Genomic DNA, 71,234 nt, shown 5'->3' on the forward strand with positions numbered 1-71,234 from the left:
AGATTGAATCCAAAATCAAAAGAGACTCTAAGAGAAATTAAATTCCACCAGTCACAATATGCGCAACTGATCAACCAAGAAGTGGAATGGAGAATTAAACAAATGAAACAAAGATCATTTGAGTCGGCAAATAAATGTGGGAAACTGCTAGCTTGGCAGTTGAAAAAGAGACAAAAATTAAATTATGTTACCAATCTAGAAGTTGAAGGAAAGAACATCCAGAAACCCGGAGAAATTAGAAAGTGCTTCCAGAAATATTTTAAAAAACTATACACACAAGGATCCGAGGATGTAGCCGAGATAGAACAATTTTTGAAAGAAAATGGCCTTCCAGAATTATCTCAAGAGAAGAGATCAATCTTGAATTGCAAAATAACACAACAGGAAATTGAGGATGCCATTCAGAACATGCAGTTAGGCAAATCTCCAGGACCGGATGGACTCACCTCCAAGTATTATAGGACGTTAAAAGACTATTTGATACAACCACTAGAGGAGGTTTGCAACCAGATTATGGGGGGAGGGAAGGCACCAGATACGTGGAAAGAAGCATTCATCACACTGATACCTAAAGTGGAAACTGAAAAGACTCAACTTAAGAACTACCGCCCCATCTCACTCCTAAACGTGGATTACAAAATATTTGCGGATGTTTTGGCTAACAGATTTAAAAAAGTATTAAATGAAGTAATCCATAAGGACCAAGCAGGCTTTCTCCCAGGTAGACATTTGTTTGATAACACCAGGAATATTATCGATATTCTGGAACTTTTACAAACAAATATTAACACCAAAGCAGTGTTAATTTTTATTGATGCGGAGAAGGCCTTTGACAATATTTCTTGGAAATTTATGAAGAAAAACTTGGAAGGGATGGGAGTGGGAAGGGGGTTTGAGAATGGAATAGAGGCAATCTATTCTGAACAAAAAGCTAAGTTGATAGTGAACAATGTGGTGACAGAAGAACTTCATATTGAAAAAGGAACACGCCAGGGGTGCCCCCTATCCCCTTTACTGTTTATTTCAGTCCTGGAGGTTTTGCTGAACATGATAAGGGAGGATCGGCAGGTACAAGGAATACGGGTCGGAGCGAAACAATATAAACTGAAAGCATTTGCAGATGATCTGGTTTTAACACTACAGGAGCCAGAACCCAGTACAAAAAGAGTTTTGGATCTGATCCAGAAATTTGGTCGGGTGGCGGGTTTTAAGCTGAACAAGCAAAAAACTAAGGTGTTAGGGAAAAATCTGACGGCTATGGAAACAGAAGGGTTTCAGAAAGAGACAGAACTAAACATTGTTAAAAAAGTGAAATACCTGGGGGTGAATCTGTCTTCTAAGAATTTGAATTTATTTAAAGACAATTATGAGAAATGTTGGCTAGAAGTTAAAAAAGATTTAGAAATTTGGTCAAGACTGAAATTATCCTTGTTAGGCCGAATTGCAGCTATAAAGATGAACGTTTTGCCAAAGATGTTGTTTTTGTTTCAGGCCCTGCAGATTGTGGACAGAGTGGAATGCTTTGGAAAGTGGCAGAAGGATATTTCTAGGTTTGTCTGGCAGGGCAAAAAGCCCCGAATAAAGTTCAAAATATTAACTGATGCAAAAGAGAGAGGGGGGTTTGCCCTGCCGGACTTAAGGTTATATTATGAAGCGGCGGCCTTCTGCTGGATGAAAGATTGGATTTTACTAGAAAACACTGATGTCCTAGATCTGGAAGGCTTTAACAATTCGTTAGGTTGGCATGCGTATTTGTGGTATGACAAGGGTAAATCATATGGAATGTTTAAAAACCATATTGTCAGAAAAGCAATATATATGGTCTGGAAAAAATATAAAGACTTATTGGAGAGTAAAACTCCGAGGTGGATTTCACCAATAGAGGCCAAAGCTCGGAAAACAACCAATATGGAGGCATACTGGCCGAAATATTGGGAAATAATAGAAAACATTGGAGGTAATTGGAGACTGCAGAGCTTTGAAAAACTAAAGGATAAGGTGCAAAATTGGCTGCATTATGCCCAAATTAATGAGGTTTTTAAGTTAGACAAAAAAACAGGTTTCCAGGTGGAAAAATCGAAACTTGAGACAGAATTGCTTGAACCAAAGACCAAGTTATTATCGAGAATGTATAACTTGCTGCTTAAATGGAACACTCAGGATGAGACAGTTAAATCAGCAATGATAAAATGGGCCCAGGACATTGGTTATAATATTATGTCTGAAGACTGGGAAAGGTTATGGACCACCGGTATGAAATTTACTGCATGTAATGCTTTGAAAGAAAACATTATGAAGATGGTATACAGGTGGTACATGACCCCGGTTAAGCTAGCTAAGATTTACCATTTGTCCGATAACAAATGTTGGAAATGCAAGGAAGCTGAGGGGACATTCTTTCACCTCTGGTGGACTTGCCCAAGACTGAAGGCCTTCTGGGAAACGATCTACAATGAGTTAAAAAAGGTGTTTAAGTACACCTTTCCCAAGAAACCAGAGGCCTTCCTTCTGGGCATTGTCGGCCAGAAGGTGTTTAAAAAGGATAGAACCTTTTTTATGTACGCTACAACAGCAGCAAGAATTCTTATCGCCAAGCATTGGAAGACCCAAGATTTGCCCACACTGGAGGACTGGCATTCGCAATTGATGAACTACATGGAACTAGCCGAGATGACTGCAAGGATCCGGGACTTGGGAGAAGAAGCAATGGAGGAGGACTGGAAAAAATTTAAAGACTATTTGCAAAAGTATTATAAGTTATATGAAACATAAGATGTCGTATGATTGGGAACTTAGCTCCAGTAACGAAACTTGAATATTTATGAAATTTGATAAGATTTATGAAAGAACCAAGATTTAAATGGGTAAAAACGATATTATGGTATATTTTTAGAGTATATGGTGATCAAGAGATTTAAATCTAAATTGCAATCGAAAATATAAAGAAATACACGAAATAAGGGTATAATTTGCTGATAAATTTATTGTTAAGAATGCATTGTGCGGGGGACGGGGGAAGTCCAATGGAAATTTGAAATAAGTCATTGAAGTGGTCGTGTTTCTTTTCTTTTTTATTTCCTTTCTTCTTATCTTTTCTTTTTATTCTTTGACTGTTCTGTTATTTCTGTAAAAAATGTAATAAAAATTATTATTAAAAAAAAACAAAAAAAACCGAGATCTTTCATCTGTCCAGTTGGGACAGAAGAGCATTACATGTTCCATAGTCTCCAGGGCCGTGTCATTACAAGAGCATGTTCTATTTGCAATGGGAACTCTGGAATAACGACCCGACAGAACTGCTGTAGGAAAACAGTTGAGACGGGCACAGGTAAAGGCCCTGCACTTAGCCTCCGAAGAAATTGTGAAGCAGTATAGAGGGATCCCTTCAGGAGGTGGAATAGCTAGGGCTAGGCCTGAACACGGTCCTCTTGCATAGGAAGCTGTGTTAGAAAAGTCAAGTTGCTGTAGTTTCTTTTTAATTAGAGGTAAGGCCGCCGGGCTGATACACTCTGAGCTAAGGACAGTTTTACAGTTCAAATTGAGAAGAGAGCGGAATTTGAGGTTAATTGTAGTTTTCCAAGGGGAATTATGAATATCTCTTAGGATCAGATTGGAAAAACCGCCTCTAATTCGAGCACCCGATGTTAGTAGGTGGAAGCTGTAGGAAATGGCTCGGCTCCATGCTCGTTTAACAATTGAGGACTGGGCGAACTCGAGTCGTAGGGCTGCACCTGAGATACATCTCGGGACGCCGGAAAGAGATCTCAGAAACATATGAAGTGGGCGATCCAAGTTACCTTATATTGCGGTAGTCCATACTTCGCATCCATATAATAATTTAGGGACAACTTTGGCATTAAATATTTGAATTGCAGCTGGAAGGTGTTTGCCGCCCTTCTGGTGGTAAAATCGGACAATGGCGTTAGAGGTCGTGGTTGCAGCAAGAAAGGCAGATTGTAGATGGGTGGTCCAGGAGAGATTATAAGTGAATATTACGCCTAGATATTTAAAGGCTTTTACCTTTTCTAAGTAGCCACCTGTGATCTTAAGCGGCTCCAATTTGAGTTTGCGGGAACGAGTGAAGTGGAGGACTTTCGATTTTTTATAATTAATATTAAGAGCTTCCGCCTTACAATAGGCGGTAAATGCGTTAACTGCGTTTGCTAGGTCCGCAGCTGTTCTGGATAAGATGACGGCATCATCAGCATAGAAAAGGGAAGCAATGGGGTGGCCTGCTAAGTGAGGAGGATACTTAGATGCTAGCTTCAAAGTGGAAATTGCATCGTGAAGATAGAGATTAAACAATAAAGGGGCCAAGAGACAACCTTGTCGGACGCCCTTGGCCGTTGGAAATGGAGTAGTGAGGGAGCCGTTTGGACCACTTCGGATGCGAGCTGTGGTGTTTGAATAAAGGGAAATAATTAGGGAGAGGAGGTGCGAATCAATTCCCAGATGGGCAAGTTTGGACCATAATCTCTGCCTAGGAATGGAATCAAAAGCGGCCTCCAGGTCCATGAAAGCGGCAAATAGGTGGCCTTGCCTTGGAGCAGTGTCTATAACATATCCAGTTGTTTTTAGGGGCCTAAAAATGTTGGTAGACCCTGGTTAAGGAACAAAGACTGTAAAAGTGGGATTTAATAGAGATGCATAAAATCATGGAGAAAGCGAAAAACGAGAGGCTTTTCCTGAAAAATTATTACTCAAAGAGGCATTCACAGAAGAATCCACTTGGAGAATCTAGATAGAAAATAGGAAGCATTTTTTTGGATACTGTAGCCCAATGGAGAAATTCACTGACACAGAAAAGAGTGAAGAAGTGTGCATGCACACAAAAGCTCATACCAATAACAAACTTAGTTGGTCTCTAAGGTGCTACTGGAAGGAATATTTTTATTTTGTTTCAGCTGCTAACTTAGACACTTTTAAAAGACACATGACTTCCAGAATCAGAGGCTGCATATCTCAGAATGTCAGTTGCTGGGATCAACTCTACTGCCATCAGCTTGGATGGATCCCCAGAAATGTCTGATTGGCCACTGGGTGCAACAGGATACTGGACTGGATTAAGCTTTGAACTGAACCAGCAGCAGGACTCTTCTAATGCTCTTGTCAGCAGCAAAGTTCATGCTAAACTCTCACTCACCACGTGACCCATGTCAAACTTTGGAGCAGCAACCTTGTTTCTTCCCAAACATGTTTATCTCCAACTCTGCTCCTGCCCCTCAAACCACACAGAGACTTCAGGTTGTTGCAGAGATGAACTTCCTTCCCCTTATAATTATCAACATCATAGTGATTTATTCTGCCTTGTTCCTGAGGGAAAAGTTGGTGCACAGAAGATCACCTGTGTCAGAGACAGACTGAATGACAATGGAGAGTAAGAGGGGTGGGATAGATCTGTGTGAGGTTTAATGGCTCTGAAGGTATAGCTGAGCACTACCCATATTGGATAAATAAGAGTTTTTTGGCTTCTTCTGATGTAGCTGGCTATGGGGGAGAGAGGAACACTCACAAGAGAGGTGTAGCCGCCAGTCAGAATGAGATCCCAGATGCTGATGCTGCTCATTTTGCTTGAATCCTGTGGAAACCTGAAGGCAAAATGCCCCCTGAATCCAATCCGGGAAGGAATCAAAGCACAGAATTATTTCCAGACTGGCGACTTTCTCATTGGTGGGATAATAACTCCAAATATATTTTCTATTCAACTTCCATACATCTTTTCGCAGCCCCCATTAACCAGGTTTAAGAATGAGTAAGTAATTATATGCAGAAGGACGTCACGTTTTTCTACTGCACCCCAACGGCTCCTGTTTACTAGGGAAATAGTCTCCATTTTAGGGGTGAGGACTCTGTTGAAGGACTGCAGCTCCCATCACCCCTGATCACTGGCCATGCTGGCAGGGGCTGAAGGGAACCTGAATTTCCCAGCAGCTAGTGGGTTGCATGTTCCCAGACGAGCTCTATTTTTAACTGCTGTGCTGCTGTGTTGCTTGTTGAAGAACACAGGTGTATAAATGAGCCTGATCAGGGTTCAAAAGGATTCACTGAATGATCACAGCTGCATTCATGAGATGAGTGGGACACTGGAGAAAATCCTGCTTTGTGTTCCTGGTATGCAGGTGTATGGGAAATAGCACTTTCTGAACACTTGACCCAATGCAGCAGAGTTTTTAAAGGACCGGAAAATAAAGCCAAATTTTTAAGCATGTGCTTGTTCTTTACAGATCACATTAAGAAGCCAGCACAATTATTGCAACTCCCTATAACACATGTATCTCTATGGAGAGGGCTAATTAAGCAGTGAGCCTATTATGTATGTAGCTTAAGGTTACTTCCAATAATATATATTCTGAGTGTTGTGTTTGCTGTTCATGTTAAGTTTATAGTGTTACTGTTGAAAACCAAAAGAAAACATATTTAAACAGACAAAACAGAGGTCTTTTATGCTGATATTTGGGAGGGCATTTGATTCCATCCGTTCGCCTGTCTGAAATAACTTCCCAGGAGATATCAGCAGAATTAGTGTCTGTGACTCCATTGCAATGAGATTGAACAGTTCCCACAGGGAGAAATATGAATGACAAGGAAACTATCCTTCTGGATGAAATGCTAGTTTAAGTGGACATTATCTCAACCTGGAACTACACAAGAAGCCCCCCTATGATGCAGAATAAGACACACAATTGCAAGCTTAGCCAAGTTCAGTGCTTCTGGGAATTAATTTGGCTCCAGGGATTTTTTCTCTGCTTCACTCCCCCCTCCCCAGCAGCAACCCACATTCCTAAGATTTCCCCCTCTCTGCTGTGCCAAACACCTGAATTCACTTGCACATGGGAGACGGAAGGAAATCCATCCTTCTGATGGTTTGTTTCACAGAAAGACTGGTTGAAACTGACCTTTATTAAATAAGAGCCCAATCCGAATCATGCCTATTGAAAATAAGCCATACTAATCAAATAGAGCTTCTAAACAGACTTAGCTCTCCATTGCAGTTGGCTCTTTATGCAACTCCTTTGAAGCAGCCAATACGAGCCTTAGCAGCCATGTCCCCATATTTCTCACACATATGGAACAAAGAATGTTTTCTTCATTTTCCTTCTTTGAAGATGTGTGCTTCTCCTCTTGAGAAATTCTTATATTTTAATTCTTAGGTGGCAAATGGATTTTCATCTTGTGAGAAGGATATGTCTCTTCTCACCCTTCAAACAAACATACAGACTAGAGTCCCCCTATTGCAACAATGAAAATCCAGACACAAAAGTTATTTTGAGTTATTTAAGAGGAAATTCCAGTGATTACCACCTGGACACTGTTTCCAACTGCCGTCTTCCTTCTATGTCCGTATGGCAGCCCTAAAGCAGACCATTAATTGGGAATCAAATACAATTTATTTTCATTAAGTGGTGAATGGTTTTAATTGATTGATTTCTTACAGTATGTCGGATAGGTTCTACTGGCATATCTCATCCTTCTTGTTCACCATCCAAGAGATCAACCGGGATCCCAGGCTCTTACCCAACATCACCCTGGGCTACAGCCTCTATGAGAACTATTACAATGCAAGGATCACTTCTGACGCCATGCTAGACCTGCTTGCAGGGGGGGGAAGCAATATTCCAAACTATCGCTGTGGAAAATGGAATAAAATCTTTGCTGTTTTTGAAGGAGCCAATTCCATCATCTCCAAAGTGATTTCAGCCACGTCAGGCATGTACAAAATCCCACAGGTATGAAGGGTGGGGCATGGAGGGAAACAAAAGAGGTTCAGCAGCAAAATCAATTCACTTCATCGTCAGCAAAAAGAGGCATCAAAGAGGGAGAAAATCCTGAACTATGTTAAGGTAGATAGCTCAGTTGGTTAGAGTGTGGTGCTGCCAACGTCAAGGTTGCAGGTTTGATCCCCGTATGGGACAGCTGCATTGCAGGGGAGAAGACAACATGAACCTCAGGGTCGCTTCCAACTCTATGATTTCATGTTTCTTACCTGTTTAGGGAAGCTTTTAATGTTTAGTAGGTTATGGTATTTTAGTGTTCTGTTGGAAGCCGCCCAGAGTGGCTGGGCAATCCTCGCCAGATGAGCGGGGTTTAAATAATAAATTATTATTACTATTATTATTCTTATTATTAACACGGAGACTTTGCTAGGGTTGCAGCCTCCCAAAGTTTCAAAATAAAACTATCAGCCCCAGTCAGCACAACATTTGTTAGGTATTAAGTATTTCAGGCTAAATCTGTTCTTTGAAAATGAAACATTGTATTTTTCCTCCCCACTCCAGTTCAGTTATGGCTTTGTATCTGGGGTTGTTGATGAGAACACCAAAGTCCCTTTTGTCTACCGTACGGTCCCCAATGAAGAAGTTCAGTACATGGCGATTGTAAAGTTCCTCCAGCATTTTGGATGGACGTGGATCGGCCTCTTTACTCCAGAGAATGAGAATGGAGAAAGGTTCTTGAGTGCCTTGACATCTCTGATGGCCAAAAATGAAATTTGTGTTGCCTTTTCAGTAACAATACCAGACAGGAATGAACCTGGGAGGTTAACACTAAGTGAATTAATTGCCCTACGGAGACAGACCACTGTATTCCTTTGCTATGTAAACAGTTATTTATCACTGCGTACCCTCATGACACTAGAAGAAGTACTTTGGAAACAAGAACTTGGGTCAAAAGTATGGCTCACAACAGCTTTTCAAGACATTGACATGTATTTGCTTTATGGTCCCAAGTCCTTGAAGTATATCCATGGTTCATTCTCCTTTGTAATGAAGACCAAAATAAGGAGCAAACGTGACTGCTGTAAATCAGAGTCCCATCTTTTTAATCTGTTTCGGCAAAAAGCATTTAGTTGTTCATACTCAAAGCACGTCCTCGATGTAAGAGGTTGGACAAGATGCAGAGATGTGGAGAATCCGGAGGTGCCGTCTGAAGAGGAGCTGCAGACTGTTCTATCTCAAGACAGCCACAGAACATACTTCAGTGTCCAAATCATGGCACATGCTTTAAATGTTGCCTGTTCATCCAGATCAAAGCAGATGTTGATGGCGGGTGGAGGAGACCAGTTGGCATGTCAAAGGCTACAGCCATGGCAGGTATTTCCTTTCCTTTTCTAGAAATCAAAGTTCTTTCTACCAACTCTGCAATAATCAATCTCACTGATTTAGACCCGAATGCAACAGTGAGGAAAAGGTTTTTGTTTTATTTATTTAGATTTAGATTCTTTTTTTTTGGTTCCTGCTGGAAAATATATATATATAAAATGTGTATTTCATAAAATATCAAGGTGGTCTACTGCAATAAAAAACATAAGACCATATAATAAAACCATAAGTAGCCAAAACAAGTTAAAAGCAGACGTCCCTCCACCTGGAGGGACTTGCCAGTAGGAGAAGTTGTGGCACAACAGGAGTTTTGAGTTCCAAGGAAGCAGGGATGAGGCATCTAAAATGCTTTCTAAGTTTGGGTGTTTAGTCCTCTGTAAATTCTAACGAGGCCAGGTATGCCAGGACTTTGGAGCTGAAAGGGAGCAGGGATGAGATGTCCAAAATGCTTTGAAATGCTTTGAAATGCTGGTGTTTTCCCTGTCATTCCAGCTTCACACTTTCTTAAGAGAAACCCGGTGGTTGAACACTTCCATGGGCGGACTGTATTTGGATGAGAATGGGAAGCTGCCAATCATGTTTGATATTGAGAATTGGGTGGTGCTTCCCAATGAGTCTTGTGTTAGAGTGAAAATTGGGAGTATAGAGAGAGAGGCATCCACTGACTTCAAGCTCACCATTAACCCAGAAGCTATTGTGTGGCCCAAGTGGTTCAACCAGGTAAGAGCCCCTTTATTCCACATGATACACATGAAGATCTAGTAATCTGTTGAATATTTCTAAGAGGAATTCAGGTATAATCTTTTGGAAGTTTGGCTGATGCTTTCATTATAATTAATTAAGTAAATTATTAAATGTGTATAATGCTCTTCATGTGCAGATACACACACACACACACGTATGTATGTATGTATGTATGTATGTATGCATGTACGTAATTTTTTCATTAATTGTGGGAGCCTTTTTGTGGAACTTGATTGAGCTGCACAATATGGTCCATGGTAAATCCAGCAACAGAAAAATTCCTGTGGCCCCTCCTTCCCTGGATGCCCTAAGCACGTACTTATTTTGCTTAATGGCTAATCCAGCCCGGCCCTGCAAGATCTCATGAGAAAATCGCAGAGCCCACGCAAGAGCATCCTGGAGCCCAGTGAGCAAAAGAGAGAGCTTGGGAGTAAGGCCTGCTTGGCATGCCGGCTCCGGAAGGTCAGGGTGGTTGTGCAGGAGCCGTTCCAAGGGGCTCATTCGAGTACAGTGGAATTTTGGTTCTTGAACTTAATCTATTCCAGAAGTCCGCTCAGCTCCCCAAACTGTTCTAAAACCAAGGAACGGCTTTCAATTGGCTGCAGGAGCTTCCTGCACTCAACTGAAAGCCACGTCAGACGTTTGGCTTCTGATAAATGCTCACAAAGTGGAAGACTTGCTTCCGGGTTTGCAGCGTTCAGGAGCTGATTTATTTGGGAGCCAAGCCATTCAGGAACCAAGGTACGACTGTATATACATTTTTGCATATACTACTCCTTCCCCGGAATGTAACCCCTGCATAAGCTGTGATCATACTCTATGTTTACATACTGCTCTTCATCAGAGTGTTTTATTGCTGCTGTTCTGGGATGGGATTTTTCTTTTCATTTCTTTTGTTTCTGCATCTTTTGCTGTGTGCCTAGAGAACTTGTTGGGTTGTTTCCAAACTCTATGAAACAACTCCATAGACACAAATACTCCTGGCATACAAATGCTTCACCTGTATGTACCTTCTTTATTATTATTATTAGACTGTGCCTTGTTCAAAGACCTATGTATTAATACTCTTTTCAGTACATTTCCGAGCACAATTCAAAGTGTTGGTGCTGACCTGAAAAGCTCTAAATTGCCTCAGCCAAATATATCTGAAGGAGCGTCTCCACCCCCATCGTTCAGCCCAGAAACTGGGGTCCAGCTCTGAGGGCCTTCTGGTGGTTCCCTCCCTGCAAGAAGTGAGGTTACAGGGAAGAAGGCAGAGGGCCCTCTCGGTAGTGGTGCCTGCCCTGTGGAATGCCCTCCCATTACATGTCAAGAAAATAAACAGCTACCTAACTTTTATATGAAATCTGAAGGTAGACCTGTTTAGGGAAGTTCTTAAAGATTGATATTTTAAGGTATTCCTAATCTTTTGTTGGAAGCCTCCCAGAGTGGCTGGGGAAAGCCAGCCAGATGGGTGGGGTATAAATAAATTATTATTGTTATTGTTTTAAAAGCAAACACAGCAGGGAGGCTTCCGTTCTACATCAAGCATAGGAGCCAACTCCTAGGAACTGTGGGGGCTTTGGCCCCCGCAATAAAATATTTGAGGGGACTGGGGCCCCATAAAGTTGATGGGCATCGATTATGTGTTGTGTGGCTTAGCGGGGCCCCCACAATATTTTATTCAAGTTGGCACCCCTGACATCAAGGGTCCTTTCTTGTGGGACTGGAGACCCTGCTGGATTCTTTACAGACTTTCTGAGTGAATTCCATATACACAAATATTGCTGACACTTCCCCTTTAATGTGCATTTTTTCTTTATGGCTAGACTGTGCCTCACGCCAGGTGTACCAAAAGGTGTCGCCCAGGATATGCCAAGGTGGTTCAAGAAGGGAAGCCGGTTTGCTGCTATGCTTGTGTTCTGTGTGCGCAAGGGACCATATCTACACAAGAAGGTGGGTGACGCCACAGGAGATGGAATTTGTTGGAGAATATGAATAGGGCAACATATTATTCGGACACTTTCTGTGAAGATTCTAAAGACATATTTGGATGCAGATCCTTTCTTGATTTCTTCATTTTTAATTTGAAAGAAATGACTTGCAGAAAGCAAATTGGGTTCAGCCTGCCCTGCCCATATGACACAGCTTTGGCTATTTTGTACCATGCCTTGTAGGATCACAGAACCAGAACCAGCCTCACAAAAGTGAATTAAAAATGTCTTCAAAATAAACGAGAAATAGTGAAAATAGCAAATAATTATTTAAAAGAGAGAAAGCATGATGCACAATAATCAATTCAATTCAAAATCCTTTATTAGGCATAACACACCACACATTAACAAACAAACATCATATACAGACTGTATAAAATACGGGCTCAACGAACACAATTTATCCTAGTTCTATTCTTAACTCCAAGAAATGAATCGATGTACAAAGATAATATAATACAACACAGCAACATCACCTACCATTAAAAACCACTAAGTCTCTTTATCGTGGCCCATTCTTTCTTCATGGACAGCACTTAAAAATTCAGCCGCTATTAATGTAATTTGATCATCGCTGTCCCCCAGCAGGTCCTGAACAGTTGGTTGTGTAAAAATCTGTCTATTAAATTTTAGGGCCTTAAATAATTGTTTTCTGGCATAACTGCCGAAATCACAGGAAAAGAATATATGCTCTAGAGTATCGGGTTCCTGTTTTCTGCATTTTCAGAGACGCTCTAATTCTGGGATAGCTACGTATCTTCCTCTCACTACCATCGAGGGAAACATGTTGAATCTGGCCAACATAAACAGCCTACACGATTCATGTTTCTTCAAATTTGTTATGTATCCCTTTTGGAAATCTCTACACAAAGGGAGATTTAAGTGGATAGGAGAGCAAGTGCTGTGCTTTGCAACCTCAAGCATGGCGAGAACACTTTTTTCCTGTGAGAGTCTTTCTGATAATTTCCCATGTATCTTTGGGATCAGAGATTTCAAAGTCAGTTAGAGTGAGCCCAATCGAATCCAGTTTTCTCTTACAAATCAATGATAGATTGTAGATTGCACTATCACTCAAAAGATCGTAAAGTAGAGAATTAGGGGATAGGGCTCTATAATGGAGGAAAATCCGGTATTTCAAGGTCCTCAACCATGCTCTTACTGATAAAGGCAATATTCCCAGCTCACAACATATTGTTTCATATTTTACAGAGTTTGCAAGTCCTAGTAATGACCTCAGAAGGGATGCGTGAAATTTATCCAACCTCTTGAGGTCACCTGAAATCCACACTGGTGTGTCGTATAGAAGTTGGGCACAAAGTTTCATGTCAATCACTTGCAATACAGCTGGAATAAATCTGTTTCCCACTGGAGAAAAAAAGTAGGATTTAATATGGTGGGCTGTCACTTTGGCCTTAACTATTGCAGCACATATATGTATATTCCAATTCATATTGTTTTTAAATGTGATTCCCAGATAATTGAAGTGCTTAACTTCCTGTATTAAATGTCCATTAATTATACAGCCTTTTGGGTTCCCTCTCTTTCTAAATTGCATAATCTTTGTCTTATCATAATTAATTTTGAGATTATTGAGAGAGCAGTAGTTTGAGAAACTCTTAAATAATTTTTTTAAACCCAAAACAGAGAGTGAGATAATTACAGCATCATCTGCGTAAAGTAATAAAGAAAGTGGGCTATTGTTTAAATAAGGAGTATGAGTGGTTGCATTTTGAAGAAATAATGGTAGGTCAGATAAAAATAGATTAAATAGGGTAGGGGCCAGGATACAGCCTTGCCTAACTCCTCGATTATTCAGAATAGGTCCTGCAAGTCTACAATCTTTGGATACTTTAACATATATTTGGTTATTAGAATGTAAACTTTGAATCAGTGTAAGTAGATATGGGTCGATACCAAGGTGTTCTAGTTTAGTCCATAATTTGTTACGGTTGACCGAATCAAAGGCACTTTTTAAATCCACAAATACCACAAAGAGTTTTCGTTTATTTCTCATGACATATTTATCCACAAGATGACTTAACACTAGACACTGGTCAAGAGTTGACGAGCCTGCCTTAAAACAGGCCTGCTCTTTACCAGGTAGACCTTTTGTCAGCATCCATTCTTCTAATTTAATAAGCAGAGATTTGGCGTAGATTTTACTTATGCACGGTAACAAACTTATAGGCCTGTAATTCTCTTGACAATTCCTTTCACCTTTTTTAAAGATCGGTACCACTATTGAGTTGTTCCACGATTTAGGTACAAGGGCTGAGTGATAGATAGAATTAAAAAGTGGCACAAGTTTAATGGCCCACCATTCTACATCTAATCTCAGCAGGTCTATTGGGATGTCATCCATACCAGGTGATTTCCCTTGTTTAAACGAAAGAATTATCCTTTTCATCTCCTCAACAGTAATTTGAAATTGTGTGGTTTTTGCCAGAGGAACATTAAGATTTTCCTTTTTACAAACTTGGTGATCATAAAAAACAACAGTAAAATGTGAAATCCAAGCCTCATCGCTTATATTAGGGAAATCAGTGATATCTTTTATTGAGAGAAGTGACCAAAAAGTTTTGGTATCTTTAACTTCTAATGCAGTGACAATTTTAGACCATTTGGCTAGTGCAAACTCCGATTTTTTTTCCAGGAGCATGTTCTTAAAAGCATTTTTCATTTCAAAATAAGTCATCCAGAGACCTTGAGAGTTGGTACTATAGGCTTCTCTTAGACAAGTTCTCAGTTTTTTCTTATAGGTAATACAATCTTTATCAAACCAGTTATACTTATTTGAAGGTTTGTTGCTGAACTGAGGGTCTAAAAAAGAAGAGAATAATTCCTGGATAGTCTTATAATAACAATCATTGTCCTCCAAGGGTATCAAATTTTGGTTAGCCACCGGTTCGAGAATAACTGGGTTATTTTCAAATACTGCTAATAGATCCTCCCTATTTCTATCACTTATATAAATTCTTTTGGCATAAATAGTCTTATCAATACTGGTAAGAGGACTAATATCATTATTTCTAGGATTCCTGTGCATCTCTAAAACTATTGGGAAATGGTCACTCTCTGAGCGAGGTACAACTGTAAAAGAGGCAACTTCATTTAACATTTCAACGGAAACTAGAGAATAGTCAATTATGCTCCTACCCCTTTTGGAGCTGAAGGTAAAATTTCCTGGAATATCCGGCCACATTGAGCCATTCATAAATGAAAGGTTAAATTCTAAAACCAATTGTAAAAGTTTTCCTCCCGCTTTATCAATAATGATGTCCTTTGAATTCCTCCCTATTCTCAATGGGAGTGGGACATCTTCAGCTAGATTTGAGACATAGCGTTTGTAGAGAGCTGTATTATCTGATCCAATTCGAGCATTGGTGTCTCCCATTACAATCAGGGGGATATTTGGAGATTTACTACGTATTAAATACAGCTCTTCAGAGACTATATTCCAACCATAATCTGGTCTAATTTCCAATTCTATGGGCGGAAAATATATATTTAAAAGAAGAATTTCCCTGTAAGCAATGGACAATGCACAATAATCAAAAAAATTAGGTAATCATTCCATTCCATTGCATTGTAGAACAATTTAAAATTATGGGATTTCAGCAGGAAGTTATTGGATATCCTAGAGAAGGAATTTGAGAACAGCTGTAGCAGCTTGGAAGAAAGAGGTTCAAGGATATTAAAAATAAATAAAGTTGTGTGTCCTTGTTTCTCAGTTTGACCCTTTTACATGGTTTGCATATTTTGTGGTCTTTTATTCATTGTGACTTGCTGTTTTTTATTGATTATAAATTAGCAATTCTTTATTGTACATGATAAGTGTTAGCTGTTTATTCTTTGCTGATATTAAATTTTACTGTTTACTGTTCCTTAGTATAATTATTGAATAGTATTGAATTTGCTAATACAGTGGTACCTTGGCTTAAGTACTAAATTCATTCCGGAGGTCCGTACTTAACCTGAAACTGTTCTTAACCTGAAGCACCACTTTAGCTAATGGGGCCTCCTGCTGCTGCCGAGCCACCGGAGCACGATTTATGTTCTCACCCTGAAGCAAAGTTCTTAGCCTGAAGCACTATTTCTGGGATAGCGGAGTTTGTAACCTAAAGCATATGTAAACTGAAGCGTATGTAACCCGAGGTACCACTGTACATAATAAGTATAAGCTGTTAATCATTTGCTGATATTAAATTTTACTGTTTACTATTCCTGAATATAATTATTGAATATTATTGAATTTTGCTTTATTTGATATGTTGTTTATTTTAAAGTTATGCTTTTATTATGACTTTTTGTGTGTGTATTACGTCTGTGATCTTTGCTGTCTATTTCGTAGTTTTTTCAGCTTGCAACCCTCCTTCTGCATAGCAATATAGAAAGGCAGTATACAAATTAAACACAAAATGAAATATGGAAATGAAGTAGTGTTACTGCCCGAAAACTAGGAAATGCACTGAAGAAGCTTCCCTTTCTTACAATACATTCTCATTTTCTGATATCTCCCATATGAGTGCATTTCTCGACATGTAATAGATTGTGTCTGTAAGCAAAGCCAAAGCCATTCCTTTTCTCCTCCTCAGATGCAGAGCGTTGCACCAAATGTCCAGAAGAACAATATCCAAACACGGACCGAGATCACTGCATTCCGAGGATTATCACCTTCCTATCATATAAACAATATTTGGGGATTCTCCTGACTTCTTTGGCTCTCTTCCTGTCCTTATCCACAGGCTTTGTTGTAGGGATCTTCATTAAATACAGGGAAACTCCCATAGTCAAAGCCAACAACAGGGACCTCTCCTACATCCTCCTTGTCTCCCTCCTGCTGTCCTTCTTGTCCTCCTTCCTCTTCATTGGCCGTCCCAGGAAAGTCACCTGCCTCCTTCGACAAACGGCCTTCAGCACCATCTTTTCAGTTGCTGTATCTTCTTTGCTGTCCAAAACCATCATGGTGGTGCTGGCCTTCCTGGCCACAAAGCCAGGGAACAGGGTGAGGAGATGGTTAGGGAAAGGTCTGGCCAACTCCATTGTCATTTCCTGCTCCAGTGTCCAAATGGTCATTTGCATCATTTGGCTGTGTATCTCTCCCCCATTCCCAGACTCTGACAAGCATTCCCAGGCTAGAGAGATCACCCTGCAATGCAATGAAGGGTCTGTTGCCATGTTTTATGCTGCCCTGGGTTACATGGGCTTCCTGGCTGCCATCTGCTTCACGGTGGCTTTCCTGGCCAGGAAGCTGCCTGGGGCCTTCAATGAAGCCAAGCTGATCACCTTCAGCATGCTGGTCTTCTGCAGCGTTTGGGTCTCCTTTGTGCCCACCTACCTGAGCACAAAGGGGAAATACATGGTAGCCGTGCAGATCTTCTCTATCTTGGCTTCTAGTGCTGGGCTTCTGGGCTGCATCTTCATTCCCAAATGCTACATTCTTGTGCTGAGGCCTGATCTGAACACAAAGGAACACCTGGCCACAAAAACTAAAGTTGTTGTCTGATTCTTAACATATTTATAACCGTTTCCCACCACAGTAGTAATGAAACACACAGAGTTGCCTTGGGAATAAATGCATCCCTTTAGATAAAGTTTGCTCCTCATTTTTCATTCTCTTGAATGATGAAAGGGAATCATTGTATCACATGCCTGGAGAGTGTCTGGACTTACAACTTTTAGGGATAACCCTACCTGTAGAGTTACACGGAGTGCAGCCTCCCTCTTCATAAATAATTATCTTTCTCTACCATATCCAGTTTGTACTTTGACATGACCCACCTTCCTTTCTTCCTGAGTTCATAACCTAAGCCTAAATAATAACTTAGTGTAACTTGAAATTCTGCTTCTAGTATTAAAAACAGCAAGTGAAAAACAGAATCTCATTTGAGTGTATTAATGCTTGAATGAACCTTCATAAGGCCCTGGGAGCTGGACCTAAGCATCTGGTCTGGACAATGGGTGTGGAGACGCTCCTTTAGATATATAGGGCGAATGTCATTTAGGGTTTTCAAGGTCAGCATCAAACAATGAATGTGACAGCTGTCTGTTTGGTGGGAGTGAGAGGGGCATCATGATAGCTGGAGCCAGATACAATGATAGAAAAGAACCACCACTTGTAAGTAAGAAGGCAGGTGAGTGGTGGTGGCATGAAGGCCGGTTGAGATTGGTGGGGTAGTCCTCGCTCACCCGCATGGACCAGACCTCTCACTTATTTGAACTGAGTTTCTGGAGAAGGGCAGGATCCACCCTTTTTGTCTCCCTCTCTTATATAGCACCAGAACTCATAAACATCCAATGAATCGGAAGGTTGGGAGATTGAGAGCAAACAAAATATTGAATCATGTAGTGCATAGTTAGAATCATAGAATCACAGAGTTGGAAGAGACCACAAGGGCCATCGAGTCCAACCCCCTGCCAAGCAGCAACTTCCCCCATATGCCAGTTGCTGGTGACCAGTGCCTGGCAAGGCCCATTGGTTTCATGCCCTGCTTGTGATCTTCTCAGCAATGTCTGATAGGCCACTGTGTTGCAGCACTAGATGGGAGTTTGGACTAAACCAGCAGGGCTGTTCTTAGCAAAGTTCAAGCCAAACTCATGCCCAGAATTCAAGTGACATGTTGCAGTTTGAAGCCACATCTGTGATTTGGTGTAAACATATTTTCCCCCAGCTCTGTCCCTGCCCCTTGAACCATGTAGAGATCCCAAGAACTTTCTTCCCCTTTTGATTATAAAAATGATAGTGATTTATTCTTCCCAAAGCTCAAGAGACATCCTAGGCAATTGCCCAGACATGAGAAGCCAAGGAAGCCTGAGGTTATACGTATCACACTGTGCTGGAGGGTGTTGACTTCTTCTGATTAACTGGCTATGGGGGAGAAAGAAGAAGTCAAAATAGAGGTGTAGGAGGCCAAGCCAGAATGACCTCCCTGCTGCGGCTTCTGCTGCTACCTCTGCTTCTAATGCACCATCAAGTCTTGATGCGCAGTGTAAATTAATAATGCAGAGTTTTAAAGAATAAAAGCTTTACTAAGTTAAAATAAACTTCTTCATAAACTACATGGTTCCAAACAGTTTGACACTCAGATTACATACTAACTCTGCTCACAACCATAGCAGAGAGACTCTAATTTCTTACAGAGAGCACAAAAGAGAAACTGGCTACTTTGTCACATGTCAGAGTGACCCAACAGTTAGCAGTTAGGACTGAATAACTTTAGGAGGCCCAAATGACTGTGCAGTCCCAGCACTTCCCAGCCTGCTTTGCTGACTCTGCTCTCATGTGTCTTTGTCACATGACAAGTCTGTGAGAAGCTGAAAGCAAAGAAAATGAAGCGCAGATTTACTCGCGTCCTGGAGACTTCCTCATTAGTGGAATCATATCTCCAAGAAGCTTTGCTGAGCAACTTCCATATAACTTTTCCCAGCCCCCAGTAACCAAGCTTATAGTGTAAATAATTAAATACATCATGGATATCATGCTTCTCCACCACCGCTTCAATGGTTCCCTTTCATAGGGAAATAGTTCTTATTTAGGGATAGGGAGACAGTGGCCCTTCAGGCGCTGCTGGACTCCGGCTCATATCATCCTGACCACTGTTTGTGGAGGCCGATTCTTCTTGTAGATCCCGGGCCACAGGGAGGTTAGACTGTCCTCAACCAGAGCCAGGGCTTTTTCGGCTGTGGCCCCGAACTGGTGGAACGCTCTGTCCCAAGAGACTAGGGCCCTGCGGGACTTGACATCTTTCCGCAGGGCCTGCAAGACAGAGCTGTTCCACCAGGCCTTTGGCCAAGGCACAGTCTGACCCCCTCCTTCGGCAATCCTCACAGAACTCTAGCTCAATGGTTGCCATTAATTTGATTTGAATTGATTTTAAAATGAATTGATTTTAGAATGCTGTGCTATCTTTATTGTTGTTAGCCGCTCTGAGCCCGGCTTCGGCTGGGGAGGGCGGGATATAAATAAAAAATTATTATTATTATTATTATTATTATTATTATTATTATTATTATTATCCATGTCTTTTAAAATTATAAGCTTGAGGACATAGACTGTTTTAGGAATGATATTTGTAAGCTACAGTGGGAGTTTGGCCAAAGAGCAAGATCAGGACGCTATAAATAAACTGAGGCCTTTGTCCAGTTGTAGAATTGTAGAGTGGAATGTCCCCACCCCTCTGAATCTTGAGTGGAACCACAGGTTGCTGTTGGAATTAAAAAATAATCTGGATCCCAGATAGTGTTTTCCTGAGGGCTGCAGTAAACTCCAGAAATATTATTATTATCCTTATGTACTCAATTTATATACCACCCTATACTGGGAGGTCTTAGGGCGGTTCACAGAACAAAATCAAAGTATAACTATGAAACCACAAAATTTATAATCAAAAAACAATGCCCCAATAATCCTCCCCCCTTGCACAGACAAGCAGTTTCCTCTCACTGCAATTCCAGCTAACCATGCCTAGGGTGAGAAAAAGGTCCGAAAGCATCCTTGTCAAAGTTCCCTTAGCTCACTTGTGATGCGGAGGAGATAGATAATTGACAGTAGACCTCTTAAAGCTTCTGATTCCCGATTCTTCACTAATAGCAATTGTGGAGTTGCCTATTGTTGCTTAAAATTATTCCTCTTTGATCTTGAGTTAGACTGCATATTAGTCATAGCTGAATTTCCTAAGCTGCTTAAGACATTGTCAACTGTTGGAATGAAATTACTTGGCTTTAGTAAAGATGTTTAAAGAATTATGAAAGAATATTATGGTTATGAGAAGTTGGTAAGGATAAGATCTAAGCTTTAAGTTTCAAGCTTTATTTTTTTATATAGAAAGATAAGATTAAAACAGTTTAAGGTAATGTAATGACAGAATATTATGAAATATGGAAAGGATTTGCTGGGATAATTAATAACTAGGATACAAAGAAAGGGAGGAGGAGGAGGAGGTCAAAGAAAGAAGGTAATGACAGTTGAGGATTTGAGAATAATGAATTTGTTTTTAAATGTTCTTAAATATTTTATGCGTATTTTTGTTTTTTTCTGTTTCTTTTTCTTATTTTTGAATTTGTATTTGTATTGTTGGAAGGGGTTTTTTCTTCTTTTTCTACTTTGTTAACTATTTTTATTTTGTACTTTCTTCTTTTTATTTTGTAAAATTTTGAAAATTTCAATAAATATCTTATAAAAAAAAGACATTGTCAACTGAATTGCTATAGTACAAAATGAACCTAGCTAAATTAGAAGAAAATGGACATTATACTAGGTACATGAAGGACATAGATAAAAGGTCATATGGAAATCTGCAACTTTCATATGGAAATATTTCTGGCACATGAGTTTTGATGAGAATCAAAAGTACAAGACTAGGAGAAAACTTAGTACATGGAAGGACATGACTGAAACTTGATATCAGGTAGTCTGAAACGAGCTAAGCCAGACACCTTAGTTTGATTAATTATTATTATTAATAATAAGTAAATTTCTATAGCGCCCATTGGCCATAGATGTCAGGGTGGTTCACAACATAAAAAGACAATGTAAAAAAGACAAAATACATAATAAAAAAGAACACAAACTAACCAATAATGCCTCCACCAGAAGACATTTAAAAGGGCCTTGGATGTCAATCAGCCTAAGGCCTGTTTAAAAAGGAACATTTCGCTTGGCACCTAAAGGTGTACAATGAAGGTACCAGCCGTACCTCCCTGGAAAGCATTCCACAAATTGTGTCCTTGAGGAATCCCCTGGAATCTTTGTGAATCCTCTAAGCCCCTCACCCTTGTCCACTCGGTTATGAGGTAGTGAGGGTGATCACCTTTAATCCCTTGAAAATAACATGGAACTGAAGAAGGAGGTTGGAAAGAATGATGCTCTTTCCCACTTCCTCTTACAGCTTCAAAATATAAAATACCCAGTTGTTTTTAGGGGCCTAAAAAGGTTGGTAGACCCTGGTTAAGGAATGAAGACTGTAAAAGTGGGACTTAAAAGAGATGCATAAAATCATGGAGAAAGCAAAAATGAATAGGTTTTTCCTGAAAAATTATTACTCAAAGAGGCATCCACGGAAGAATCCACTTGGAGAATTTAGATAGAAAATAGGAAGCATTTTTTTTGGATACTGTAGCCCAGTGGAGAAATTCACTGACAAAGGAAAGAGTGAAGAAGTGTGCATGCACGGGACACAGGTGGCGCTGTGGGTTATACCACAGAGCCTAGGAGTTGCCGATCAGAAGGTTGGCAGTTCGAATCCCCGTGACGGGGTAAGCTCCCATTGCTCGGTCCCTGTTCCTGCCAACCTAGCAGTTCGAAACGACGTCAAAGCGCAAGTAGATAAATAGGTACTGCTCCGGCGGGAGGGTAAACGGCGTTTCCGTGCACTGCTCTGGTTCGCCAGAAGCGGCTTAGTCATGCTGGCCACATGACCCGGAAGCTGTACGCCGGCTCCCTTGGCCAATAAAGCGAGATGAGCAAACATTCATGAACACAAAAGCTCATACCAATAACAAACTTAGTTGGTCTCTAAGGTGCTACTGGAAGGAAATTTTTTATTTTGTTTCAGCTGCTAACTGAGAAACTTTTAAAAGACACATGACTTCCAGGATAAGAGGCTGCATATCTCTGAATGACAGTTGCTGGGATCAACTCTATTGGCATCAGCTTGGGTGGATCCCAGAAATGTCTGATTGGCCACTGGGTGCAACAAGATACTGCATTGGATTAAGCTTTGAACTGAACCAGCAGCAGGACTCTTCTAATGCTCTTGTCAGCAGGAAAGTTCAGGCCAAACTCTCACTCACCACGTGACCCATGTCAAACTTTGGAGCAGCAATTTGTTTCCTCCGAAACATGTTTATCTCCAACTCTGCTCCTGCCCCTCAGGCCACACAGAGACTTCAGGTTGTTGCAGAGATGAACTTCCTTCCCCTTATAATTATCAACATCATAGTGATTTATTTTGCCTTGTTCCTGAGGGAAAAGTTGATGCACAGAAGATCACCTGTGTCAGAGACAGACTGAATGACAGTCTGTCACAGCCCCCATTGACCAGGTTTAAGCTTGTGTAAGTAATTATATGCGGAAGGACGTCACGTTTTTCTACTGCACCTCAATGGCTCCTGGTTACTAGGAAAATAGTCTCCATTTTACGGGTGAGGATTTCATGGTCTTCCAGATGTTGCAGGACTACAGCTCCCATCACCCCTGATCAGTGGCCATGCTGGCAGGGGCTGAAGGGAACTTGAGTTTCACACCAGCTAGTGGGTTACATATTCCCAGACATGCTCTATTTTTACCTGCTGTGCTGCTGTGTTGCTTGTTGAAGAACACAAGTGTATAAATGAGCCTGATCACGATTTATTTTCATTAAATGGTGAATGGTTTGACACTTTTTAATTGATTGATTTCATACAGTTTGTCAAATAGGTTGTACTGGCACATCTTGTCCTTCTTCTTCACCATCCAAGAGATCAACCGGGATCCCAGGCTCTTACCCAACATCACCCTGGGCTACAGCCTCTATGAGAACTATTACAATGCAAGGATCACTTCTGATGCCATGCTAGACCTGCTTGCAGGTGGGGAAAGCAATATTCCAAACTATCGCTGTGGAAAATGGAATAATATCTTGGCTGTTCTTGAAGGAGCCAATTCCATCATCTCCAAAGTGATTTCAGTCACATCAGGCATGTACAAAATCCCACAGGTATGAAGGGTGGGGCATGGAGGGACACAAAAGAAGTTCAGCAGGAAAATAAATTCTCATTATTGTCAGCAAAAAGAGTCATCAAAGAGGGAGAAAATCCTGAGCTATGTTAAGCTAGATAGCTCAGTTCGTTAGAGTGTGGTGCTGCCAACGTCAAGGTTGCAGGACAAGATGAACCTCAGGGTCACTTCCAACTCTACAATTCTATTGTTTTTCAACACAGAGATTTTGCTAGTTTTGCAACTGCCCAAAGTTTCAAAGTAAAACTATCAGCCCCAGGCAGCAAAATAAATTAAACTAGCAAAATATTTGTTAGGTATTAAATATTTCAGGCTAATCCTGTACTTTGCTCTGAAAATGAAACACTATACTTTTTCTTCCCCACTCCAGATCAGATATGGCTTTGTATCTGTGGTTGTTGATGAAAACACTGAAGTCCCTTTTGTCTACCGTACGATCCCCAATGAAGATGTTCAGTACACAGGGATTGTAAAGATTCTCCAGCATTTCGGATGGACGTGGATCAGCCTCTTTGCTCCAGACAGTGAGAATGGAGAAAGGTTCTTGAGTGCCATGACATCTCTGATGGCCAGCAATGGAATTTGTGTTGCTTTTTCAGTAAGAATACCTGAAAACAATAAACCTGAGAGGTTCACTCTAAGTGAATTAATTGCCCTAGGGAGACAGACCAATGTATTCATTTACTATGTAAACATTCATACGGCACTGGGTTTCATCATGAAACTACAACAAGAACTGGAGAAACAAATTCGGCCAAAAGTATGGCTCACAACAGCTTTTCAAGACCTTGACATGAATTTATTTTTACTTCCCAAGTCCTTGAAGTATATCCATGGTTCATTCTCCTTTGTAATGAAGACCAAAATAAGGAGCAAACATGACTGCTGTAAATCAGAGTCCCATCTTCTTAATCTTTTTCATCAAAAAGCATCTAGTTGTTCATACTCAAAGCACGTCCTCGCTGCGAGAGGTTGGACAAGATGCAGAGATGTGGAGAATCCGGAGGTGCCGTCTGAAGAGGAGCTGCAGACTGTTCTATCTCAAGACAGCCACAGAACATACTTCAGTGTCCAAATCATGGCACATGCTTTAAATGTTGCCTGTTCATCCAGATCAAAGCAGATGTTGATGGCGGGTGGAGGAGACCAGTTGGCATGTCAAAGGCTGCAGCCATGGCAGGTATTTCCTTTCATTTTCTAGAAATCAAAGTTCTTTCTACCAACTCTACAATAATCATGCTCATTGATTTAGACACGAATGCAACAGTGAGGAAAAGGTTTTTGTTTTATTTGTTTTATTTATTTAGATTTAGATTCTCTTTTTAGGTTCCTGCTGGATGGATATATATATATTGCAGTAGACCACCTTGATATTTTATGAAGTACACTATATATATATAGTGTACTTCATAAAATATCAAGGTGGTCTACTGCAATAAAAAACAAAGCGAAAACAAGCCAAAACAAGTAAAAACAGACATCCTTCCACCTGGAGGGTGTCTGTTTAGTCTTGCCAGTAGGAGAAGTTGTGGCAGAACAGGAGATTTGAGTTCTAAGGAAGCAGGGATGAGGCATCTAAAACGCTTTCTAAGTTCGGGTGTTTAGTCCTTTGTAGATTCCAACGAGGCCAGGTTTGCCAGGACTTTGGAGATCAAAGGGACAAGGGATGAGATGTCCAAAATGCTTTGAAATGCTTTGAAATGCTGGTGTTTTCCTTGTCATTCCAGCTTCACCCTTTCTTAAGAGAAACCCGGTTGTTAAACACTTCCATGGGCGGACTGTATTTGGCTGAGAATGGGGAGCTGCCAATCATGTTTGATATTGAGAACTGGGTGGTGCTTCCCAATGACTCTTGTGTTAGAGTGAAAATTGGGAGTATAGAGAGAGAGGCATCCACTGACTTCAAGCTCACCATTAACCCAGAAGCTATTGTGTGGCCCAAGTGGTTCAACCAGGTAAGAGCCCCTTTATTTCACATGATACACATGAAGATCTAGTAATCTGTTGAATCTTTCCAAGAGGAATTCAAGTATAATCTTTTGGAAGTTTGGCTGATGCTTTCATTATAATTAATTAAGTAAATTATTAAATGTGTATAATGCTCTTCATGTGTAGATACACACACACACATGTATGTATGTATGTATGTATGTAATTTTTTCATTTACTGTGGGAGCCGTTTTTGTGGAACCTGATTGAGCTGCACAATATGGTCCATGGTAAATCCAGCAACAGAAAAAATTCTGTGGCCCCTCCTTCGCTGGATGCCCTAAGCACGTACTTATTTTGCTTAATGGTTAATCCAGCCCGGCCCTGTGAGATCTCATGAGAACATTGCAGAGCCCACGCAAGAGCATCCTGGAGCCCAGTAAGCAAAAGAGAGAGCTTGGGAGTAAGGCCTGCTTGGCATGCCAGCTCCGGAAGGTCAGGGTGGTTGTGCAGGAGCCGTTCCAGGGGGCTCATTCGAGTGCAGTCGAATTTTGGTTCTGGTACTTAATCCATTCCAGAAGTCCACTCAACTCCCCAAACTGTTCGGAAACTAAGGAATTGCTTCCAATTGGCTGCGACAGCTTCCTGCACTCAACTGAAAGCCACTTGCTTCCGGGTTTGCAGTGTTCGGGAGCTGATATGTTTGGGAGCCAAGCCATTCAGGAACCAAGGTACCACTGCATATACATTTTTGCATATACTACTCCTTCCCCGGAATGTAACTCCTGCATAAGATGTGATCATACTCTGTTTAAATACTGCTCTTCATCAGAGTGTTTTATTGCTGCTGTTCTGGGATGGGAATTTTCTTTTGTTTTCTTTCTGCATCTTTTGCTGTGTGCCGAGAGAACTTATTGGGTTGTTTCCAAACTCTATGAATCAACTCCATAGACACAAAGTCTCGTGGCACACACATACTTCCCCTGAATTTACCTTCTTTTTTATTATTCGACTGTGCCTCAGTCCAGTTGTTCAAGGACCTATGTATTAATACTCTTTTCAGTACATTTCTGAGCACAATTCAAAGTATTGGTGCTGACCTTTAAAGCCCTAAACTGCCTCAGCCCAATATATCTGGAGGAGCGTCTCCACCCCCATCGTTCAGTCCAGACACTGAGGTCCAGCTCCAATGGTCTTCTGGTGGTTCCCTCTCTGCAAGAAGTGAGGTTACAGGGAACCAGGCGCAGGGCCTTCTTGGGGGTGGCGCCCGCCCTGTGGAACGCCCTCCCATCACATGCCAAGGAGGTAAACAACTTTTTGACTTTTATAAGACATCTGAAGGCATCCCTGTTTAGGGAAGTTCTTAATGATTGATGTTTTAATGTATTTCTAATCCACGGGTGTCAAACACAAGGCCCGCGGGCCGAATCCGGCCCGCCAGACCTTGTCATGTGGCCCGTGTAGCCATCGCCGGCCGCCAGCCTTCACCTTTTATTCTCGCGCGGCTGAAGGGGAAATAAGGCAGCGGCTGAGGCGCTAGCGGGGATTGAGGGAGACTCTAGTCGTTGTCGTCCTCCTCCTCCTCCTCAGCTATGGCAGAGAGAGGGGCGCTCGGTGGCCAGCGGGGCTCGCTCACGTCTTCGCTGCACCAGCCGGCATCCAGCGCTTCAGCTTCTTTGGCGTCCCCGGCTGCACAGAGCCTTTCAGGGCAGCCTCCGCTGCCGGCGGTGCTACAGCAGCAGCAGCTGGCGCCTCCTCCTCCTCCTCCTCCTCCGGCAGCGGCAGCGCCTTCGTTATCTCAGCCGGCCGCTCTCGGCCCCGGAGGTGGCTCTCTGGCCCCGGGGGGAGGCGGCTTGGGGGCTCCTGGGTCAGGCGGCGGCAGGGGGGTGCCCAGTCCAGATGAACCTTTACGTCACCTGGGAGGTGGACCGGAGCTCGCCCAGCTGCGAGCCCAGGTGAGGAAGTGGGGGTGGGGACTGGGGAGGAGAGAGAGAGACTCTCTCTCTCCTTCCTTTTACATTCTTTGGTACCGCCACCGTACAGATTTTATGAATTCAGTGGCATAGAAATGTGCATTTAATCAACCAATTCCCTGAGGGGTAAGTAGTAGCCGTGTCGCAGCAGCAGCAGCAACACACACACAAGAGGAGGAAGAGGAGTCGTCTTTGTGGGCAAGCTGGAGGCTTAGCACATTTATCTGCTTTTGTTGAGCTGCAAGGTTTCTTTCCCTCACCTCATATCTTCTTCTCCAGCCCCCCCCCCCCGCGTCTCACCCCGTTATCTCCCTCCGTTTACCTTCGCAGATGTGGAAGTCAAGCCCGACGCCACCCACTCCCTAAGACCTACTTGCTCTATTGCCTGCCAAAAAGGGAAAAGAAAAGAAAAAAAACACACAGAGAGAAAAGGCGCCTCCCTATTTTAAGTATTTACGTCCCTCCTCCTTGGGGAATAAAGGATGAAACCTAACCCTTAGACGTCATTTATCTGTTCCCCATATTTACAAAGTATGTGTGTGGAGGGGAATGATAGCAAATTGCTTCTTTTAATCACACACACTTGAATGTTAAAGAGTGGTTTGCCTTTATGTGGGGCTGTGGGCTGATGTTTAAGTAGGAGTGGGAAATCGAGGGAGGCTGTACATAGTGAAAGGACGCTTGTTCCTCTCAATGGGAGGCAGCTGCACCTAAAAGTTTTCTTACATGAGTGTATGTTGGGGTCCTCGACCCTTGCGGAGAACTAATACCCCCTTCCATCTATGCCTGCATGCCTTCGAAGAGAATGAGTTATATTTTACCTACCATCTTCCTCCTTGTGCATAAAGGGGGTGTCATCCGGCCCTTTGAGGGTGACCAAACTGCTGGTGCGGCCCCCGATGAATTTGAGTTTGACACCCCTGTTCTAATCTATTGTTGGAAGCCTCCCAGAGTGGCTGGGGAAACCCAGCCAGATGGGTGGGGTATAAATAAATTGTTGTTGTTATTGTTATTATTTAAAAAGCAAACACAGCAGGTAGGCTTCGTTTCTACTTTAAGCATAGGAGCCAACTCCTAGGAGCTTTGGGGGATTTGGCCCCCACAATAAAATATTTGAGGGGGCTGGGGCCCCATAAAGTTGATGGGCATCGATTATGTGTTGTGCAGCTTACCTGGCCGCCCACAATATTTTATTCAAGTTGGCACCCCTGACATCAAGGGTGCTTTCTTGTGGGGCTGGAGACCCTGCTGGGTTTTTTTCCAGACTCTAGAGTGAGTTCCACATGCACATATATTGCTCACACTTCCTTTTTAATATGTCATCTTTTCTTTATGGCTAGACTGTGCCTCACGCCAGGTGTACCAAAAGGTGTCGCCCAGGATATGCCAAGGTGGTTCAAGAAGGAAAGCCGGTTTGCTGCTACGCTTGTGTTCCGTGTGCAGAAGGGACCATATCTACACAAGAAGGTGGGTGAAGCGACAGGAGATGGAATTGGTTGGGAGAATATGAATAGGGCAATATATTGGTCAGAAATTTCTGTGAAAATTCTAAAGACATATTTGGATGCAGATCCTTTCTTGATTTCTTCATTTTTAACCCCCTTCCAGGAAGTAATTTGAAAGAAATGACTCGCAGGAAGCAATCTCTGGGATACAAATTGGGTTCAGCCTGCCCTGCCCATATGGCACTGCTTTGGCTATTTTGTACCATGCCTTCTAGGATCACAGAACCAGAACCACCCACATAAAAGGAAAATAAAAATGTCTTCAAAATAAATGAGAAATAGTGAAAATAGCAAATATTTATTTAAAAGAGAGAAAGCATGATGCAAAATAGTAATAAAAATTAGGTGAACATTCCATTCCATTACATTGTAGAACAATTAAAAAATATGCGATTTCAGCTGGAAGTTATTGGATATCCCAGACAAGGAGTTTGAGAACAGCTGTAGCAGCTTAGGAGTTATTATAAATAAGTAAATCATAGGCTGTGTGTCCTTGTTTCTCAGTTTGATCCTTTTACATGGTTTGCATGTTTTGTGGTATTTTATTCATTTTGACTTGCTGTTTTTTTATTTATACATTAGTAATTCTTTATTGTACATGATAAGTGTTAGCTGATATTAAATTTTACTGTTTACTATTCCTTAGTATTATTATTGAATATTATTGAATTTTGCTTATTTTGACATGTTGTTTACTTTAAAGATATGCTTTTATTATGACTTTGTGTGTATGTGCAACGTCAGTGATCTTTGCTGTCTATTTTGTTCTTTCTTCAGCTTGTAACCCTCCTTTTGCATAGCAATATAGAAAGGCAGTATACAAATTAAAAGTGAAATGAAACATGGAAATAAAGCAGTGTTACTGCCCGAAAACTATCGCGTAATGAAATTCACATGCTCATTTTGTGATATCTCCCATGTGAGTGCATTTCTCAACATGTAATAGAATATGTGTGTAAGCAAAGCCAAAGCCATTCCTTTTCTCCTCCTCAGATGCAGAGCGTTGCACCAAATGTCCAGAAGAACAATATCCAAACAAGGACCGAAATCACTGCATTCCGAGGATTATCTCCTTCCTATCATATAAACAATATTTGGGGATTCTCCTGACTTCTTTGGCTCTCTTCCTGTCCTTAACCACAGGCTTTGTTTTAGGGATCTTCATTAAATACAAGGAAACTCCCATAGTCAAAGCCAACAACAGGGACCTCTCCTACATTCTCCTTGTCTCCCTCCTGCTGTCCTTCTTGTCCTCCTTCCTCTTCATTGGCCGTCCCAGGAAAGTCACCTGCCTCCTTCGACAAACGGCCTTCAGCACCATCATCTCAGTTGCTGTATCCTCTTTGCTGTCCAAAACCATCATGGTGGTGCTGGCCTTCCTGGCCACAAAGCCAGGGAACAGGCTGAGGAGATGGTTAGGGAAAACTCTGGCCACCTCCATTGTCCTTTCCTGCTCCTGTGTCCAAATGGTCATTTGCATCATTTGGCTGGGCATCTCTCCCCCATTCCCAGACTCTGACAAGCATTCCCAGGCTGGAGAGATCACCCTGCAATGCAATGAAGGATCTGTTGCCATGTTTTATGCTGCCCTGGGTTACATGAGCTTCCTGGCTGCCATCTGCTTCACGGTGGCTTTCCTGGCCAGGAAGCTGCCTGGGGCCTTCAATGAAGCCAAGCTGATCACCTTCAGCATGCTGGTCTTCTGCAGCGTTTGGGTGTCCTTTGTGCCCACCTACCTGAGCACAAAGGGGAAATACATGGTAGCTGTGCAGATCTTCTCTATCTTGGCTTCTAGTGCTGGGCTTCTGGGCTGCATTTTCATTCCCAAATGCTACATTATTGTGCTGAGGCCTAATCTGAACACAAAGGAACACCTGGCCACAAAAACTAAAGTTGTTGTCTGATTCTTAACACATTTATAACTGTTTTCCACCACAGTAGTAATGAAACACACAGACTTGCCTTGGGAAGGAATGTATCTCCTTAGATAAAGTTTGCTCTTCATTTTTCATTCATCCTGAATGATGAAAGGGAATCATTGAATCACATGCCTGGAGAGTGTCTGGACTTACAACTTTTAGGGATAACCCTACCTGTAGAGTTACACGGAGTGCAGCCTCCCTCTTCATACATAATTATCCTTCTCTACCATATCCAGTTTGTACTTTGACATGACCCACCTTCCTTTCTTCCTGAGTTCATAACCTAAGCCTAAATAATAACTTAGTGTAACTTGAAATTCTTCTTCTAATATTAAAAACAGCAACTGAAAAATGGAATCTCATTTGAGTGTATTAATGCTTGAATGAACCTTCTTAAGGCCCTTGGAGCTGGACCTCAGTATCTGGTCTGGACAATGGGTGTGGAGACGCTCCTTTAGATATACAGGGCCAATGTCATTTAGGGTTTTCAAGGTTGGCATCAACAAACGGATGTGGCAGCTGTCTGTTTGGTGGGAGTGAAAGGGGCACCACGATAGCTGGAGCCAGAAATAATGATGGAGAAGAACCACCACTTGTAAGTAAGAATGCAGGTGAGTGGTGGTGGCATGAAGGCAGGTTGAGATTGGTGGGATAGTCCCCATTCACCACATGGAGCAGACCTCTCACTTATTTGCACTGAGCTTCTGGAGAAAGGCAGGATCCATCCTTTTTGCCTCCCTCTCTTATATAGCACCAGCACTCATAGACAGCCAATGAATCGGAAGGTTGGGAGATTGTGAGCAAACAAAATATTGAATCATGCAGTGAATAGTTACTTCCCCCCAATGCCAGTCGCTAGTGACCAGTGCCTGACAAGGCCCATTGCTTTCATGCCCTGCTTGTGAGCTTCTCAGCAATGTCTGACTGGCCACTGTGTTGCAGGACTAGATGGGAGTTTGGACTAACCCAGCAGGGCTGTTCTTAGCAAAGGTCAAGCCAAACTCATGCCCCAAATGCAAGTGACTCATGTTGCAGTTTGAAGCCACATCTGTGATTTTCCCAGATATGTCCCTGCCCCTTAAACCATATAGAGATCCCAATAACTTTCTTCCCCTTTTAAGTATAAAAATGATAGTGGTGTAGGCTGTCCCCCGAGCTTGTGGGGCTGGCTATGGGGAGAAATGCGCTGGTCCTGGGATTGCAGGCAGCTCTGCGCGGCCACCGGGAGCGGGGCCCCGGTGGCCGCACAGAGCTGCGCAGAGCCGGGGACTGGAGGCAGCTCTGCGCGGCCATCGGGAGCAGGGCGGGACTTCGCGCCCCGCTCACAGTGGCCGCGCAGAGCTGCGCTGATCCCGGGACTGCAGGCAGCTCTGCGCAACCCTTGGAGCCGGTCTCCCGAGGGTTGCGCAGAGCTTCCTGAAGCCTGGAGAGCCAGAGGGGTCGGTGCGCACCGACCCCTCTCGCTCTCCAGGCTTCAGCGAAAGCCTGCATTCACCCCATAGGACGCACACACGTTTCCCCTTCATTTTTGGAGGGGAAAAAGTGTGTCCTATAGGGTGAAAAATACGGTAGGCTGTTTTAGGAATGATATTTGTAGACTACAGTGGGAGATTGGCCAAAGAGCAAAATAAAGATGCTATAAATAAACTGAGGCCTTTGTACAGTTGTAGAATTGTAGAGTTGAATGTCCCCACCCCTCTGAATCTTGAGTGGAACCACAGGTTGTTGTTGGAATTAAAAAATAATCTGGATCCCACATAGTATTTTCCTGAGGGCTGCAGTAAACTCTATGAATATTATTATTATTATACTTATTGTTATAATGAGGCATCAGATCAAGGCCTGCATTTTAAAATGAGCTTAAAAATATATTTGCAAATGTTTGTATGTCTCATGCCAGGCATAAAGCAGCTGGCTGAGTACTTTGGTAGATGTTTATCTCCTTGAACAGCCCCCCCCCCCCGATTTATAACAGGAGACATGTTTCTTAAAGTTGTAAAAGGAATTTACAGGCTGGGAGCAAAAGGTCATATTGACCATACAAATTACAGAATACAATCAAGCTGCAAAAACACTAATTAAGAGTTGGTAAATAGTGAAATTTATTGTTTAACAGAAAATACCATGTGCCTCCCATCAGACTCGAGCCACATCTTCCTAAGGTTAAAAGGCAAGAGCTAATAGAAACAGCAGCTGGCTTGAAAGGTGTGTGTGTGTAAATTTAAGGGGTTGCTTTTGGAAACTGTTTTTACTAAGTTCCTTTTTATTTTGAAAAGGCCTTTTCTTCTAAAAATCTATATAAGTTATGTATGAAATATATTGGCTTAAATGTAATCATGCAAAGGATTTAGAAAGTAAGAAATGTTAGATTCTTATGTTAGATTCTTATTTCACTGATGGTGTGTGAGAAGGTGAACCCAAGATCTCTGTTCAAGACAAAAATTAAAACCATGAGCCATCTGTTTTAGCCATCTGTTTTGGAGTGAAAGGGCAATAGGGCAATAGGGCAATAGGGCAAAGATGATCTGGTAATTAAGGTGCCTGGTCGAGGCAAATGTAAGATATATGGCTACTTGTCTGCCATTTATGGATAGAGGGAAATATAGCTCTTTGTCTCCCATAAAAGGTAATAGGAAATGGGTGTATCTTTTATGATTGGTTCTAGCAAACAGCCAATAGGAATTTCAACCAGGCTGATTGGACAGAGGCAGCCAAAGGAGGAGCAAGGGGGCTGGGCTGAGGATATATAAGTGCTGGCCATCAGGGCTGGAGTGAGCAGAGCTTTGGTAACCATATACCACTGTGTCTCTCATTTATTTGTCTGACAAATAAATTATTATTTTAATTTCTCTATTGCTGCGTTGAATATTTCATTCCAGCTAAGCGTTAACTGCAAGCAGGGTGCTACAATAATTATTAATTGAATTTATATACCTATGCCGGGAGGCCTCAGGGTAGTTCACAGAACAAAATCAAAGTATAACTACGACACCACAAAATATGTAATCAAAAAACAATGCCCCAATAACCCCCCCCCCTGCATAGGCAAGCAGTTTCCTCTCACTGCAATTCCAGCTAATCATGTGTATGGTGAGAAAAAGGTCCAAAAGCATCATTATCAAAGTTCCCTTAGCTCACTTGTGATGCGGAGGAGATTGACAATAATTGACAGTAGACCTCTTAAAGTTTCTGATGCCCGATTCTTCACTAATAGCAATTGTGGATTTGCCCCTTGTTGCTTGAAATCATTCCTGTACCAGGCTCTTCTATCTTGAGTTAGACTGCACATTATTAATAGCTGAATTTCCTAAGCCTCTTAAGACATTGTCCACTGAAATGCTAAAGTGCAAAATGAACTTAGCTAAATTAGTAGAAAAGGGACATTAAACTAGCTGCAGGAAGGACATAGATAAAAGGTCATATGGAAATCTACAAGATTGTTTGTGGAAGAGAAATATTTTCGGCACATGAGTTATGATGAGGATCAAAAGTACAAGACTAGGAGAAAACTTAGTACATGGAAGGACATGACAGAAACTTGATATTAGGTAGTCAGAAATGAGGTAAGCCAGACACCTCAGTTTGATTAATTATTATTATTATAAATAATAAAATTTATATAGCGCCCATTGGCCATAGATGTCAGGGTGGTTCATAACATAAAAAGACAATATAAAAAAGACAAAATACATAATAAAAAAGAACATAAACTAACCAATAATCTCTCCACCCAGAAGATATTTCTAAGTGCATTAGATGTCAATCAGCCAAAAGGCCTGGTTTAAAAGGAACTTTTTCACTTGGCACCTGAAGGTGTACAATGAAGGTACCAGCCGGACCTCCCTGGAGAGCAGGGTCTCCAGTCCCACAAGCAAACACCCTTGATGTCAGGGGTGCCAACTTAAATAAAATATTGTGGGGACCCAGGTAAGCCACGTGACCCATGTCAAACTAACCAACTTTGCACCGACTTTTATTCCTCGCAGCCATGTTTATCTCCATCTCTGCTCCTGCCCCTCAAGCCACACAGAGACTTCAGGTTGTTGCAAAGATGAACTTCCTTCCCCTAATAATTATCAAAATCATCATGGTTTATTCTGCCTTGTTCCTGAGGGAAAAGTTGATGCACAGAAGATCACCTGTGTCAGAGACAGACTGAGTCAAGGCTGAGAGTAAGGGGGGTGGGATACATCTGTGTGAGGTTTAATGGCTCTGAAGGTATAGCTGACCACCACCCATATTGGATAAATAAGAGTTTTTTGCCTTCTTCTGATGTAGCTGGCTATGGGGGAGAGAGGAACACTCGCAAGAGAGGTGTAGCAGTCAGTCAGAATGAGATCCCAGATGCTGATGCTACTAATTTTGCTTGAATCCTGTAGAAACCTGAAGGCAAAATGCCCCCTGAATCCAATCCAGGAAGGAATCAAAGCACAGAATTATTTCCAGACTGGCGACTTCCTCATTGGCGGGATAATATCTCGAAATATGTTTGGTCTGCAGCTTCCATACATCTTTTCGCAGCCCCCATTAACCAAGTTTAAAGATGAGTAAGTAATTATATGCAGAAGGACGTTCCGTTTTTCTACTGCACCCCAATGGCTCCTGTTTACTTGGGAAATCGTCTCCATTTTAGGGGTGAGGACTCTGTGGTCTTCCAGATGCTGCAGGTTTACAGCTCCCATCAACCCTGATCACTGGCCATGCTGGCAGGGGCTGAAGGGAACTTGAATTTCGCAGCAGTTAGTGGGTTGCATGTTCCCAGACGTGCTCTGTTTTTACCTTCTGTGCTGCTGTGTTGCTTGCTGAAGAACACAAGTGTATAAATGAACCTGATCATGATTTATTTTCATTAAATGGTGAATGGTTTGACACTTTTTATTTGATTGATTTCATACAGATTGCCATTTAGGTTCTACTGGCATATTTTGTCCTTCTTGTTCACCATCCAAGAGATCAACCAGAATCCCAGGCTCTTACCCAACATCACCCTGGGCTACAGCCTCTATGAGAACTATTACAATGCAAGGATCACTTCCGACGCCATGCTAGACCTGCTTGCAGGTGGGGAAAGCAATATTCCAAACTATCGCTGTGGAAAATGGAATAATATCTTGGCTGTTCTTGAAGGAGCCGATTCCATCATCTCCAAAGTGATTTCAACCACGTCAGGCATGTACAAAATCCCACAGGTATGAAGGGTGGGGCATGGAGGGACACAAAAGAGGTTCAGCAGCAAAATAAATTCACTTTATTGTCAGCAGAGTCAAAAAGAGTCATCAAAGAGGGAGAAAATCCTGAGCTAGACAGCTCTGTTGGTTAGAGTGTGGTGCTGCCAACGTCAAGGTTGCAGGCTTGATCCCCGTATGGGACAGCTCCATTGCAGGGGGGTGGACAACATGAACCTCAGGGTCGCTTCCAACTCTACAATTCTATGTTCCCTGTTTAGGAAAGCTTTTAATGTTTAATAGGTTATTGTATTTTAGTGTTCTGTTGGAAGCCGTCCAGAGTGGCTGGGGAAACCCCGCCAGATGAGCGGGGTATAAATAAATTATTATTATTATTATTATTATTATTATTATTATTATTATTATTATTATTATTATTGACACAGAGACTTTGCTGGAGTTGCAGCCTCCCAAAGTTTCAAAATAAAACTATAAGCCCCAGTCAGCACAATATTTGTTAGGTATTAAATATTTCAGGCTAATCTTGTACTTTGCTCTGAAAATGAAACATTGTACTTTTCTTCTGCACTCCAGATTAGTTATGGCTTTGTATCTGGGGTTGTTGATGAGAACACCAAAGTCCCTTTTGTCTACCGTACGGTCCCCAATGAAGAAGTTCAGTTCCTGGGGATTGTAAAGTTGCTCCAGCATTTTGGATGGATGTGGATCGGCCTCTTTGCTCCAGAGAATGAGAATGGAGAAAGGTTCTTGAGTGCCATGACATCTCTGATGGCCAGCAATGGAATTTGTGTTGCCTTTTCAGTAACAATACCAGAAAAGATGTTCACACAAAGTGAATCAGTTGCCCTACGGAGAGAGACCGATTTATTCCTTTACTTTGTAAGCAGTTATAGGGGATTGGTTATCATCATGAAACTACAACAAGAAATCAAGAAACAAATTGGGCCAAAAGTATGGCTCACAACAGCTTTTCAAGACATTGACATCAATTTGTTTTTCAGTCCAAAGTACTTGAATCATATCCATGGTTCATTCTCCTTTGTAATGAAGACCAAAATAAGGAGCAAACATGACTGCTGTAAATCAGAGTCCCATCTTCTTAATCTTCTTCGGCAAAAAGCATTTAGTTGTTCATACTCAAAGCACGTCCTCGCTGTGAGAGGTTGGACAAGATGCAGAGATGTGGAGAATCCGGAGGTGCCGTCTGAAGAGGAGCTGCAGACTGTTCTGTCTCAAGACAGCCACAGAACATACTTCAGTGTCCAAATCATGGCACATGCTTTAAATGTTGCCTGTTCATCCAGATCAAAGCAGATGTTGATGGCGGGTGGAGGAGACCAGTTGGCATGTCAAAGGCTCCAGCCATGGCAGGTATTTCCTTTCCCTTTCTAGAAATCAAAGTTCTTTCTACCAACTCTACAATAATCATTCTCATTGATTTAGACGTGAATGCAATATCAAGGTGGTCTACTGCAATAAAAAACATAAGACCATATAATAAAACCATAAGAAGCCAAAACCAGTTAAAAGCAGACGTCCCTCCACCTGGAAGGTGTCTGTTTAGTCTTCCCAGTAGGAGAAGTTGTGGCACAACAGGAGTTTTGAGTTCCAAGGAAGCAGGGATGAGGCATCTAAAATGCTTTCTAAGTTTGGGTGTTTAGTCCTCTGTAGATTCCAACGAGGCCAGGTATGCCAGGACTTGGGAGCTCAAAGGGAGAAGGGATGAGATGTCCAAAATGCTTTGAAATGCTGGTGTTTCCCCTGTCATTCCAGCTTCACCCTTTCATAAGAGAAACCCGGTTGTTGAACACTTCCATGGGCGGACTGTATTTGGGTGAGGATGGGGAGCTGCCAATCATGTTTGATATTGAGAATTGGGTGGTGCTTCCCAATGAGTCTTGTGTTAGAGTGAAAATTGGGAGTATAGAGAGAGAGGCATCCACTGACTTCAAGCTCACCATTAACCCAGAAGCTATTGTGTGGCCCAAGAGGTTCAACCAGGTAAGAGCCCCTTTATTCCACATGATACACATGAAGATCTAGTAATGTGTTGAATATTTCCAAGAGGAATTCAAGTATAATCTTTGGGAGGTTTGGCTGATGCTTTCATTATAATAAATTAAGTAAATTATTAAATGTGTATAATGCTCTTCATGTGCAGATACACGCACACAAATGTATGTATGTATGTATGTATGTATGTATGTATCTATGTATGTATGTAATTTTTTCATATATTGTGGGAGCCTTTTGTGGATCCTGATTGAGCTGCACAATATGGTCCATGGTAAATCCAGCAACAGAAAAATTCCTGTGGTCCCCGCCTTCCCTGGATGCCCTAAGCACGTACTTATTTTGCTTAATGGTTAATCCAGCCCGGCCCTGCGAGATCTCATGAGAACATCGCAGAGCCCACGCAAGAGCATCCTGGAGCCCAGTGAGCAAAAGAGAGAGCTTGGGAGTAAGTCCTGCTTGGCATGCCAGTTCCTGAAGGTCAGGGTGGTTGTGCAGGAGCCGTTCCAGGGGGCTCATTTGAGTATAGTGGAATTTTGGTTCTGGAACTTAATCCATTCCGGAAGTCTGCTCAACTCCCCAAACTGTTCGAAAACCAAGTTACGGCTTCTGATTGTCCGCGGGAGCTTCCTGCACTCAACTGAAAGCTGCATTGGACATCTGGCTTCTGAAAAATGTTCACAAACCGGAAGACTTGCTTCCGGGTTTGCAGCGTTCAGGAGCTGATTTGTTTGGGAGCCAAGCCATTCAGGAACCAAGCTACCACTGTGTATACATTTTTGAATATACTACTCCTTGCCCGGAATGTAACTCCTGCATAAGATGTGATCATACTCTATGTTTAAATACTGCTCTTCATCAGAGTGTTTTATTGCTGCTGTTCTGGGATGGCCTTTTTCTTTTGTTTTCTTTTGTTTCCGCATCTTTTGCCCTGTGCCTAGAGAACTTGTTGGGTTGTTTCCAAACTATATGAATCAACTCCATAGACAAAAATACTCCTGGCACACAAATACTTCCCCTGTATGTACCTTCTTTTTTTATTATTAGACTGTGCCTCAGTCCAGTTGTTCAAAGACCTGTCTATATAGCCCAATATACCTGAAGGAGCGTCTCCACCCCCATCGTTCAGCCCAGACACTGAGGTCCAGCTCCGAGGGCCTTCTGGTGGTTCCCTCCTTGCAAGAAGTGAGGTTATAGGGAACCAAGCAGAGGGCCTTCTCGGTAGTGGTGCCTGCCCCGTGGTACGCCCTCCCATCAGATGTCAAGGAAATAAACAACTACCTGACTTTTATAAGACATCTGAAGGTAGCCATGTTCAGGGAAGTTCTTAATGATTGATGTTGTAATGTATTCCTAATCTTTTGTGGGCAGCCTCCCAGAGTGGCTGTGGAAACCCAGCCACATGGGTGGGGTAGAAATAAATTGCTATTGTTATTGTTATTATTTAAAAAGCAAACACAGCAGGGAGGCTTCCATTCTACACAATAATAATAGTAATAATAATTTATTATTTTTACCCCGCCCATCTGGCTGGGCCTCCCCAGCCACTCTGGGAGGCTTCCACAGAGTCCAAAAATACACCAGGATGTCACACATTAAAAACTTCCCTGAATGTCTTCTGAATGTCATATAGTTGTTTATCACTTTGACATCTGATGGGAGGGCGTTCAACAGGGCGGGCGCCACTCCCGAAAAGGCCTTCTGCCTGGTTCCCTGTAGCTTTGCTTCTCGTAATGAGAGAACCGCCAGAAGGCCCTCGGCGTTGGACCTCAGTGTCCGGGCAGAACGATGGGGGTGGAGATGCTCCTTCAGGTATACTGGGCCGAGGCCATTTACATCAAGCATAGGAGCCAACTCCTAGGAGCTGTGGGGGCTTTGGCCCCCACAATAAAATATTTGAGGTGGATGGGGCCCCATAAAGTTTATGGGCATCAATTATGTGTTGTGTGGCTTACCTGGGCCCCCACAATATTTTACTCAAGTTGGCACCCCTGACATAAAGGTGCTTTCTTATGGGACTGAATACCCTACTGAGTTCTTTCCAGACTCTCTGAGTTCCATATGAACAATTATTGCTGACACTTCCCCTTTAATGTGCATCTTTTCTTTATGGCTAGACTGTTCCTTATGCCAGGTGTACCAAAAGGTGTTGCTCAGGATATGCCAAGGTGGTTCAAGAAGGAAAGCCGGTTTGCTGCTATGCTTGTGTTCCGTGTGCGGAAGGGACCATATCTACACAAGAAGGTGGGTGACGCCACAGGAGATGGAGTTTGTTGGGAGAATATGAATAGGGCAACATATTAGTCAGACACTTTCTGTGAAGATTCTAAAGACATATTTGGATGCAGATCCTTTCTTGATTTTTAATCCCCTCCCGGGAAGTAATTTGAAAGAAATGACTCGCAGGAAGCAATCTCTGGGATGCAAATTGGGTTCAGCCTGCCCTGCCCATAAGGCACTGCTTTGGTTATTTTATAGCAAGCCTTCTCGGATCAGACAACCAGAACAACCCTCACAAAAGTGAATTAAAAATGTCTTTAAAATAAACGAGAAATAGTGAAAATTGCAATTCATTTAAAAGAGAGAAAGCATAATGCGCAATAATAAAAAAATTAGGTGAACAATACATTACATTGCATTGTAGAACAATTAAAAATTATGGGATTTCAGCAGGAAGTTATTGGATATCCCAGACAAGGAGTTTGAAAACAGCTGTAGCAGCTTGGAAGAGAGGAGTTCAAGGATATTAAAAATAAATAAATTAAAAGTTGTGTGTCCTTGTTTCTCAGTTTGATCCTTTTACATGGTTTGCATGTTTTGTGGTATTTGGTTCATTGTGACTTGCTATTTTTTATTGATTATAGATTAATAATTCTTTATTGTACATGATAAGTGTAAGCTGTTAATCATTTGCTGATATGAAATATTACTGTTTACTATTCCTTAGTATTAATATTGAATATTTTTGAATTTTGCTTTATTTGATATGTTGTTTATTTTAAAGTTATGCTTTTATTATGACTTTTTGTGTGTGTAATACGCCTGTGATCTTTGCTGTCTATTTTGTTGTTTCTTCAGCTTGTAAAAGTCTGGCCACCTCCATTGTCCTTTCCTGCTCCAGTGTCCAAATGGTCATTTGCATTGTTTGGCTGGGCATCTCTCCACCCTTCCCAGAGTCTGACATGCATTCCCAGCCCGGAGAGATCACCCTGCAATGCAATGAAGGATCTGTTGCCATGTTTTATGCTGCCCTGGGTTACATGGGCTTCCTGGCTGCCATCTGCTTCACGGTGGCTTTCCTGGCCAGGAAGCTGCCTGGGGCCTTCAATGAAGCCAAGCTGATCACCTTCAGCATGCTGGTCTTCTGCAGCGTTTGGGTCTCCTTTGTGCCCACCTACCTGAGCACAAAGGGGAAATACATGGTAGCTGTGCAGATCTTCTCTATCTTGGCTTCCAGTGCTGGGCTTCTGGGCTGCATCTTCATTCCCAAATGCTACATTATTGTTCTGAGGCCTGATCTGAACACAAAGGAACACCTGGCCACAAAATCTAAAGTTGTTGCCTGATTCTTTACATATTTATAACTGTATTCCACCACAGTAGTAGTGAAACACACAGAGTTGCCTTGAGAATGAGTGCATCTCCTTAGATAAAGTTTGCTCCTCATTTTTCATTCCTCTTGAATGATGAAAGGGAATCATTGTATCACATGCCTGGAGAGTGTCTGGACTTTCAATTTTTAGGGATAACCCTACCTGTAGAGTCTCCTGGAGTGCAGCCTCCCTCTTCATACATAATTATCCTTCTCTACCATATCCAGTTGGTATTTTGACATGACCCACCTTCCTTTCTTCCTGAGTTCATAACCTAAGCCTAAATAATAACTTAGTGTAACTTGAAATTCTGCTTCTAATATTAAAAACAGCAACTGAAAAACGGAATCTCATTTGAGTGTATTAATGCTTGAATGAACCTTCTTAAGGCCCTTGGAGCTGGACCTAAGTATCTGGTCTGGACAATGGGTGTGGAAACGCTCCTTTAGATATACAGGGCCAATGTCATTTAGGGTTCTCAAGGTCGGCATCAGCAAATGAATGTGACAGCTGTCTGTTTGGTGGGAGTGAGAGAGGGCACCATGATAGCTGGAGCCAGAGTCAATGATGGACAAGAACCACCACTTGTAAGTAAGAAGGCGGGTGAGTGGTGGTGGCATGAAGGCCGGTTGAGATTGGTGGGGTAGTACCCACTCACCCTCATGGAGCAGACCTCTCACTTATTTGCACTGAGCTTCTGGAGAAGGGCAGGATGCATCCTTTTTGTCTCCCTCTCTTATATAGCACCAGAACTCATAAACATTCAATGAATCTGAAGGTTGGGAGATTGAGAGCAAACAAACGATTGAATCATGCAGTACATAGTTACTTCCCCCAAATGCCAGTCACTGGTGACAAGTGCCTGGCAAGGCCCATTGCTTTCATGCCCTACTTGTGAGCTTCTCAGCAATGTCTCATTGGCCACTGTGTTGCAGGACTAGATGGGAGTTTGGACTAACCTAGCAGGGCTGTTCTTAGCAAAGGTCAAGCCAAACTCATCCCCGAAATTCAAGTGACTCATGTTGCAGTTTGAAGCCACATCTGTGATTTGGTGTAAACATATTTTTCCAGCTCTGTCCCTGCCCCTTGAACCATGTAGAGATCCCAAGAATTTTCTTCCCCTTATAATTATAAAAATGATAGTGATTTATTCTTCCCAAAGCTCAAGAGAGAGCTCTGGCAATTGCCCAAACATCAGAAGCCAAGGAAGCCTGAGGTTATACATATCACACTGTGCTGGAGGGTGTTGACTTCTTCTGATTACCTGGCTGTGGGGGAGAAAGGAGAGGTCAAAATGGAGGTGTAGGAGGCCAAGCCAGAATGACCTCTCTGCTGCGGCTTCTGCTGCCGCCTCTGCTTCTACTGCACCATCAAGTCTTGACGCACAGCGTAAATTAATAATGCAGAGTTTTAAAGAATAAAAGTTTTACTAAGTTAAAATAAACTTCTTCATAAACAACATGGTTCCAAACAGTTTGACTGAGATTACATACTGACTCTGCTCACAACCGAAGCAGACAGACTCTGATTTCTTACAGAGAGCACAAAAGAGAAACTGGCTACTTTGTCACATGTCAGAGTGACCCAACAGTTAGCAGTTAGGCCTGAATATCTTTAGGAGGCCCAAATGACTGTGCAGTCCCAGCACTTCCCCGCCTGCTTTGCTGCCTCTGCTCTCATGTGCCTTTGTCACATGACAAGTCTGTGGGAAGCTGAAAGCAAAGTGATCCTTAAATTTGATGAGGGAAGAAAATGAAGCGGCAGAGGGAAGAATACTCGCGGCCTGGAGACTTCCTCATTAGCGGAATCATATCTCCAAGAAGCTTTGCTGAGCAACTTCCATATAACTTTTCCCAGCCCCCAGTAACCAAGCTTAAAGTGTAAATAATTAAATGCATCATGGATATCATGCTTCTCCACCACCGCTTCAATGGTTCCCTTTAACCGGGAAATAGTCCTTATTTCAGGGATAGGGAGACAGTGGCCCTTCAGGCGCTGCTGGACTCCGGCTCCTATCATCCTGATCACTGTTTGTGGAGGCCGATTCTTCTTGGAGATCCCAGGCCACAGGGAGGTTGGGCTGGCCTCAACCAGAGCCAGGGCTTCTTCGGCTGTGGCCCCAATCTGGTGGAACGCTCTGTCCCAAGAGACTAGGGCCCTGCGGGACTTGACATCTTTCTGCAGGACCTGCAAGACAGAGCTGTTCCACCAGGCATTTGGCCAAGGCACAGTCAGATCCCCTCCTCTGGTAATCCTCACAGAACTCTAGCCCAATGCTTGCCATTAATTTGATTTGAATAAATTTTAAAATGAATTGATTTTAGAATGCTGTGCTACTTTTATTGTTGTTAGCCGCTCTGAGCCCGGCTTTGGCTGGGGAGGGCAAGATATAGATAAAAAAATATTATTATTATTATTATTATTATTATTATTATTATTATTATTATTATTTTTTTTATCCATGTCTTTTAAAATTATAAGCTTGAGGTCATAAGCAGTCTTAGGAATCACATTTGTAAGCTACAGTGGGAGTTTGGGCAAAGAGCAAGATCAAGACGCTTTAAATAAATGGAGGCCTTTGTACAGTTGTAGAATTGTAGAGTGGAATGTCCCCACTCCTCTGAATCTTGAGTGGAACCACAGGTTGTTGTTGGAATTAAAAAGTAATCTGGATCCCAGATAGTATTTCCTGAGGGATGCAGTAAACTCTGCAAATATTATTATTATTATTATCATTATTTATTGAATTTATATACCACCCTATACCCGGAGGTCTCAGGGTAGTTCATGTTGGGTGTAGTGAAGGGTTACCCTTCTGTGTCACGAGACTGAGGGGATGGGCTTACAAGGGAAGTAAGCCAGGACATGACAAAAGCAGCTTGGAATGCTGTGTACTGAGTGAAAAGCGAAAGCAGGTTGTTGCGTTGCTGCAAGCAAAGGGAGAAGATGCAGCTTGAATCAGATGGAAGTTGGAGTTTGTAAATACACTACTTTTGTGCCAATAAAGGGATATTAGGACAGAAGAAACGTTTGGGACTCATTTACTGCTCTTTCGACACACGCCGCTGTGTAACTGCTAATTGCTTTACGATCTACAGAGGCTCCCAGGGGAAGCGTGGCTGGGCCCCGAACAATAAAGCAGTAAATCTACTGAAGGGTTCACAGAACAAAATTAAAGTATAACTATGAAACCACAAAATACATAATCAAAAAACAATGCCCCAATAACCCCTCCCCCCCACTGCATAACCAAGCAGTTTTCTCTCAATGCAATTCCAGCTACCCATGTTTCTGGTGAGAAAAGGGTCCAACCTCATTGTCTTCAAAGTTCCCTTAGCTCACTTCTGATGCGGAGGAGATAGACAATTGACAGTAGACCTCTTTAAGTTTCTGATTCCCGATTCATCACTAATAGCAATTGTGGAGTTGCCTATTGTTGCTTGAAATCATTCCTGTGCCAGGCTCTTCTATCCTGAGTTAGACCGCATATAGCTGAATTTCCAAGCTGCTTAAGACGTTGTCAACTGAATTGCTAAAGTGCAAAATGAACTAAACTAAATTAGAAGAAAAGGGACATTAAACTAGCTACATGAAGGACATAGATGAAAGGTCATATGGAAATCTGCAGTGGTGTTACACACAGTTTGGGGAAGAGAAATCTTTTCAGCAAGTGAGTTTTGATGAGGATCAAAAGTACAAGACTAGGGGAAAACTTAGTACATGGAAGGACATGACTGAAACTTGATATTAGGTAGTCAGAAACAAGCTAAGCCAAACACCTGAGTTTGATCAATTATTATTATTATTAATAATAATAATAATTAAATTTCTATAGTGCCCATTGGCCATAGATGTCAGGGTGCTTCACAACATAAAAAGACAATGTAAAAAGACAAAATACATAATAAAAAAGAACATAAACAAACCAATAATCCCTCCACCAGAAGACATTTAAAAGGGCATTGGATGTCAATCAGCCAAAGGCCTTGTTAAAAAGGAACGTTTCGCTTGGCACCTAAGGGTGTACAATGAAGGTGCCAGCCGAACCTCCCTGGAGAGCATTCCACAAATTGTGTCCTTGAGGAATCCCCTGGAATCTTTGTGAATCCTCTAAGCACCTCACCCTTGTCCACTCAGTTATGAGATAGTGAGGGCGATCACCTTTAATCCCTTGAAAATGACATGGAACTGAAGAAGGAGGTTGGAAAGAATGATGCTCTTTCCCACTTCCTCTTACAGCTTCGAAATATAAAATACCCAGTTGTTTTTAGGGGCCTAAAATGTTGGTAGACCCTGGCTAAAGAATGAAGTCTGTAAAAGTGGGACAATAGAGATGCATAAAATCATGGAGAAAGCGAAAATGAATAGGTTTTTCCTGAAAAATTATTACTCAAAGAGGCATCCACGGAAGAATCCACTTGGAGAATTTAGATAGAAAATAGGAAGCAGTTTTTTGGATACTGTAGCCCAGTGGAGAAATTCACTGACACAGGAAAGAGTGAAGAAGTGTGCATGCACGGGACACAGGTGGCGCTGTGGGTTATACCACAGAGCCTAGGAGTTGCCGATCAGAAGGTTGGCGGTTCGAATCCCCGTGACGGGGTAAGCTCCCATTGCTCCGTCCCAGCTCCTGCCAACCTAGCAGTTCGAAAGCACGTCAAAGTGCAAGTAGATAAATAGGTACTGCTCCGGCGGGAGGGTAAACGGCGTTTCCGTGCACTGCTCTGGTTCGCCAGAAGCGGCTTAGTCATGCTGGCCACATGACCCCGAAGATGTATGCCGGCTCCCTCGGCCAATAAAGCGAGATGAGCAAACATTCATGCACACAAAAGCTCATACCAATAACAAACTTAGTTGGTCTCTAAGGTGCTACTGGAAGGATTTTTTTTTATTTTGTTTCAGCTGCTAACTGAGACACTTTTAAAAGACACGTGACTTCCAGGATCAGAAGCTGCATATCTCTGAATGTCAGTTGCTGGGATCAACTCTATTGGCATCAGCTTGGGTGGATCCCAGAAATGTCTGATTGGCCACTGGGTGCAACAAGATACTGCACTGGATTAAGCTTTGAACTGAACCAGCAGCAGGATTCTTCTAATGCTCTTGTCAGCAGGAAAGTTCAGGCCAAACTCTCACTCACCACGTGACCCATGTCAAACTTTGGAGCAGAAACTTTGTTTCCCCCCAAACATGTTTATCTCCAACTCTGCTCCTGCCCCTCAGGCCACACAGAGACTTCAGGTTGTTGCAAAGATGAACTTCCTCCCCCTTATAATTATCAAGATCATAGTGATTTATTCTGCCTTGGCCCTGAGGGAAATGTTGATGCACAGAAGATCACCTGTGTCAGAGACAGACTGAGTCATGATTGAGAATAAGAGGGGTGGCATACATCTGTGTGAGGTTTAATGGCTCTGAAGCTATAGCTGACCACCACTCATATTGGATAAATAAGAGTTTTTTTGCTTGTTCTGATGTAGCTGGCTATGGGAGAGAGAGGAACACTCACAAGAGAGGTGTAGCAGTCAGTCAGAATGAGATCCCAGATGCTGATGCTGCTCATTTTGCTTGAATCCTGCAGAAACCTGAAGGCAAAATGCCCCTTGAATCCAATCCGGGAAGGAATCAAAGCACAGAATTATTTCCAGACTGGCGACTTCCTCATTGGCGGGATAATATCTCCAAATATGCTTGGTCGGCAGCTTCCATACATCTTTTCACAGCCCCCATTGACCAGGTTTAAGCTTGTGTAAGTAATTATATGCGGAAGGACGTCACGTTTTTCTACTGCACCTCAATGGCTCCTGGTTACTAGGAAAATAGTCTCCATTTTACGGGTGAGGATTTCATGGTCTTCCAGATGTTGCAGGACTACAGCTCCCATCACCCCTGATCAGTGGCCATGCTGGCAGGGGCTGAAGGGAACTTGAGTTTCACACCAGCTAGTGGGTTACATATTCCCAGACATGCTCTATTTTTACCTGCTGTGCTGCTGTGTTGCTTGTTGAAGAACACAAGTGTATAAATGAGCCTGATCACGATTTATTTTCATTAAATGGTGAATGGTTTGACACTTTTTAATTGATTGATTTCATACAGTTTGTCAAATAGGTTGTACTGGCACATCTTGTCCTTCTTCTTCACCATCCAAGAGATCAACCGGGATCCCAGGCTCTTACCCAACATCACCCTGGGCTACAGCCTCTATGAGAACTATTACAATGCAAGGATCACTTCTGATGCCATGCTAGACCTGCTTGCAGGTGGGGAAAGCAATATTCCAAACTATCGCTGTGGAAAATGGAATAATATCTTGGCTGTTCTTGAAGGAGCCAATTCCATCATCTCCAAAGTGATTTCAGTCACATCAGGCATGTACAAAATCCCACAGGTATGAAGGGTGGGGCATGGAGGGACACAAAAGAAGTTCAGCAGGAAAATAAATTCTCATTATTGTCAGCAAAAAGAGTCATCAAAGAGGGAGAAAATCCTGAGCTATGTTAAGCTAGATAGCTCAGTTCGTTAGAGTGTGGTGCTGCCAACGTCAAGGTTGCAGGACAAGATGAACCTCAGGGTCACTTCCAACTCTACAATTCTATTGTTTTTCAACACAGAGATTTTGCTAGTTTTGCAACTGCCCAAAGTTTCAAAGTAAAACTATCAGCCCCAGGCAGCAAAATAAATTAAACTAGCAAAATATTTGTTAGGTATTAAATATTTCAGGCTAATCCTGTACTTTGCTCTGAAAATGAAACACTATACTTTTTCTTCCCCACTCCAGATCAGATATGGCTTTGTATCTGTGGTTGTTGATGAAAACACTGAAGTCCCTTTTGTCTACCGTACGATCCCCAATGAAGATGTTCAGTACACAGGGATTGTAAAGATTCTCCAGCATTTCGGATGGACGTGGATCAGCCTCTTTGCTCCAGACAGTGAGAATGGAGAAAGGTTCTTGAGTGCCATGACATCTCTGATGGCCAGCAATGGAATTTGTGTTGCTTTTTCAGTAAGAATACCTGAAAACAATAAACCTGAGAGGTTCACTCTAAGTGAATTAATTGCCCTAGGGAGACAGACCAATGTATTCATTTACTATGTAAACATTCATACGGCACTGGGTTTCATCATGAAACTACAACAAGAACTGGAGAAACAAATTCGGCCAAAAGTATGGCTCACAACAGCTTTTCAAGACCTTGACATGAATTTATTTTTACTTCCCAAGTCCTTGAAGTATATCCATGGTTCATTCTCCTTTGTAATGAAGACCAAAATAAGGAGCAAACATGACTGCTGTAAATCAGAGTCCCATCTTCTTAATCTTTTTCATCAAAAAGCATCTAGTTGTTCATACTCAAAGCACGTCCTCGCTGCGAGAGGTTGGACAAGATGCAGAGATGTGGAGAATCCGGAGGTGCCGTCTGAAGAGGAGCTGCAGACTGTTCTATCTCAAGACAGCCACAGAACATACTTCAGTGTCCAAATCATGGCACATGCTTTAAATGTTGCCTGTTCATCCAGATCAAAGCAGATGTTGATGGCGGGTGGAGGAGACCAGTTGGCATGTCAAAGGCTGCAGCCATGGCAGGTATTTCCTTTCCCTTTCTAGAAATCAAAGTTCTTTCTACCAACTCTACAATAATCATGCTCATTGATTTAGACACGAATGCAACAGTGAGGAAAAGGTTTTTGTTTTATTTGTTTTATTTATTTAGATTTAGATTCTCTTTTTAGGTTCCTGCTGGATGGATATATATATATTGCAGTAGACCACCTTGATATTTTATGAAGTACACTATATATATATAGTGTACTTCATAAAATATCAAGGTGGTCTACTGCAATAAAAAACAAAGCCAAAACAAGCCAAAACAAGTAAAAACAGACATCCTTCCACCTGGAGGGTGTCTGTTTAGTCTTGCCAGTAGGAGAAGTTGTGGCAGAACAGGAGATTTGAGTTCTAAGGAAGCAGGGATGAGGCATCTAAAACGCTTTCTAAGTTCGGGTGTTTAGTCCTTTGTAGATTCCAACGAGGCCAGGTTTGCCAGGACTTTGGAGATCAAAGGGACAAGGGATGAGATGTCCAAAATGCTTTGAAATGCTTTGAAATGCTGGTGTTTTCCTTGTCATTCCAGCTTCACCCTTTCTTAAGAGAAACCCGGTTGTTAAACACTTCCATGGGCGGACTGTATTTGGCTGAGAATGGGGAGCTGCCAATCATGTTTGATATTGAGAACTGGGTGGTGCTTCCCAATGACTCTTGTGTTAGAGTGAAAATTGGGAGTATAGAGAGAGAGGCATCCACTGACTTCAAGCTCACCATTAACCCAGAAGCTATTGTGTGGCCCAAGTGGTTCAACCAGGTAAGAGCCCCTTTATTTCACATGATACACATGAAGATCTAGTAATCTGTTGAATCTTTCCAAGAGGAATTCAAGTATAATCTTTTGGAAGTTTGGCTGATGCTTTCATTATAATTAATTAAGTAAATTATTAAATGTGTATAATGCTCTTCATGTGTAGATACACACACACACATGTATGTATGTATGTATGTAATTTTTTCATTTACTGTGGGAGCCGTTTTTGTGGAACCTGATTGAGCTGCACAATATGGTCCATGGTAAATCCAGCAACAGAAAAAATTCTGTGGCCCCTCCTTCGCTGGATGCCCTAAGCACGTACTTATTTTGCTTAATGGTTAATCCAGCCCGGCCCTGTGAGATCTCATGAGAACATTGCAGAGCCCACGCAAGAGCATCCTGGAGCCCAGTAAGCAAAAGAGAGAGCTTGGGAGTAAGGCCTGCTTGGCATGCCAGCTCCGGAAGGTCAGGGTGGTTGTGCAGGAGCCGTTCCAGGGGGCTCATTCGAGTGCAGTCGAATTTTGGTTCTGGTACTTAATCCATTCCAGAAGTCCACTCAACTCCCCAAACTGTTCGGAAACTAAGGAATTGCTTCCAATTGGCTGCGGCAGCTTCCTGCACTCAACTGAAAGCCACTTGCTTCCGGGTTTGCAGTGTTCGGGAGCTGATATGTTTGGGAGCCAAGCCATTCAGGAACCAAGGTACCACTGCATATACATTTTTGCATATACTACTCCTTCCCCGGAATGTAACTCCTGCATAAGATGTGATCATACTCTGTTTAAATACTGCTCTTCATCAGAGTGTTTTATTGCTGCTGTTCTGGGATGGGAATTTTCTTTTGTTTTCTTTCTGCATCTTTTGCTGTGTGCCGAGAGAACTTATTGGGTTGTTTCCAAACTCTATGAATCAACTCCATAGACACAAAGTCTCGTGGCACACACATACTTCCCCTGAATTTACCTTCTTTTTTATTATTCGACTGTGCCTCAGTCCAGTTGTTCAAGGACCTATGTATTAATACTCTTTTCAGTACATTTCTGAGCACAATTCAAAGTATTGGTGCTGACCTTTAAAGCCCTAAACTGCCTCAGCCCAATATATCTGGAGGAGCGTCTCCACCCCCATCGTTCAGTCCAGACACTGAGGTCCAGCTCCAATGGTCTTCTGGTGGTTCCCTCTCTGCAAGAAGTGAGGTTACAGGGAACCAGGCGCAGGGCCTTCTTGGGGGTGGCGCCCGCCCTGTGGAACGCCCTCCCATCACATGCCAAGGAGGTAAACAACTTTTTGACTTTTATAAGACATCTGAAGGCATCCCTGTTTAGGGAAGTTCTTAATGATTGATGTTTTAATGTATTTCTAATCCACGGGTGTCAAACACAAGGCCCGCGGGCCGAATCCGGCCCGCCAGACCTTGTCATGTGGCCCGTGTAGCCATCGCCGGCCGCCAGCCTTCACCTTTTATTCTCGCGCGGCTGAAGGGGAAATAAGGCAGCGGCTGAGGCGCTAGCGGGGATTGAGGAAGACTCTAGTCGTTGTCGTCCTCCTCCTCCTCCTCAGCTATGGCAGAGAGAGGGGCGCTCGGTGGCCAGCGGGGCTCGCTCACGTCTTCGCTGCACCAGCCGGCATCCAGCGCTTCAGCTTCTTTGGCGTCCCCGGCTGCACAGAGCCTTTCAGGGCAGCCTCCGCTGCCGGCGGTGCTACAGCAGCAGCAGCTGGCGCCTCCTCCTCCTCCTCCTCCTCCTCCGGCAGCGGCAGCGCCTTCGTTATCTCAGCCGGCCGCTCTCGGCCCCGGAGGTGGCTCTCTGGCCCCGGGGGGAGGCGGCTTGGGGGCTCCTGGGTCAGGCGGCGGCAGGGGGGTGCCCAGTCCAGATGAACCTTTACGTCACCTGGGAGGTGGACCGGAGCTCGCCCAGCTGCGAGCCCAGGTGAGGAAGTGGGGGTGGGGACTGGGGAGGAGAGAGAGAGACTCTCTCTCTCCTTCCTTTTACATTCTTTGGTACCGCCACCGTACAGATTTTATGAATTCAGTGGCATAGAAATGTGCATTTAATCAACCGATTCCCTGAGGGGTAAGTAGTAGCCGTGTCGCAGCAGCAGCAGCAACACACACACAAGAGGAGGAAGAGGAGTCGTCTTTGTGGGCAAGCTGGAGGCTTAGCACATTTATCTGCTTTTGTTGAGCTGCAAGGTTTCTTTCCCTCACCTCATATCTTCTTCTCCAGCCCCCCCCCCCGCGTCTCACCCCGTTATCTCCCTCCGTTTACCTTCGCAGATGTGGAAGTCAAGCCCGACGCCACCCACTCCCTAAGACCTACTTGCTCTATTGCCTGCCAAAAAGGGAAAAGAAAAGAAAAAAAACACACAGAGAGAAAAGGCGCCTCCCTATTTTAAGTATTTACGTCCCTCCTCCTTGGGGAATAAAGGATGAAACCTAACCCTTAGACGTCATTTATCTGTTCCCCATATTTACAAAGTATGTGTGTGGAGGGGAATGATAGCAAATTGCTTCTTTTAATCACACACACTTGAATGTTAAAGAGTGGTTTGCCTTTATGTGGGGCTGTGGGCTGATGTTTAAGTAGGAGTGGGAAATCGAGGGAGGCTGTACATAGTGAAAGGACGCTTGTTCCTCTCAATGGGAGGCAGCTGCACCTAAAAGTTTTCTTACATGAGTGTATGTTGGGGTCCTCGACCCTTGCGGAGAACTAATACCCCCTTCCATCTATGCCTGCATGCCTTCGAAGAGAATGAGTTATATTTTACCTACCATCTTCCTCCTTGTGCATAAAGGGGGTGTCATCCGGCCCTTTGAGGGTGACCAAACTGCTGGTGCGGCCCCCGATGAATTTGAGTTTGACACCCCTGTTCTAATCTATTGTTGGAAGCCTCCCAGAGTGGCTGGGGAAACCCAGCCAGATGGGTGGGGTATAAATAAATTGTTGTTGTTATTGTTATTATTTAAAAAGCAAACACAGCAGGTAGGCTTCGTTTCTACTTTAAGCATAGGAGCCAACTCCTAGGAGCTGTGGGGGATTTGGCCCCCACAATAAAATATTTGAGGGGGCTGGGGCCCCATAAAGTTGATGGGCATCGATTATGTGTTGTGCAGCTTACCTGGCCGCCCACAATATTTTATTCAAGTTGGCACCCCTGACATCAAGGGTGCTTTCTTGTGGGGCTGGAGACCCTGCTGGGTTTTTTTCCAGACTCTAGAGTGAGTTCCACATGCACATATATTGCTCACACTTCCTTTTTAATATGTCATCTTTTCTTTATGGCTAGACTGTGCCTCACGCCAGGTGTACCAAAAGGTGTCGCCCAGGATATGCCAAGGTGGTTCAAGAAGGAAAGCCGGTTTGCTGCTACGCTTGTGTTCCGTGTGCAGAAGGGACCATATCTACACAAGAAGGTGGGTGAAGCGACAGGAGATGGAATTGGTTGGGAGAATATGAATAGGGCAATATATTGGTCAGAAATTTCTGTGAAAATTCTAAAGACATATTTGGATGCAGATCCTTTCTTGATTTCTTCATTTTTAACCCCCTTCCAGGAAGTAATTTGAAAGAAATGACTCGCAGGAAGCAATCTCTGGGATACAAATTGGGTTCAGCCTGCCCTGCCCATATGGCACTGCTTTGGCTATTTTGTACCATGCCTTCTAGGATCACAGAACCAGAACCACCCACATAAAAGGAAAATAAAAATGTCTTCAAAATAAATGAGAAATAGTGAAAATAGCAAATATTTATTTAAAAGAGAGAAAGCATGATGCAAAATAGTAATAGAAATTAGGTGAACATTCCATTCCATTACATTGTAGAACAATTAAAAAATATGCGATTTCAGCTGGAAGTTATTGGATATCCCAGACAAGGAGTTTGAGAACAGCTGTAGCAGCTTAGGAGTTATTATAAATAAGTAAATCATAGGCTGTGTGTCCTTGTTTCTCAGTTTGATCCTTTTACATGGTTTGCATGTTTTGTGGTATTTTATTCATTTTGACTTGCTGTTTTTTTATTTATACATTAGTAATTCTTTATTGTACATGATAAGTGTTAGCTGATATTAAATTTTACTGTTTACTATTCCTTAGTATTATTATTGAATATTATTGAATTTTGCTTATTTTGACATGTTGTTTACTTTAAAGATATGCTTTTATTATGACTTTGTGTGTATGTGCAACGTCAGTGATCTTTGCTGTCTATTTTGTTCTTTCTTCAGCTTGTAACCCTCCTTTTGCATAGCAATATAGAAAGGCAGTATACAAATTAAAAGTGAAATGAAACATGGAAATAAAGCAGTGTTACTGCCCGAAAACTATCGCGTAATGAAATTCACATGCTCATTTTGTGATATCTCCCATGTGAGTGCATTTCTCAACATGTAATAGAATATGTGTGTAAGCAAAGCCAAAGCCATTCCTTTTCTCCTCCTCAGATGCAGAGCGTTGCACCAAATGTCCAGAAGAACAATATCCAAACAAGGACCGAAATCACTGCATTCCGAGGATTATCTCCTTCCTATCATATAAAGAATATTTGGGGATTCTCCTGACTTCTTTGGCTCTCTTCCTGTCCTTAACCACAGGCTTTGTTTTAGGGATCTTCATTAAATACAAGGAAACTCCCATAGTCAAAGCCAACAACAGGGACCTCTCCTACATTCTCCTTGTCTCCCTCCTGCTGTCCTTCTTGTCCTCCTTCCTCTTCATTGGCCGTCCCAGGAAAGTCACCTGCCTCCTTCGACAAACGGCCTTCAGCACCATCATCTCAGTTGCTGTATCCTCTTTGCTGTCCAAAACCATCATGGTGGTGCTGGCCTTCCTGGCCACAAAGCCAGGGAACAGGCTGAGGAGATGGTTAGGGAAAACTCTGGCCACCTCCATTGTCCTTTCCTGCTCCTGTGTCCAAATGGTCATTTGCATCATTTGGCTGGGCATCTCTCCCCCATTCCCAGACTCTGACAAGCATTCCCAGGCTGGAGAGATCACCCTGCAATGCAATGAAGGGTCTGTTGCCATGTTTTATGCTGCCCTGGGTTACATGAGCTTCCTGGCTGCCATCTGCTTCACGGTGGCTTTCCTGGCCAGGAAGCTGCCTGGGGCCTTCAATGAAGCCAAGCTGATCACCTTCAGCATGCTGGTCTTCTGCAGCGTTTGGGTGTCCTTTGTGCCCACCTACCTGAGCACAAAGGGGAAATACATGGTAGCTGTGCAGATCTTCTCTATCTTGGCTTCTAGTGCTGGGCTTCTGGGCTGCATTTTCATTCCCAAATGCTACATTATTGTGCTGAGGCCTAATCTGAACACAAAGGAACACCTGGCCACAAAAACTAAAGTTGTTGTCTGATTCTTAACACATTTATAACTGTTTTCCACCACAGTAGTAATGAAACACACAGACTTGCCTTGGGAAGGAATGTATCTCCTTAGATAAAGTTTGCTCTTCATTTTTCATTCATCCTGAATGATGAAAGGGAATCATTGAATCACATGCCTGGAGAGTGTCTGGACTTACAACTTTTAGGGATAACCCTACCTGTAGAGTTACACGGAGTGCAGCCTCCCTCTTCATACATAATTATCCTTCTCTACCATATCCAGTTTGTACTTTGACATGACCCACCTTCCTTTCTTCCTGAGTTCATAACCTAAGCCTAAATAATAACTTAGTGTAACTTGAAATTCTTCTTCTAATATTAAAAACAGCAACTGAAAAATGGAATCTCATTTGAGTGTATTAATGCTTGAATGAACCTTCTTAAGGCCCTTGGAGCTGGACCTCAGTATCTGGTCTGGACAATGGGTGTGGAGACGCTCCTTTAGATATACAGGGCCAATGTCATTTAGGGTTTTCAAGGTTGGCATCAACAAACGGATGTGGCAGCTGTCTGTTTGGTGGGAGTGAAAGGGGCACCACGATAGCTGGAGCCAGAAATAATGATGGAGAAGAACCACCACTTGTAAGTAAGAATGCAGGTGAGTGGTGGTGGCATGAAGGCAGGTTGAGATTGGTGGGATAGTCCCCATTCACCACATGGAGCAGACCTCTCACTTATTTGCACTGAGCTTCTGGAGAAAGGCAGGATCCATCCTTTTTGCCTCCCTCTCTTATATAGCACCAGCACTCATAGACAGCCAATGAATCGGAAGGTTGGGAGATTGTGAGCAAACAAAATATTGAATCATGCAGTGAATAGTTACTTCCCCCCAATGCCAGTCGCTAGTGACCAGTGCCTGGCAAGGCCCATTGCTTTCATGCCCTGCTTGTGAGCTTCTCAGCAATGTCTGACTGGCCACTGTGTTGCAGGACTAGATGGGAGTTTGGACTAACCCAGCAGGGCTGTTCTTAGCAAAGGTCAAGCCAAACTCATGCCCCAAATGCAAGTGACTCATGTTGCAGTTTGAAGCCACATCTGTGATTTTCCCAGATATGTCCCTGCCCCTTAAACCATATAGAGATCCCAATAACTTTCTTCCCCTTTTAAGTATAAAAATGATAGTGGTGTAGGCTGTCCCCCGAGCTTGTGGGGCTGGCTATGGGGAGAAATGCGCTGGTCCTGGGATTGCAGGCAGCTCTGCGCGGCCACCGGGAGCGGGGCCCCGGTGGCCGCACAGAGCTGCGCAGAGCCGGGGACTGGAGGCAGCTCTGCGCGGCCATCGGGAGCAGGGCGGGACTTCGCGCCCCGCTCACAGTGGCCGCGCAGAGCTGCGCTGATCCCGGGACTGCAGGCAGCTCTGCGCAACCCTTGGAGCCGGTCTCCCGAGGGTTGCGCAGAGCTTCCTGAAGCCTGGAGAGCCAGAGGGGTCGGTGCGCACCGACCCCTCTCGCTCTCCAGGCTTCAGCGAAAGCCTGCATTCACCCCATAGGACGCACACACGTTTCCCCTTCATTTTTGGAGGGGAAAAAGTGTGTCCTATAGGGTGAAAAATACGGTAGGCTGTTTTAGGAATGATATTTGTAGACTACAGTGGGAGATTGGCCAAAGAGCAAAATAAAGATGCTATAAATAAACTGAGGCCTTTGTACAGTTGTAGAATTGTAGAGTTGAATGTCCCCACCCCTCTGAATCTTGAGTGGAACCACAGGTTGTTGTTGGAATTAAAAAATAATCTGGATCCCACATAGTATTTTCCTGAGGGCTGCAGTAAACTCTATGAATATTATTATTATTATACTTATTGTTATAATGAGGCATCAGATCAAGGCCTGCATTTTAAAATGAGCTTAAAAATATATTTGCAAATGTTTGTATGTCTCATGCCAGGCATAAAGCAGCTGGCTGAGTACTTTGGTAGATGTTTATCTCCTTGAACAGCCCCCCCCCCCCGATTTATAACAGGAGACATGTTTCTTAAAGTTGTAAAAGGAATTTACAGGCTGGGAGCAAAAGGTCATATTGACCATACAAATTACAGAATACAATCAAGCTGCAAAAACACTAATTAAGAGTTGGTAAATAGTGAAATTTATTGTTTAACAGAAAATACCATGTGCCTCCCATCAGACTCGAGCCACATCTTCCTAAGGTTAAAAGGCAAGAGCTAATAGAAACAGCAGCTGGCTTGAAAGGTGTGTGTGTGTAAATTTAAGGGGTTGCTTTTGGAAACTGTTTTTACTAAGTTCCTTTTTATTTTGAAAAGGCCTTTTCTTCTAAAAATCTATATAAGTTATGTATGAAATATATTGGCTTAAATGTAATCATGCAAAGGATTTAGAAAGTAAGAAATGTTAGATTCTTATGTTAGATTCTTATTTCACTGATGGTGTGTGAGAAGGTGAACCCAAGATCTCTGTTCAAGACAAAAATTAAAACCATGAGCCATCTGTTTTAGCCATCTGTTTTGGAGTGAAAGGGCAATAGGGCAATAGGGCAAAGATGATCTGGTAATTAAGGTGCCTGGTCGAGGCAAATGTAAGATATATGGCTACTTGTCTGCCATTTATGGATAGAGGGAAATATAGCTCTTTGTCTCCCATAAAAGGTAATAGGAAATGGGTGTATCTTTTATGATTGGTTCTAGCAAACAGCCAATAGGAATTTCAACCAGGCTGATTGGACAGAGGCAGCCAAAGGAGGAGCAAGGGGCCTGGGCTGAGGAAATATAAGTGCTGGCCATCAGGGCTGGAGTGAGCAGAGCTTTGGTAACCATATACCACTGTGTCTCTCATTTATTTGTCTGACAAATAAATTATTATTTTAATTTCTCTATTGCTGCGTTGAATATTTCATTCCAGCTAAGCGTTAACTGCAAGCAGGGTGCTACAATAATTATTAATTGAATTTATATACCTATGCCGGGAGGCCTCAGGGTAGTTCACAGAACAAAATCAAAGTATAACTACGACACCACAAAATATGTAATCAAAAAACAATGCCCCAATAACCCCCCCCCCCTGCATAGGCAAGCAGTTTCCTCTCACTGCAATTCCAGCTAATCATGTGTATGGTGAGAAAAAGGTCCAAAAGCATCATTATCAAAGTTCCCTTAGCTCACTTGTGATGCGGAGGAGATTGACAATAATTGACAGTAGACCTCTTAAAGTTTCTGATGCCCGATTCTTCACTAATAGCAATTGTGGATTTGCCCCTTGTTGCTTGAAATCATTCCTGTACCAGGCTCTTCTATCTTGAGTTAGACTGCACATTATTAATAGCTGAATTTCCTAAGCCTCTTAAGACATTGTCCACTGAAATGCTAAAGTGCAAAATGAACTTAGCTAAATTAGTAGAAAAGGGACATTAAACTAGCTGCAGGAAGGACATAGATAAAAGGTCATATGGAAATCTACAAGATTGTTTGTGGAAGAGAAATATTTTCGGCACATGAGTTATGATGAGGATCAAAAGTACAAGACTAGGAGAAAACTTAGTACATGGAAGGACATGACAGAAACTTGATATTAGGTAGTCAGAAATGAGGTAAGCCAGACACCTCAGTTTGATTAATTATTATTATTATAAATAATAAAATTTATATAGCGCCCATTGGCCATAGATGTCAGGGTGGTTCATAACATAAAAAGACAATATAAAAAAGACAAAATACATAATAAAAAAGAACATAAACTAACCAATAATCTCTCCACCCAGAAGATATTTCTAAGTGCATTAGATGTCAATCAGCCAAAAGGCCTGGTTTAAAAGGAACTTTTTCACTTGGCACCTGAAGGTGTACAATGAAGGTACCAGCCGGACCTCCCTGGAGAGCAGGGTCTCCAGTCCCACAAGCAAACACCCTTGATGTCAGGGGTGCCAACTTAAATAAAATATTGTGGGGACCCAGGTAAGCCACGTGACCCATGTCAAACTAACCAACTTTGCACCGACTTTTATTCCTCGCAGCCATGTTTATCTCCATCTCTGCTCCTGCCCCTCAAGCCACACAGAGACTTCAGGTTGTTGCAAAGATGAACTTCCTTCCCCTAATAATTATCAAAATCATCATGGTTTATTCTGCCTTGTTCCTGAGGGAAAAGTTGATGCACAGAAGATCACCTGTGTCAGAGACAGACTGAGTCAAGGCTGAGAGTAAGGGGGGTGGGATACATCTGTGTGAGGTTTAATGGCTCTGAAGGTATAGCTGACCACCACCCATATTGGATAAATAAGAGTTTTTTGCCTTCTTCTGATGTAGCTGGCTATGGGGGAGAGAGGAACACTCGCAAGAGAGGTGTAGCAGTCAGTCAGAATGAGATCCCAGATGCTGATGCTACTAATTTTGCTTGAATCCTGTAGAAACCTGAAGGCAAAATGCCCCCTGAATCCAATCCAGGAAGGAATCAAAGCACAGAATTATTTCCAGACTGGCGACTTCCTCATTGGCGGGATAATATCTCCAAATATGTTTGGTCTGCAGCTTCCATACATCTTTTCGCAGCCCCCATTAACCAAGTTTAAAGATGAGTAAGTAATTATATGCAGAAGGACGTTCCGTTTTTCTACTGCACCCCAATGGCTCCTGTTTACTTGGGAAATCGTCTCCATTTTAGGGGTGAGGACTCTGTGGTCTTCCAGATGCTGCAGGTCTACAGCTCCCATCAACCCTGATCACTGGCCATGCTGGCAGGGGCTGAAGGGAACTTGAATTTCGCAGCAGTTAGTGGGTTGCATGTTCCCAGACGTGCTCTGTTTTTACCTTCTGTGCTGCTGTGTTGCTTGTTGAAGAACACAAGTGTATAAATGAACCTGATCATGATTTATTTTCATTAAATGGTGAATGGTTTGACACTTTTTATTTGATTGATTTCATACAGATTGCCATTTAGGTTCTACTGGCATATTTTGTCCTTCTTGTTCACCATCCAAGAGATCAACCAGAATCCCAGGCTCTTACCCAACATCACCCTGGGCTACAGCCTCTATGAGAACTATTACAATGCAAGGATCACTTCCGACGCCATGCTAGACCTGCTTGCAGGTGGGGAAAGCAATATTCCAAACTATCGCTGTGGAAAATGGAATAATATCTTGGCTGTTCTTGAAGGAGCCAATTCCATCATCTCCAAAGTGATTTCAACCACGTCAGGCATGTACAAAATCCCACAGGTATGAAGGGTGGGGCATGGAGGGACACAAAAGAGGTTCAGCAGCAAAATAAATTCACTTTATTGTCAGCAGAGTCAAAAAGAGTCATCAAAGAGGGAGAAAATCCTGAGCTAGACAGCTCTGTTGGTTAGAGTGTGGTGCTGCCAACGTCAAGGTTGCAGGCTTGATCCCCGTATGGGACAGCTCCATTGCAGGGGGGTGGACAACATGAACCTCAGGGTCGCTTCCAACTCTACAATTCTATGTTCCCTGTTTAGGAAAGCTTTTAATGTTTAATAGGTTATTGTATTTTAGTGTTCTGTTGGAAGCCGTCCAGAGTGGCTGGGGAAACCCCGCCAGATGAGCGGGGTATAAATAAATTATTATTATTATTATTATTATTATTATTATTATTATTATTATTGACACAGAGACTTTGCTGGAGTTGCAGCCTCCCAAAGTTTCAAAATAAAACTATAAGCCCCAGTCAGCACAATATTTGTTAGGTATTAAATATTTCAGGCTAATCTTGTACTTTGCTCTGAAAATGAAACATTGTACTTTTCTTCTGCACTCCAGATTAGTTATGGCTTTGTATCTGGGGTTGTTGATGAGAACACCAAAGTCCCTTTTGTCTACCGTACGGTCCCCAATGAAGAAGTTCAGTTCCTGGGGATTGTAAAGTTGCTCCAGCATTTTGGATGGATGTGGATCGGCCTCTTTGCTCCAGAGAATGAGAATGGAGAAAGGTTCTTGAGTGCCATGACATCTCTGATGGCCAGCAATGGAATTTGTGTTGCCTTTTCAGTAACAATACCAGAAAAGATGTTCACACAAAGTGAATCAGTTGCCCTACGGAGAGAGACCGATTTATTCCTTTACTTTGTAAGCAGTTATAGGGGATTGGTTATCATCATGAAACTACAACAAGAAATCAAGAAACAAATTGGGCCAAAAGTATGGCTCACAACAGCTTTTCAAGACATTGACATCAATTTGTTTTTCAGTCCAAAGTACTTGAATCATATCCATGGTTCATTCTCCTTTGTAATGAAGACCAAAATAAGGAGCAAACATGACTGCTGTAAATCAGAGTCCCATCTTCTTAATCTTCTTCGGCAAAAAGCATTTAGTTGTTCATACTCAAAGCACGTCCTCGCTGTGAGAGGTTGGACAAGATGCAGAGATGTGGAGAATCCGGAGGTGCCGTCTGAAGAGGAGCTGCAGACTGTTCTGTCTCAAGACAGCCACAGAACATACTTCAGTGTCCAAATCATGGCACATGCTTTAAATGTTGCCTGTTCATCCAGATCAAAGCAGATGTTGATGGCGGGTGGAGGAGACCAGTTGGCATGTCAAAGGCTCCAGCCATGGCAGGTATTTCCTTTCCCTTTCTAGAAATCAAAGTTCTTTCTACCAACTCTACAATAATCATTCTCATTGATTTAGACGTGAATGCAATATCAAGGTGGTCTACTGCAATAAAAAACATAAGACCATATAATAAAACCATAAGAAGCCAAAACCAGTTAAAAGCAGACGTCCCTCCACCTGGAAGGTGTCTGTTTAGTCTTCCCAGTAGGAGAAGTTGTGGCACAACAGGAGTTTTGAGTTCCAAGGAAGCAGGGATGAGGCATCTAAAATGCTTTCTAAGTTTGGGTGTTTAGTCCTCTGTAGATTCCAACGAGGCCAGGTATGCCAGGACTTGGGAGCTCAAAGGGAGAAGGGATGAGATGTCCAAAATGCTTTGAAATGCTGGTGTTTCCCCTGTCATTCCAGCTTCACCCTTTCATAAGAGAAACCCGGTTGTTGAACACTTCCATGGGCGGACTGTATTTGGGTGAGGATGGGGAGCTGCCAATCATGTTTGATATTGAGAATTGGGTGGTGCTTCCCAATGAGTCTTGTGTTAGAGTGAAAATTGGGAGTATAGAGAGAGAGGCATCCACTGACTTCAAGCTCACCATTAACCCAGAAGCTATTGTGTGGCCCAAGAGGTTCAACCAGGTAAGAGCCCCTTTATTCCACATGATACACATGAAGATCTAGTAATGTGTTGAATATTTCCAAGAGGAATTCAAGTATAATCTTTGGGAGGTTTGGCTGATGCTTTCATTATAATAAATTAAGTAAATTATTAAATGTGTATAATGCTCTTCATGTGCAGATACACGCACACAAATGTATGTATGTATGTATGTATGTATGTATGTATGTATGTATGTATGAATCTATGTATGTATGTAATTTTTTCATATATTGTGGGAGCCTTTTGTGGATCCTGATTGAGCTGCACAATATGGTCCATGGTAAATCCAGCAACAGAAAAATTCCTGTGGTCCCCGCCTTCCCTGGATGCCCTAAGCACGTACTTATTTTGCTTAATGGTTAATCCAGCCCGGCCCTGCGAGATCTCATGAGAACATCGCAGAGCCCACGCAAGAGCATCCTGGAGCCCAGTGAGCAAAAGAGAGAGCTTGGGAGTAAGTCCTGCTTGGCATGCCAGTTCCTGAAGGTCAGGGTGGTTGTGCAGGAGCCGTTCCAGGGGGCTCATTTGAGTATAGTGGAATTTTGGTTCTGGAACTTAATCCATTCCGGAAGTCTGCTCAACTCCCCAAACTGTTCGAAAACCAAGTTACGGCTTCTGATTGGCTGCGGGAGCTTCCTGCACTCAACTGAAAGCTGCATTGGACATCTGGCTTCTGAAAAATGTTCACAAACCGGAAGACTTGCTTCCGGGTTTGCAGCGTTCAGGAGCTGATTTGTTTGGGAGCCAAGCCATTCAGGAACCAAGCTACCACTGTGTATACATTTTTGAATATACTACTCCTTGCCCGGAATGTAACTCCTGCATAAGATGTGATCATACTCTATGTTTAAATACTGCTCTTCATCAGAGTGTTTTATTGCTGCTGTTCTGGGATGGCCTTTTTCTTTTGTTTTCTTTTGTTTCCGCATCTTTTGCCCTGTGCCTAGAGAACTTGTTGGGTTGTTTCCAAACTATATGAATCAACTCCATAGACAAAAATACTCCTGGCACACAAATACTTCCCCTGTATGTACCTTCTTTTTTTATTATTAGACTGTGCCTCAGTCCAGTTGTTCAAAGACCTGTCTATATAGCCCAATATACCTGAAGGAGCGTCTCCACCCCCATCGTTCAGCCCAGACACTGAGGTCCAGCTCCGAGGGCCTTCTGGTGGTTCCCTCCTTGCAAGAAGTGAGGTTATAGGGAACCAAGCAGAGGGCCTTCTCGGTAGTGGTGCCTGCCCCGTGGTACGCCCTCCCATCAGATGTCAAGGAAATAAACAACTACCTGACTTTTATAAGACATCTGAAGGTAGCCATGTTCAGGGAAGTTCTTAATGATTGATGTTGTAATGTATTCCTAATCTTTTGTGGGCAGCCTCCCAGAGTGGCTGTGGAAACCCAGCCACATGGGTGGGGTAGAAATAAATTGCTATTGTTATTGTTATTATTTAAAAAGCAAACACAGCAGGGAGGCTTCCATTCTACACAATAATAATAGTAATAATAATTTATTATTTTTACCCCGCCCATCTGGCTGGGCCTCCCCAGCCACTCTGGGAGGCTTCCACAGAGTCCAAAAATACACCAGGATGTCACACATTAAAAACTTCCCTGAATGTCTTCTGAATGTCATATAGTTGTTTATCGCTTTGACATCTGATGGGAGGGCGTTCAACAGGGCGGGCGCCACTCCCGAAAAGGCCTTCTGCCTGGTTCCCTGTAGCTTTGCTTCTCGTAATGAGAGAACCGCCAGAAGGCCCTCGGCATTGGACCTCAGTGTCCGGGCAGAACGATGGGGGTGGAGATGCTCCTTCAGGTATACTGGGCCGAGGCCATTTACATCAAGCATAGGAGCCAACTCCTAGGAGCTGTGGGGGCTTTGGCCCCCACAATAAAATATTTGAGGTGGATGGGGCCCCATAAAGTTTATGGGCATCAATTATGTGTTGTGTGGCTTACCTGGGCCCCCACAATATTTTACTCAAGTTGGCACCCCTGACATAAAGGTGCTTTCTTATGGGACTGAATACCCTACTGAGTTCTTTCCAGACTCTCTGAGTTCCATATGAACAATTATTGCTGACACTTCCCCTTTAATGTGCATCTTTTCTTTATGGCTAGACTGTTCCTTATGCCAGGTGTACCAAAAGGTGTTGCTCAGGATATGCCAAGGTGGTTCAAGAAGGAAAGCCGGTTTGCTGCTATGCTTGTGTTCCGTGTGCGGAAGGGACCATATCTACACAAGAAGGTGGGTGACGCCACAGGAGATGGAGTTTGTTGGGAGAATATGAATAGGGCAACATATTAGTCAGACACTTTCTGTGAAGATTCTAAAGACATATTTGGATGCAGATCCTTTCTTGATTTTTAATCCCCTCCCGGGAAGTAATTTGAAAGAAATGACTCGCAGGAAGCAATCTCTGGGATGCAAATTGGGTTCAGCCTGCCCTGCCCATAAGGCACTGCTTTGGTTATTTTATAGCAAGCCTTCTCGGATCAGACAACCAGAACAACCCTCACAAAAGTGAATTAAAAATGTCTTTAAAATAAACGAGAAATAGTGAAAATTGCAATTCATTTAAAAGAGAGAAAGCATAATGCGCAATAATAAAAAAATTAGGTGAACAATACATTACATTGCATTGTAGAACAATTAAAAATTATGGGATTTCAGCAGGAAGTTATTGGATATCCCAGACAAGGAGTTTGAAAACAGCTGTAGCAGCTTGGAAGAGAGGAGTTCAAGGATATTAAAAATAAATAAATTAAAAGTTGTGTGTCCTTGTTTCTCAGTTTGATCCTTTTACATGGTTTGCATGTTTTGTGGTATTTGGTTCATTGTGACTTGCTATTTTTTATTGATTATAGATTAATAATTCTTTATTGTACATGATAAGTGTAAGCTGTTAATCATTTGCTGATATGAAATATTACTGTTTACTATTCCTTAGTATTAATATTGAATATTTTTGAATTTTGCTTTATTTGATATGTTGTTTATTTTAAAGTTATGCTTTTATTATGACTTTTTGTGTGTGTAATACGCCTGTGATCTTTGCTGTCTATTTTGTTGTTTCTTCAGCTTGTAACCCTCCTTCTGCATAGCAATATAGAAAGTCAGTATACAAATTAAAAGTGAAATGAAATATGGAAATGAAGTAGTGTTACTGCCAGAAAACTATCGCATAATGAAATGCACGAAAAAAGCTTCCCTTTCTTACAATTCATTCTCATTTTCTGGTATCTCCCATGTGAGTGCATTTCTCGACATGTAATAGAATATGTCTGTAAGCAAAGCCAAAGCCATTCCTTTTCTCCTCCTCAGATGCAGAGCGTTGCACCAAATGTCCAGAAGAACAATATCCAAACAAGGACCGAAATCACTGCATTCCGAGGATTATCACCTTCCTATCATATAAACAATATTTGGGGATTCTCCTGACTTCTTTGGCTCTCTTCCTCTCCTTAACCACAGGCTTTGTTGTAGGGATCTTCATTAAATACAAGGAAACTCCCATAGTCAAAGCCAACAACAGGGACCTCTCCTACATCCTCCTTGTCTCCCTCCTGCTGTCCTTCTTGTCCTCCTTCCTCTTCATTGGCCGTCCCAGGAAAGTCACCTGCCTCCTTCGACAAACGGCCTTCAGCACCATCTTCTCAGTTGCTGTATCTTCTTTGCTGTCCAAAACCATCATGGTGGTGCTGGCCTTCCTGGCCACAAAGCCAGGGAACAGGCTGAGGAGATGGTTAGGGAAAAGTCTGGCCACCTCCATTGTCCTTTCCTGCTCCAGTGTCCAAATGGTCATTTGCATTGTTTGGCTGGGCATCTCTCCACCCTTCCCAGAGTCTGACATGCATTCCCAGCCCGGAGAGATCACCCTGCAATGCAATGAAGGATCTGTTGCCATGTTTTATGCTGCCCTGGGTTACATGGGCTTCCTGGCTGCCATCTGCTTCACGGTGGCTTTCCTGGCCAGGAAGCTGCCTGGGGCCTTCAATGAAGCCAAGCTGATCACCTTCAGCATGCTGGTCTTCTGCAGCGTTTGGATCACCTTTGTGCCCACCTACCTAAGCACAAAGGGGAAATGCATGGTAGCTGTGCAGATCTTCTCCATCTTGGCTTCTAGTGCTGGGCTTCTGGGCTGCATCTTCATTCCCAAATGCTACATTCTTGTGCTGAGGCCTGATCTGAACACAAAGGAACACCTGGCCACAAAACCTAAAGTTGTTCTCTGATTCTTATCATATTTATAACTGTATTCCACGACAGTAGTAGTGAAACACGCAGAGTTGCCTTGGGAATGAATTTATCTCCTTAGATAAAATTTGCTCTTCATTTTTCATTCCTCTTGAGTGATGAAAGGGAATCATTGAATCACATGCCTGGAGAGTTTCTGGGCATACAACTTTTAGGGATAGCCCTACCTGTAGAGTTACACGGAGTGCAGCCTCCCTCTTCATACATAATTATCTTTCTCTACCATATCCAGTTTGTACTTTGACATGACCCACCTCCCTTTCTTCCTGAATTCATAACCGAAGCCCAAAGAATAACTTAGTTTAACTTGAAATTCTGCTTCTAATATTAAAAACAGCAACTGAAAAACGGAATCTCATTTGAGTGTATTAATGGTTGAATGAACCTTCTTAAGGCCCTTGGAGCTGGACCTAAGTATCTGGTCTGGACGATGGGTGTGGAGACGCTCCTTTAGATATACAGGGCCAATGTCATTTAGGGTTCTCAAGGTCGGCATCAGCAAATGAATGTGACAGCTGTCTGTTTGGTGGGAGTGAGAGGGGCACCACGATAGCTGGAGCCAGAGACAATGATGGACAAGAACCACCACTTGTAAGTAAGAAGGCAGAAGAGTGGTGGTGGCATGAAGGCCGGTTGAGATTGTTGGGTAGTCCCCACTCACCCTCATGGAGCAGACCTCTCACTTATTTGCCCTGAGCTGCTGAAGAAGGGCAGGATGCATCCTTTTTGTCTCCCTCTCTTATATAGCACCAGAACTCATAAACATTCAATGAATCTGAAGGTTGGGAGATTGTGAGCAAACAAACGATTGAATCATGCAGTACATAGTTACTTCCCCCAAATGCCAGTCACTGGTGACAAGTGCCTGGCAAGGCCATTGCTTTCATGCCCTACTTGTGAGCTTCTCAGCAATGTCTCATTGGCCACTGTGTTGCAGGACTAGATTGGAGTTTGGACTAACCAAGCAGGGCTGTTCTTAGCAAAGGTCAAGCCAAACTCATCCCCGAAATTCAAGTGTCTCATGTTGCTGTTTGAAGCCACATCTGTGATTTGGTGTAAACATATTTTTCCAGCTCTGTCCCTGCCCCTTGAACCATGTATAGATCCTGGGAACTTTCTTCTCCTTATAATTATAGAAATGATAGTGGTTTATTCTTCCCAAAGCTCAAGAGAGATCCCTGGCAATTGCCCAAACATCAGAGGCCAAGGAAGCCTGAGGTTATACGTGTCACACTGTGCTGGAGGGTGTTGACTTCTTCTGATTACCTGGCTGTGGGGGAGAAAGGAGAGGTCAAAATAGAGGTGTAGGAGGCCAAGCCAGAACGACCTCCCTGCTGCGGCTTCTGCTGCTGCCTCTGCTTCTAATGCACCATCAAGTCTTGACGCGCAGCGTAAATTGATAATGCAGAGTTTTAAAGAATAAATGCTTTACTAAGTTAAAATAAACTTCTTCATAAACAACATGGTTCCAAACAAAATAAAAAAATTCCTTCCAGTAGCACCTTAAAGACCAACTAAGTTAGTTCTTGGTATGAGCTTTCGTGTGCATGCACACTTCTTCAGATACACACGTGCATGCACACGAAAGCTCATACCAAGAACTAACTTAGTTGGTCTTTAAGGTGCTACTGGAAGGAATTTTTTTATTTTGACTATGGCGGACCAACACGGCTACCTATCTGTAAATGGTTCCAAAAAGTTTGACTGAGATTACATACTGACTCTGCTCACCACTGAAGCAGACAGACTCTGATTTCTTACAGAGAGCACAAAAGAGAAACTGGCTACTTTGTCACATGTCAGAGTCTCCCAACAGTTAGCAGTTAGGCCTGAATAACTTTAGGAGGCCCAAATGACTGTGCAGTCCCAGCACTTCCCCGCCTGCTTTGCTGCCTCTGCTCTCATGTGTCTTTGTCACATGACAAGTCTGTGGGAAGCTGAAAGCAAAGTGCTCCTTAAAGTTGATGAGGGAAGAAAATGAAGTGCAGATTTACTCGCGGCCTGGAGACTTCCTCATTAGCGGAATCATATCTCCAAGAAGCTTTGCTGAGCCACTTCCATATAACTTTTCCCAGCCCCCAGTAACCAAGCTTAAAGTGTAAATAATTAAATACATCATGGATATTGTAGTGGTTGGGAGTTACTCGTGCGTAACCCTGCTCCGTTTGAGCATCGGATTGCCTGGTTAAACCCTCCGGACTACGCAGCCCATATTTGCGTGGCTGCCCTTAGTCACTCGTAGAATCTGTCTGTGGGCGTTTCTTAAAGCGTTGCCAACATAAGAGTTGTTTGACGCCCAATCGTCTCCGCCTCTCAGTGCGCGGGAGTCTCCTGCGCTGGGTGGCCGTGGGCAGCGGGGTGCTTGGGCTCTCCTCGCTAACTTCCAACGAAGAGTCCTGGAGCCCCTGCACCTCCCTGTCCCGTTGCTCTCCTGGATCCCTGGTGTTACACTCAATCTCTTCCCCTTCTTCCCGGCTGAGTCTCCCTCTAGCGCTTGGACCTTCCCCTGCAGAATCAGAGACCCTCTCCTTCTCCCGTGCCTCTGATGGCAGTTCCCTGACAGATATCATGCTTCTCCAATGGTTCCCTTTCGCAGGGAAATAGTTCTTATTTCAGGGATAGGGAGACAGTGGCCCTTCAGGCGCTGCTGGACTCCGGCTCCTATCATCCTGACCACTGTTTGTGGCGGCCGAGGTTGAGGGGAGTTTCTAATCTCTTTTCCTTTTGCTCCTTTTGGTCTTCAAATAAAAACATCTTGGAGGTCCCGGGCCACAGGGAGGCTAGGCTGGCCTCAACCAGAGCCAGGGCTTTTTTGGCTTTGGCCCCGATCTGGTGGAACGCTCTGTCCCAAGAGACTAGGGCCCTGCGGGACTTGACATCTTTCTGCAGGGCCTGCAAGACAGAGCTGTTCCGCCTGGCCTTTGGCCAATGCACAGTCTGACCCCCTCCTTTGGTAATCCTTACAGAACTCTAGCCCAATGGTTGCCATTAATTTTATTTGGATTGATTTTAAAATGAAATGAGTTTAGAATGCTGTGCTACTTTTAGTGTTGTTAGCCGCTCTGAGCTCAGCTTCAGCTGGGGAGGGTGGGATATAAATAAAAATTTATTATTATTATTATTATTATTATTATTGAATTTTAAAATTTTAGGATTGAGAACATAGGCTGTTTTAGGGATGATATTTGTAAATTACAGTGGGAGATTGGCCAAAGAGCAAAATGAAGATGCTATAAATAAAACAAGGCCTTTGTACAGTTGTTTAGTCGTTTAGTTGTGTCCGACTCTTCATGACCCCATGGACCAGAGCACACCAGTGGCCATGATCTTTGTTTTTTTGATGTTGAGCTTCAGACCATGCGAGAGGTCCCGGGATCAAATCCTGGACGAGCCCTACTTTTAAGGGACGCGGGTGGCACTGTGGGTTAAACTACAGAGCCTAGGGCTTGTCGATCAGAAGGTCGGCGGTTCAAATCCCCGTGATGGGGTGAGCTCCTGTTGCTCGGTTCCTGCTCCAACCAGCTTAGCAGTTCGAAAGCACGCCAAAGTGCAAGTAGATAAATAGGTACCGCTCCGGCGGGAAGGTAAACGGCGTTTACGTGTGCTGCTCTGGTTCGCCAGAAGCGGCTTAGTCATGCTGGCCACATGACCCGGAAGTTGTATGCCATCTCCCTCGGCCAAAAAAGCGAGATGAGCGCCGCAACCCCAGAGTCAGCCATGACTGGACCTAATGGTCAGGGGTCCCTTTACCTTTACCTTTGTTGTTGTTGTTGTTGTTTAGTCATTTAGTCGTGTCCGACTCTTCGTGACCCCATGGACCAGAGCACGCCAGGCACTTCTGTCCTCCACTGCCTCCCGCAGTTTGATCAAACTCATGCTGGTAGCTTCAAGAACACCATCCAACCATCTCATTCTCTGTCGTCCCCTTCTCCTTGTGCCCTTAATCTTTCCCAACATCAGGGTCTTTTCCAGTGAGTCTTCTCTTCTCATGAGGTGGCCAAAGTATTGGAGCCTCAGCTTCACGATCTGTCCTTCCAGTGAGCGCTCAGGGCTGATTTCCTTAAGAATGGATGCGTTTGATCTTCTTGCAGTCCACGGGACTCTCAAGAGTCTCCTCCAGCACTATAATTCAAAAACCTCAAATCTTCGGTGATCAGCCTTCTTTATGGTCCAGCTCTCACTTCCATACATCACTACCGGGAAAACCATGGCTTTAATTATACGGACCTTTGTTGGCAAGGTAATGTCTCTGCTTTTTAAGATGCTGTCTTGGTTTGCCATCGCCTTTCTCCCAAGGAGCAGGCGTCTTTTAATTTAGTGACTGCTGTCACCATCTGCAGTGATCATGGAGCCCAAGAAAGTAAAATCTCTCACTGCCTCCATTTCTTCCCCTT

General features: G+C 43.0%; 5 protein-coding genes across 5 annotated transcripts; all 5 read left to right on the forward strand.

Moving 5' to 3' along the window:
• Nucleotides 1-5,537: 5,537 nt before the first annotated feature.
• Nucleotides 5,538-31,196, forward strand: LOC309527540 (vomeronasal type-2 receptor 26-like; the record flags this gene model as incomplete). Its single annotated transcript, XM_082214365.1, has 6 exons — nt 5,538-5,752; nt 23,220-23,511; nt 23,902-24,711; nt 25,259-25,486; nt 28,774-28,900; nt 29,932-31,196. 6 exons carry the CDS (start codon nt 5,538-5,540, stop codon nt 30,840-30,842), a joined length of 2,583 nt encoding a protein of 860 aa, XP_082070491.1. The 3' UTR covers nt 30,843-31,196.
• On the forward strand, nt 7,437-17,350 carry LOC309527541 (vomeronasal type-2 receptor 26-like; the record flags this gene model as incomplete). The annotated part of the gene is made up of 5 exons (XM_082214366.1): nt 7,437-7,727; nt 8,277-9,089; nt 9,591-9,818; nt 11,651-11,777; nt 16,411-17,350. 5 exons carry the CDS (start codon nt 7,437-7,439, stop codon nt 17,319-17,321), a joined length of 2,370 nt encoding a protein of 789 aa, XP_082070492.1. The 3' UTR covers nt 17,322-17,350.
• Nucleotides 31,197-35,192: 3,996 nt separating the features above from the next.
• Nucleotides 35,193-41,654, forward strand: LOC309527543 (vomeronasal type-2 receptor 26-like; the record flags this gene model as incomplete). Its single annotated transcript, XM_082214368.1, has 6 exons — nt 35,193-35,407; nt 35,758-36,049; nt 36,620-37,417; nt 37,820-38,047; nt 40,177-40,303; nt 41,138-41,654. The coding sequence occupies 6 exons, from the start codon at nt 35,193-35,195 to the stop codon at nt 41,623-41,625; spliced, it is 2,148 nt and encodes a 715-aa protein (XP_082070494.1). The 3' UTR covers nt 41,626-41,654.
• A 5,496-nt stretch (nt 41,655-47,150) lies between these two features.
• LOC309525342 (vomeronasal type-2 receptor 26-like) lies at nt 47,151-55,726 on the forward strand. The gene is made up of 6 exons (XM_082210913.1): nt 47,151-47,401; nt 47,752-48,043; nt 48,434-49,243; nt 49,791-50,018; nt 53,304-53,430; nt 54,462-55,726. The coding sequence occupies exons 1-6, from the start codon at nt 47,187-47,189 to the stop codon at nt 55,370-55,372; spliced, it is 2,583 nt and encodes an 860-aa protein (XP_082067039.1). The 5' UTR covers nt 47,151-47,186; the 3' UTR covers nt 55,373-55,726.
• A 3,649-nt stretch (nt 55,727-59,375) lies between these two features.
• On the forward strand, nt 59,376-66,818 carry LOC309527544 (vomeronasal type-2 receptor 26-like; the record flags this gene model as incomplete). The annotated part of the gene is made up of 6 exons (XM_082214369.1): nt 59,376-59,930; nt 60,281-60,572; nt 61,131-61,928; nt 62,331-62,558; nt 64,704-64,830; nt 65,908-66,818. Exons 1-6 carry the CDS (start codon nt 59,716-59,718, stop codon nt 66,816-66,818), a joined length of 2,571 nt encoding a protein of 856 aa, XP_082070495.1. The 5' UTR covers nt 59,376-59,715.
• Between the last annotated feature and the right edge of the window lie 4,416 nt (nt 66,819-71,234).

Source organism: Podarcis vaucheri (assembly GCF_965113315.1).
Source record: "Podarcis vaucheri genome assembly, chromosome: 2".
Classification (NCBI taxonomy): Eukaryota; Metazoa; Chordata; class Lepidosauria; order Squamata; family Lacertidae; genus Podarcis; species Podarcis vaucheri.

Excerpts from the sequence above, each read along its gene's own strand:
- LOC309525342 (XM_082210913.1), top strand. The coding sequence starts at position 47,187 with ATGAGATCCCAGATGCTGATGCTGCTCATTTTGCTTGAATCCTGCAGA. Across the intron at positions 49,244-49,790 it reads AAAGGCTGCAGCCATGGCAG|CTTCACCCTTTCTTAAGAGA; the intron begins GTATTTCCTTTC and ends TTGTCATTCCAG. Across the intron at positions 53,431-54,461 it reads GACCATATCTACACAAGAAG|ATGCAGAGCGTTGCACCAAA; the intron begins GTGGGTGAAGCG and ends TCTCCTCCTCAG.